The sequence below is a fragment of the Clarias gariepinus genome, chromosome 6, assembly GCF_024256425.1.
Source record: "Clarias gariepinus isolate MV-2021 ecotype Netherlands chromosome 6, CGAR_prim_01v2, whole genome shotgun sequence".
Taxonomy (NCBI): Eukaryota; Metazoa; Chordata; class Actinopteri; order Siluriformes; family Clariidae; genus Clarias; species Clarias gariepinus.
In genome coordinates this window covers 34758691-34830779 of record NC_071105.1, presented here as the reverse complement: position 1 = coordinate 34830779, position 72089 = coordinate 34758691, and the positions used below count along the sequence as shown (strand labels likewise).

Genomic DNA, 72089 nt, shown 5'->3' with positions numbered 1-72089 from the left:
TTAAATCTTTAGAAAAACATGAATCTAAACTTACTTTGTAGGTGCACCAGCAGGCGAAGTCGACTCCCCAGTCATGCAGTCGCAGCTCTGCATTACCCACTGCATGTGCACAGTCGAACCCTACATAGCAGCCCTAAACAGACACGTTAGGCTGTTAAATTAGTTAGAATTCCAAAAGTTTGAAGAAAGTGCTTTCTGGTTACTCGGTAACAGAGAAAATCAAGCTGAGGAAGTGACTGTAACAGCTGCCATACCAGGAACTGATAACAGGAACTAACTGGGTTAATGGATGTTTAACAACATAAGATGTTGTACAGCATGCCCCATTGTGTAAGACTGTGATCTAACCTGGGCCTGGCCTGCTTTAGTGATAACCTCCATATCGAACAGTTGGCCCGTGTAGTACTGGACTCCACCAAGCATCACCACAGCAACGGATTCTCCCTCTCGCTTGATTGTAGACACGATGTCCTCCGTCCTCAGGGTGTCCTCACCCTTTTTTTGTTAAATGATTAGATTAAGGTATTATGAATGACTTATTGTTATGAATTTTGATGAATTAGTTTCCTTAAACCCACAAGGTTGTTCATGACCAAACTTATTTTATTATAATTATATATAGTCTGAATATATATATATATATATATATATAAATTTTTTTTTTAAAAAGAAGAATATCCTTCTTTTATCGATTTTAAAATTTCATGTTCTTGTCCAAAATATAATAAAAAAGAAAGACAAAACATACAGTATTATTATTGCTTTGATAATATTATTATTATTACAATAATAATAATCATCATCATCATCATCATGAGCTGTACCTGTTATAATTTGCTGCTGACTTACTATAAAATCACAATCAAAGCATTTTGCTATAATAATAATAATAATAATAATAATAATAATAATAATAACCTCTCAATCAACCTATTATTAAAACTCAATTGCAGATTTACAGTACATACAAACACATCTGCTGCCTGATTTATGAATTTTGACAAAACTGTGTAAGGTTTGCAAAATTACACAAAATTCACACTGAATTACCCTAAACCTATTTAATATAATATTATGGCGTTTATGCTATTTAACTTAGTTGTGACTCAAAACTGCTCTCATTTTGCACTCGAGCCCCTTTTCATGTCTAGAAAAAGATTTTTAAAAAAGTGTTACCACTCTGGGTTTGAGAAGGACCATGCTCTCACTAGGGTCAAATCCCCTTAGGCGTATCTGAGATTCCACAGCATACTATATAACACACATGTAAATAAAATAAATAAATAATTACATGCAATATACTGTATTTAGATTACAGTATATTATAGCTTGACATCATCATTTAACTAAAACAAAATATTTAATAAGTACAGCTTATTAAAATTTGTTTACAACAATTTAAATGTCTACATATATTCAGATTTTTCCCTTAATTTTCCTATTTTTAAAAAAACTGGATATATGTTTTTTTTTTTTTTTATCAGTGGTTTAAAAATATATTTAGTAAATTGTAAAAAATAAATAAATAAATAAATAAATAAAAAAAAGTGTAATGAGGCCACTCTCTAAACTTTAGTATATAATTACAAGGTAAGGGGAGGATAATGTGTAACTTTGATTTCTAACCAGGACAGTGTGTACAACAACAAGTGCTTGTGCAAGTGCTCACATGGTCAGAAGGGAAGGCCTTTTCCTCCAGAATGATTTTGTGCCGTTTTGCAGTGGGCTTGTAAAATGCAAGCTGTTAGGGACAATAAAATTCTTAATAAATCTAAATGTTATGGTGTGCCTTTCAGAGATTAGAGCTATACTAGAACATGGTCTATACAGTATGTTTACCATCAGGAGGTGCAGATTGACAGTCAAGCCATTCATTAAGGCCACTTCTTCTGGTTTAGCACCTTATTATATTACATGCACAGACACACACACACACACACACACACACACAATAATTTTTGTAGGATAACAAAAATTGATTCCACAGTATAACATATGGCTATGATAAAAAGTATGTAATCATAACAGACTTCTGTTGTATGAGAAGAATAAAACACTCCTTGACATGCTGTTACAAGAAAACAATCTTCTTCAGGGTTGTGACTGTGACTCTTTGCAACCCCCTGTTGTTGATTATTTTCCCTATAACAGCATGCCACCAAATGGTCCATTACGATTTACGATTCACGATTCTCTAAAGAGCGACTCACAATCAGATGACAGAAAGTTTTTATAAAACCATCAGCCCTTTAATTACCCACAACTTTTGCCATGAGAGCCTCCAGGTTGTTCTCAGCCCAGGCCCAAGGGCGAGACCCCATCACATGTCCATGGGCTCCTCTATGAACAAGCATTCGAGTTTTTGTTAAATAGCGTCTCATATTAACACTATGGCTGATTAAACAAGGTTACAAACAAAACTAACTTCTATGGATATTTCATGCAAATTTCCATTCATGTTCTAATGTAAATTCATATTATTTTAAGCATTAATGATTTAAGAAAAAAAAGTATTCTTAATTAGATACACAGCTTACATTTTGGCCCATTTCTCCAACTCCTCATCAATGAACTTTTTGGTATTTTTGGGTTGTAGTCCTAAAGAGTTGCCTACTAAGTAAATGCAATCTTCTGAGCCATCAACAAGTGTCAGGTCAGCTGTAAAGAACAAGACTTATTGGGCTACTATTATGTGCAACATTATTCGACATTTTAGTCTAAAAGTACTAATTGCACTACTGGTCACCACTGGAATGGTACAGTACCCTCAAAAGGGGGTTATCTTTTAAACTAAATAGTTTTGAGGGCGTTTAGGCAGGGGATATTACACAACTACAAAACCCTAATATAATGTTTTTTAAAATAAAAGACGAATACATTAGAAAACACTCCAGTGACAACAATTGCTGATGGCATTATTCATTTTCTTGGGAAATTTACATTGAGGAAGATCGGACACTTTCGGAACCAGGAATTCTTGACGCAAAACCCGCAGATTGTCATGTTGGTCCAAGTATTCAGCCACGTCACGCGAGGTAGTGCTGCAGCCCAGTTGCTTGGACACCCTCTCAATAACTTCCTGTGGGGAGCCTGCTGCCGAAGCATCCATGGATAACCTACAGACAGCAATTAACTTTTTTTCATTTTCTTTTCTTTACCCTCCAAAAGAACATATTTGGATACTGCAACATAAAAAAAATAAAATTTAATATTTCCCTGCTTAAAACAAAATATTTTAACATAAAAAAGGCAACATCGTACTATAAAGGGTAGAATTTTATCCATAAACATCGAGAAGTACAGTGCTGTGCAAAAGTCTGTTCCTATAATTTCTACATATTTTGCTTCCAAACAGCCAGACTTTCTTATAATATATAATGTAGGCTCTCCTGCGGGTTTCTTAAAGGACTGTTTCGGCTTTTATTTTTGGCAGGTTTTATTTTCACGCCTGTACATGAGCAGTTTTAGCGGAATGCTTTTTGTTTTTTAAGCCACTCAGTGACCTATGAATCATTCCAACATAAAAAAACAACAACATCCAGGCATGAACCAGTAAGAAAAGGTGCCCAGGCCGGTGATCAGTACACTGGTGATGTTGAACGCTGAGTGGTTGGAACAGACGAGAGGGAAAATGAGGTCGCCGATGAGTTTTATGCATAAACAACCAATTTGTAAATTGTACCTTTAGGCATTTTGCAGCCTGGTTGAATTACAATACAACCTTGCCTTAGATTAACATGGACCTTTTTTGTTATTTCTTATGCCATTTAAAGTAGATTAAAATATCTTTTGACTTTCCAGTAAATGTGGGTCTTTTTATTTCTGATAAAAAAATGACAGGAGCACTAGCTGGTTCAAAATTGCACAAAGCACCCAACATGGTGCTCCAGCACTAGTGCACAACAATGCTGCCAGTGGGTGTGTCTGTTTTTTTTTTTTCATTTTAATTTATTATCCAGGCCTCTTTTCATAAGGAGTACATTTACATTTAGGCATTTGGCAGACGCCCTTATCCAGTACGACTTACATTTTTATCTTATTATAAATCCGAGCAGTTGGGGGTTAAGGGCTTTGCTCAAGGGCCCAAGAGGTACAACTTGGTGGTCGTGGGATTTGAACCTGAGACCTTCTAAACCGTAATTCAATGGGTTTATGGAACAGTTAAGGCAAAAAATAAAATGCAAATTCTTTTTGTTAGCAAAAGAGCAAATCATCTCCAACCAGTAACCTAACTTTAAGCCATCTTTCCTGAGCCATCAAAAACAAGACCTGAGTCATTAAAACAAGTGCCTGGAAAGTATCAATAAAGGTTTGGTTAATAAAACAGCAGAAGCAACAACAAAAACACTTGCTCGTTGTCTATACCCCTTTATCCTGTATACAGGGTCACAGGAGACCTGGAGTCTATCCCAGGAGACTTAGGGCACAAGTCCAGGTATACATTGACATTTAAGCATTTGGCAGACGCCTTTATCCAGGAAGACTTTTTTTAATCAATTTTTTTACATCAGAAACATAACAGTGCAAATCATTAAGAGACTATTGTCAAAGTGAAATATGGTGGTGGTAGCATAATGTTGTGAGAAAATGTTTAGGGAACAAAGGACTTTTTAGAGAATAAGCAATTCTGTCAGGATTTCGGTGTGCTAAATTTCTGAGCCTTATTGTATGTCAAAAAGCTTGCTGTAATTGGAGCAAAAGTTGAAAACCGAAAACATTTTCAGCAACTCCAGACACTGTCATGTTCTAATTCACCTGCTTAGTGATTACACAGACCTGGATTTCTGGTTACATCTACAATCCTGGTACAAAATAACGCTCAGTTTATTTTCTCATTGTGACGTAAACACTCGAAGCAAACAAGTCGTTACCAAGCCTTATTATTGTTATTTTCTACCTACAGTAATTGTCTAGTCCATGTTTTTTGTTCATTGTCTGAGTGCTGCCTGTTTCTTTACAATGGTCTGGTCTTACTTTTTGAATTTATTTGAAAAATTGAACAAAAAAATTGAACTGTTTACCTGCAGTTGTGTCTGTATTTGCCACCTGACAAATGCATAGCATTGTTAACGTGTCACACACACACACACGTGTGTGTATGTGTGTGTGTGTGTGTGCATGCCATGGCACATTACTGTATTTTAAAATTATATAAATATTATCTTAAAAATTTGAATAAGTTTTGTCTAAAATGCCAATACCCCCACCCAGCCTGTACTCTCACAAGCTCTTACACTCACCTTAATGGAGAAAACTTTAAAACTTGTTCTCGATCAGTTCGCAAGCTGCAAAGACTGGATGGTGTGCTTCTGATTGTTCAGAAACCTTTCACCCTTCGGTAAATATTATAAGAGACAGGCTAATGATTTACAATCAGGTCACCTATGTAGCTAAAGTTTTAACTTGATTTCTACCTAAAGCCTTTTTAGTTTTCATAATAATAATAATAATAATAATAATAATAATAATAATACAGTACAGTAATACAGTAATGGAGGACACTGTACCAGACAAACTTACTGACATAACAACTTTATCACTTTAATATGGTGATTATATTTTACATGATTTTACAGGCACTTACAGTAAATACTACTACTGCTACTACTACTACTACAAATAATAATAATAATAATAATAATAATAATGAGTTCTAATTCCAAACAATTACCCAGTAAACGGAAAATGTAATTGTTTATATAATTAATTATACAACATTTAGTTCCGACCCTGTAATCTGATTGGACGAGAGACATTCCATGGCCATACATCATAACAGCTCTTGGACATATAACTATATGCACGGCTACAACATTTGTACAACTGCATAATAGTGGCAATTTCAAAGTGGTGGAAAGTTTGAGGCTGATACAGGATACATTCCCAGTAAAATCTTTACTGAGTTTTTTAAACAGGCAAACATTCCAAACCCAAACAGGCAGGCAGGAGGTCGGGCACGGCACAAACAGAACATCAGAGGGCAGCCTAAGTGTCAAAGCCTCACAGCTAAGAAGATTTACTTTGCAGAGTCTAAGCTATAGGACAGGTGGGTGTGATTATAATTTGTGGAGCGTGATTAGTAGTACAGTATCCATCACAAGTCACAAAATGAACTGGATTCAGATCTCAATATGCTGTAAATACCTGAGTTTCAAGCATTTAATACTTGCCTGAGCCATTAAAAACAAGCCTGGTTGGGAGTTGTGCTGGGAGTTGTAGTCCGCTGTGAATTCTGGGAATTGTAGTTTAAGATTCAGGAAACAATTTGATGCCAAGAAATTAGCTAAGAATGTAAAGGACATATAATTCAATTAATATCATTAATACTGTCATGGCCTGTGTGTGTGTGTGTGTGTGTGTGTGTGTGTGTGTGTGTGTGTGTGTGCTTGGAATGTCTTTTTTTTTCCCTAAATCTCTGATTGTTCAAACTGTTCCTTTGTTGTAAATCATATACACTGACATCAAAGGTTATTCATTAGATATATGATTTATGATTTGTTTGTAGTCAAACACATACACACGCTACAGTCTGACTCTCCTATTACTGCGATTGGTCTGTGAATGAGCTGATCACACCCTGGGTTTCATTTTTAAGGGAAGGTTTCAACGTGCAAACGTTCTGAATCTCCAACACATTACGGTCACGATGGTGAGTAACACACCTTACTATCCTGTTACTCTACTGTCGTATCGAACAAGTTCTAATATAAATATACTGGTGAAGTTTAGTGTGTCAGGTTAAAATATGAATGCTATTTATGAATAGAATTCAATATTAGAATTCAAATTTAGTTCTTGATATATGAATTCTTTATTCGTGTTTGTTATCTTTAAAATGTATATTTTTGAACAAGCTATATTAATTTTAGGAAAAATTATATAAAATTTAAATTTGAAGAATGTGAATAAACACAACACCTTCAACCTCTTCTCTCTAATTTACTAGAATGTTAACACACAATAGCATTTGCCCTACTTTTTCACATGTTAGGATTCTGTGTTCTAATAGAAATGTTTTTTAATTCTTGAAATTAAATTTTTGGAAATCGCTTATGTCAGAATTTTTTTTTTCCCTAACTAACCCAGTACAGCAATTCTGGGAGTGCCTAGATGTTATATGTGTAGAATGTGTAAAATGCTTTAAAATGACGTTTGGTCAATATTTGCACATCTTCACCTATGGAACCTAATGTAACTTTTTTTTAATATTTTGCCAATAATTAACATTAGGCTTTTGGACATGGCACATTAAAGGTAATTACCAAAGTTGAATGGAGTCCATTTATGTGCACGTATTAACATGTAACTCATCATTTTAACTGTTATTTTGGAAATAAGTTATTGTTGTTTTTTTTTTATTTAGTCTATTTAACTTCCAGATTATAACAATACACAATGTGAAAAAGGTCAAGAAGCTAAGAGGTATGCATAAGAGGTATCCTTGTAGATTCCTCTGATGTGCAGATACAGTATCAACATAATATAATACACAATTCTCTGCAGGGGTTCACTGTTGAAGATGTGGAGTTTACCGCTGGCCAAGACCTGACCATTGTTGGCAAGGTGAACTCTGGCTGCGATGCGTAAGTTTTAGCAACTTCGACAAGTCGAAAACAAAACGCATATCATGCAGTCGAAGTTGTAAGATGTCCTTAGTTTAAACTTTCTTAACATGGGATACCTTTAAGGTGATGTGTATAGCAATAAACGGCAATAAAATCAAACTGCAGAAACTGTAAAGTGGAAACTACTATAGCAATAACGTTTACACTTTAGCATAGATTAGTTGTAGGCTGTAAGATAAACCTTTACATTTATTTGTCCCACAGTGGGGAAATATTACAACCTAGATAAAGAATTAAAGCTTTTAACCAGCAAGCAGGTATAACAATATAATCTGTTTTATTCAATTGTACCAGGTAGTTAATTTGGTTTTTGAATTTGGGGATCTTAAACTGAGCTCTTAAACAGTTATATCTAAACAGCCTATAATTTCTTATACTACCTGCCCAAATCCTTCCTTCCTGGAATGTGTACAGTATAATCAGTGTTGTTCAGTGGCTGGTTACAGATTAAGCATTTTAGGGCAGTGTGTTGAGGCCCTTGAGCAGGTCACCAGGTTGCCGCTGTTGGGCTCTTGAGCAAGGCCCTTAACCCTGTCTGCTATAATGGCTGCCCCTGCGCTCTGACCCCAGCCTACTGACAAAGAAGCTTGGATATGCAAAGAATAAATAATTTCACTGACGCACATGTGATGAATAAGACTGAACTTAGCAGAACTTAAAAATGACTGGGATATGGCTACAGCTGTGTATCTAACGTTTAAAAACTCTTTAGAAAGAAGTGGGCAAATTTAGGAATTTTTCAGAATTAAGATTATATTAGTTTATGAGTATGAATCTGAAGCACAAAGCTGGAGATTTAGCAGCTGCTAATTTTTATCCATACTATTTATGTTTATGTATTAGTTCTAATTCTGATCCAGATAAGCTCTGATGTTTATCGCTTCTGTCTGTCTGTCCTCAGCTTCTCCATCAATATCGGCCATGACAGGGACTCCGTGGCCTTGCACCTCAATCCTCGTTTTAAATTCAACAGGGACCGCAACGTCATCGTGTGTAACTCAAACCGCAGTGGATGGGGAAAGGAGCAGAAAGAGAAACACTTTCCATTCCAACGTGACCAGACCTTCAAGGTGACATCTTTATGTGTATTATTTTTTTTTTCTTTTTGAAATTCCTCTTTTTTGATTTTCACAATATACTTAAATGTGTAGTGGACTGTATGGTTTGGTTAAGACTCTGTGATGGCTAAAAGGGGTTCTTGAGTTTTTAGAAGATGCTTGAGTTGCTTGAGTTATTGAATTAGTTATTTAATACCTGTATTTAAAGGGGGTATAATTCTTTATTAAATAACATAGGCCATTCAGATTGCACATTTTGGTAGAAGAATTCTTCTTCCACATAAATGCAGTAGATGATTGCCCAGATGGAAGGTCTCTAAATTGTATCTTTCAGATCTGATCTAATCTATAACCAGGAGAACACCCCATACTGTAAGCAGTGTTTATAGGTATACTGGTGTTTGTGTAAGGCTTTGTAAGAAATAAAAAAAAAGATACATATGTATGTACTGTAGAGTGTCAATTCTTGCGATTTTATCTGCTAACTTAGCTTTTTGTGCATCAATGATTAACCACACTGCTTTCCTATATTGTATAGCCCTGTTGGAAAGACACCATGGCCATTCTGTATTTAACCTTTGGCCTTTACAGAACACACAAAGCCTGCTGATTGAGTCGATAGGTTTTATGACACCCTGGCTCAGATTAATCATTTTAACTCCGCAATCAATTCATTTTATCTAGCATACATTTTACACTTGTCTCTCTTTCTTCTGTAACAGGTGGTGATTAACTTCAACAATGAGCATTTTCATATCACACTCCAGGACGGCAAACTGATAAGCTTTCCAAACCGTTTCGGAGACGACAGCTTTAAATTGCTCTACGTGGATGGTGATGTCACGATAAGCAACATCAAGATGAAGTGACATGCTCCACAACACTCAGATCACTCTCATACTACACAGAATATACATGTGTACACTATTACATGTTGTCTGACTGTGTATGGAGTAATTGTTTTGTAAAGCTTTGTAGAGCTTGGAAATAAACATCACTTATTAAAAAATTTTCCCATTTTTGAGTCCTTCATGCTAAATTCAAATCAGATTGAATAAAGTAATAAAGAGTAATAAATGTTTAGATGTGCTGTTGTGATTAAATGATACTTATCTTGGGAAAAAAAAAATAATAATATAACTTGACTAAGTGGACAGTCCCTGACTTTATAACATTATTTATTGAAAATTAATATATAATGGATTATTTTTATAAATTATGCTTGTTTTTATTAACATTCCTATTTGTCACAATTTTTATTTACTAGATAGAAAATAAAGGATTTACTATCAATTTACAGTATGATCAGCTGCTATTTTCCCCCAGAATTGTTTGCAGTATTTCAACTCGAACAGTAGATGGAGACAAGTTACCTATACATTTACATTTCTGACTCAGAGGTTTAAGCTTATTGGTCCTAGACACTGAGCACAATGCTCAAGCAAGGTATTGAATAAAAAAATATTTAAAAAAATAAAATAAATAATAATAATAATAATAATAATAATAATAATCCCTGGGGCATTTTTCTAATTTGAAAAAAAATATTATTTTTATTTTATTTTATTTTTCATTATTTTTTTATTTCATTTCACTGTTTTGAAACAACTTCCCAGTTGTAACCTTTTTAGAATTTTTGTTTACACCGTCAGACATTAAAATATGTACTTTAATTGTATTTATTTTCTCGAAAACACAGGTTTTGTCTATTAATCAAGTTTTTTTTTTTGTAACTGTCATATAATAATTTCAAAATTCGATGCAGCATCTTTTAATATAATTTAATTAGGATAAAACCCAGCTTCCTCTAAGTTATTAAGTAAAATCCATTCTTGTCTTTTACTGTACAGGAAAGTAGTAATCCTATAAATAAAAATCTTCCTTAATGTTAGGAAATGTAATATTTCATTTGAAATACATTATCATGTATCCAAAAATTCCTACCTGATGGTGTTGACAGACAACTAACGGTGTTGACATTTTATATACTGTATAAAAGAGAAATTTAGTTTTTTTGTTTGGGCAGCAGGTGCTGTGGGGGGGGGGGGGGGGGGGGGGATTGTGATGTTTGCACAGGAAGTCACATTATTAGTGATAATTAACATTTATGTCATTCTGTCACAGGTGTACCTATCTAAATGTAATGGTAGGCAGCGTCAGCATCTACTTTTACATAATATTTTATTGTAGCATTCTAATGCACAGATATCTTTAGTTTTGCTCATATTCATATTACTTGTGTTCAATGTGAAAACATAAGAAAACTCCAGAAATAGGAATCAGATCCCATTCATCACAGGGCACAATAATACGTTACCCATTAGGGCTACAGACTGTAAAAAAAATAGTGATTGGTTCTTAACCTCTCCCCATATTCCAATTGGATGAAAGATGGTTAGGTCACACCTCTAGGTTTGTCACAGCATTATAAAGGATAGTTACAAGTTCGCAAAGGTCTCTGTTGGAACCCTTACTACTTCAGCGGCAAGATGGTGAGTACATACTGCAGACCTCATAGCAGCTTATCTTATCAGTGTAATTCAATGCCTATGAAATATAATAGAAACAAAGTTCACTAAATTTTTATCATTACAATCAAATATGTGCAGGAAAACACACAATTTGTATATTATATTATATTATATTATATTATATTATATTATATTATATTATATTATATTATATTATATTATATTATATTGTTATGTTATGTTTATTATATTATATTATATTATATTATATTATATTACATTATATTATATTATATTATATTATATTATATTATATTATATTATATTATATTATATTATATTATATTATAATGGCACTAGTGGCTCAGTGGTAGGTGTTTTGCCAGCCATGCGAAAGGCCCGGGTTCGATACCCAGCCAGTGCCCAAACCCTAGCCATGGGTAAAGTGCCAGGCTCAAGCCCGGATAAAATGGGAGGGTTGCGTCAGAAAGGGCATCTGGCATAAAACCTGTGCCAAGATTGTATGTGCGGACAGTAAGTTCCATATCATGATATGAGATGATATCATATAAATCGGTTGCACAATGGTATTCAAAGGGTTCAGTTCCCACCTCAGGCCCTCCGTGACCCTGTACACAAGATAAAGGGTATAGACAATGAGTGAATGAGTGAATATTACATTTATTGTAAATTCATATTTTAAATATCAATTTACCAATTATTTATTATTAACAACTAGTTATTATTGTACTATTAACCCAAAATCTAAAACATTATAAAAATATGGATTTTTATTATATAAAGCAGATATGGTCTGAATTAGTGAAATAATTGAGGATTTGAAATAAGTCTAAGGTGTGGTTTACCAAAAAGGGGGGGAAAACTATATATTAAATAAGCTTACTGATAAAAATAATAATAAAGAAACAAATAATAATAATAAAAATAATAATAATAATAATAATAATAATAATAATAATAATAATATCTTCTTGCCAAATTTGAGTTCCTGAGATGTTTATGGATCAAATATTTGTATTTTTTCTTTTTTTTCTTTTTGTAATATTAGTATTCACCTACACAATGGATTTGTGATATTAGAGTAAAACATTATCCAGTCAGTGTTTAAACAGCACGTCTTCCTGGTCTCTGTAAATGTCACCTGGCCCAATGAAGTAATTTGTGTTGATCATTAACAATGGGCTTGGCAGGATACAGATAGCCCAGTCACCTGTCACATAGTTGACACCATATCTCACACTCAATAAACCATTCCAGAAACTTCTACTATCAGGATGTGCTTTAGCACACACCTGTAACAACATCCTGATCCTTGATCAGTTCCCTATTTGTCCATGTTATTATATCATTTGCATGATCAATTGTGCTGGATTAAACATGAACTGCTTCTTTATGACGTGAGATCTTACATTCTGCATTTTAATGCCTATCTGCCCAGGTGTTCACTGTTAAGGACATGACCTTCAAGGCTGGTCAGGAGCTGACCATCTCCGGCAAACCCAAATCTGGATGTAATTTGTAAGTGCACCAAGCAACTGGAAAGTACCAATAATTAGGATATTAATTTATCAACTTATTTCTGAATCAGTTATTCTATCTAACTATCTATCTATCTACAGTATCTATCTATCTATCTATCTATCTATCTATCTATCTATCTATCTATCTATCTATCTATCTATCTATCTCATGTTCATTGTCCAACACGATTGTCGGTGCTCTAAAGTGTTTAACACAATAAAGGCGCATTTAATGATCTAAAACAATATTGCTGATAAAGAGCACACACCTTTTATCTCTGTGCAGATTCTCCATCAATATCGGTCATGACGCTGAAAACATCGCACTCCACTTCAACCCACGCTTTAGCCACCGGAATGACACAAATGTCATTGTGTGTAACTCACTCCGTGGAGCCTGGGGCGAGGAGGTGAAGGAGCACAGCTTTCCCTTCTCCCAGGGCGAGTCCTTCAAGGTGGATATAAGCATTTAAAACACACACACACACACACACTGAATATATTACTGTATCTATATATTATCATTATGTAATTATGCCAAATAAGAAAAACAGCACAATCTAACTGTAGTAACTACTGTAGATGTACACTTTATCAACATTAGTCATTTTACTGTGTATCATTATTTGATGTTCTCAGTGAGATTATACTGCTTTTCTTATCTGGGGATTCACAATGGCTATCTGTCATCTAGCAAGACCTTTGCATCAACTGAATTTTATAACCACTTCTCTTTTTTCTTATACTCAAAATGATATTTATGACATGAAATAGATCATAAAACCAGGTTTGTTGCGCTCTATAGAGAAAATTAGTAGGGGTCCGTTCATAAATAATTGAAAAGTTTCCCTTTAATGCACATAAAGATATCTACAGTATAAGTGAAAACTAACTGCATTAATTGCATGCAATATTGCATATCAGTTAGTTTAAATACCAGAAGTAAAGGTAGCTTTAAATTCTTACTAGTACTTTTCCTACTACCAAGTTAAGGAGAATAAACCATGGAGGTTGTGGACAGTCCTGAGAGACATAAAGATGCATTTAGGATTCAGGACAGTGTACATTTGAGCTGGCATGGGTGCTTCAGAATGTCCAACATGTCAGTGGTTTATTAAAAAAAAATAATACACTTGTTTGAGGTATATTTTGTTTAGATAATTGTTTAAATAAATATTTTTCATATAGTCATATTTTTCATAATGTGTCATACTTGAAAACTGTTTCTTGATATTTTTGTCTGTTTCTGTCTCTCTAGGTGATGTTTTCTTTCAACAATGACCAATTCTATATCAAACTCCCCAACGGCACAATGATGAGCTTCCCCAACCGTTTTGGCGATGACAGCTTCAAGCACATTGACGTTCAAGGTGATGTCAAGGTTGAGAGCATCAAGATCAAATAAGGTGGTCTACCGCGACATCGCTCATGGAAGAATGTTCAAGCAAATCAAATGAGCCAGAACACCATAAAATGTCTCCGTCTGTAAGTTGAGGGTCACTCAGAAGGCTTGTATGATGCATGATCCAGTTAAATGGAACTGAAAATAATGTGTGTAAAAGGAAGATGGTTAATAAACTAATACCAAAAAAATGTCTCACTATTTTCATATAAGATCATACACATTTTATTTTTGGAAAATGGCACTAAAATACGGTTCTTTTAAGTGGCATTATTTTGTGTATTAGTTAACATGAACAAATCAATATAAAAAAAACCTTAAACAGTATAAATAGTATTAAAATACATCTACTTATCCATCCATTTATCCATCCATCCATCCATTATCTTTACTGCTTACCTTGTGTAAGATCACAGGGAGCCTGGAGATAACCCAAAGACCTTAGTGTAGAGCACCAACCCATTCCATTTCCACTACTGGAAATTTGTAAACACCAATCAACCCACAGCACATGTCTTAGGACTGTGTGTGGAAAACATAGTACCCAGAGGAAACCCACCAAGCCCATGAAAGAACATGCAAACTCCGTGCACATAATCTAACTAAGAATCCCAACCCTGAAGTTTCCAGGTGGCCATTAAGAAACCATATAACAAACACTTGATATACTTTTTTAATATATATTTTTTAATAATAAACTAAGCCAACAAGTGCATTAATGATTAAGGCCAAATAAGCAAACATGTAACTGATATTTATCAGTAATTTTATATCACATATACTGTAGTTATAATAAGTAAGACATACTGTACTGTAGTTAATTTAGTGTTAGTACGGGGCTTAGTAGAAAGTTGGTGGTCTACGCGGTATATGCTGTTGCAAACTGACTAAAAAAAGCATGTGTGAAACCCATCCCTGAAAAAATTAATGTAAAATATTAACATTAATAATTAACAAAAGTTAGATCTCTTCTTATGTTTGATGTTTGAATGCTTAACAATCCATACCTTGTTGTTCTCCAAAATGTTTGCACGTTATACAATGACAATGTATGCTGTAAGCATTACAACTTCACTTAAAATAACAAGATTAAACGTTTGCCAAGTTTGTGGTGGAAGAATGTAAGTGTCCTGCCCAGCGCCTTGAACTCAACCGCGCTGAATAAGGTCTTCTCACCAAACTGGAAAGCCTTTTCAGGAGAGTAAAGATTATTACTAGAGCAACTGGGGATTAAATCTGATTGGGACGTTCATATAGAGGTGTTTATCAAGTGTCTATAAACACTTGTTTTGGTAATATAGTGAATGTAAAAAAATCACCTAAAGATAAATCTGTTCTTCTTGCGGATTCAAATACACACATAGACACTTCCCCCCTATTTCTGACATCTGAAGCAGTGAACACTGAGTGTGTGTTGGACTGGATTGTAAGTGTCAACCTCAAAGTTTGCCCAGTCATGAGTCTACAGTAATTCACACTGCATCAAGCACTCAATCTTCCTGCTGACCCCACTGCCTCGGCATGGACGGGGGAAAACAGACTGTGGAGTGCGCACTCAATCACTTCGCTGAGTGAAAATTCAACAGAGGAAGGAAAAGGGAACTTTTAGTATAGTGAGTTAGTTAGGCTGTTGAGAAAACATTAATCCTGTCCAATAAAAAAACAAGGATTTTACAAAGATGCTTGCTTAATAAAAAAAAAAACGCTGAAAAGGTCAATTTATTTTAAAGTAAAAAACTCCTTAGGGTGCAGGTATGGAAAAGACTAATGCTTTCAGACGGGATACAAATGGGGACTCGGTTGTGAGGAATCTTCTACAAAGGTGGTGTCTATATTGCTACAGTATAGTATGTAGAGCGAATCACTTGCTTGTATTACTGTGATTAAAGTCAAACTATTCCAGTTTTAAATTTAAATTATTCCTAAGATTCAAACATGTGAAGCCATCCCCCCAAAACCCACCCCCCCTCCCCGCTTTGGATAACGGTGTCTGCAACATGTTATAAATGTACTAAATGTACAAATACTAAAAAAAAAACTATTAAATAACTGTAAATGTAAAAACGGTATAAATGCATGGTAAAAAGCACAGTATGTCATTCTTTATTATATGAAACAATTATAATAGTTGGCAAATTGCTGTGATGCCCATAGTACAGTATAAAACACGCCAGAATGTAACTATATAATATAAAGTATATAATGGTATAAAATAGTACCATTAAAACATTTAGACACACTTTCTAATTTAATGTTTTTTTGTTTACTGATTTATTTTTCATATTCAAGAATAATACTGGAAATTTTAAAACAATGAAATAAAACATATGGAATAGGGTAATTAAATAACAACAACATAACAGTTTTATATTTTAAGACAGCTGTTCTGGAACAGTCCTTGCAAGATCAATATTGTTAAGTGCATTTGAAGCACCATGATGAACCTGTCTCTCATGAAGACCATCCCAGGAGAAGCAAGACCAACACTTACCTCTGCTGCTGAGGAGAAATTCATTTAGAGTTATCGGCCTTAGAAATCACCAATTAACAAACAGCACCTCAGATTAGAGCCGTTACAGAGCATAAGCAGCAGATACAGTACATCTCAATATCAACTGTTCAAATATTAGATTATTGATTATTTTGGACGTCTTAGGGATTATTTTACAGTGTAGAAAGAAATAAAAATCATGGAAGACCATGGAATTAGAAGGTGTGTCCAAACGTTTGACTGATCAAGTATATATATATATATATATATTTGTTTGTTTATTTCTTTATTTATTTTAGTTACAAATCAGATCTACCAGTTTCTTTGTGTTTACAGATGTTGCATTATGAAACATGAGCACTTATCAATGTAGACCCATTATCAACCTGATAGCCAGTAATCGTGACAATAATCAGTTATCTACACTTTAGTTTGTTTTTGCGGATCCAAAATAATAAATCATAATTACATCTACAACTACAGCTAACAAAACATGCAATAGTTTTTGGCTTAGGGAGGTTATTATTGATTTCATTTTAAAACTTGTGTTTTTGGCTCCAGTGGAGTGAGTCTCATCAGTGTTGGCACCACCGTGATTTCACCAAGGCCATGGGTAAGCTGGTTCATCTGGCATTGTCCAGATCTTCTGTATTGTCAGCGTTATTATCTGCTCTCACAGCTGAGTAGGAATAATTTACGTTGCTGTTCGAAAAGGCCTGTGGTGCAGAGTGAGGAATTTATCAGCCTGGGGCAACATTCCAGAGTGTAAGGGGAACAGTAGAGACACGTCCAATCTGGAGATATCCGTAACTGCACACTCACACAATAGCACATATATTCATTTCAAATCGCATTATTGTTTAAATACTGGATGTACACGCATGCTTTTATTTTTTACCTTAGCATCATTACTGAAAGAACCAATGGTAAGTTGATTGTAGTGATAAGAGCTTGAGGTCTTTATTTTGTCTTTAGAGATGTATTTCTAAAAAAACCTCACAGAAAGCACACCTTTAGAAGTCAGAAGTGCTGATATTGATCAGGATATCAGACATACTGTATAGACATAATATAGTTTAAATATAAACAAAGCACTAAAGATGGTCCAGGGCAAAAACATTATGCTGAAAACATGGCAATTTGTATGTTTAGCAGGTTGTAGCAAGCAACGAAATCATTGACTGTCCATCAAACAGGATTTCCAATACATATCAGCATTAAAAACAAAATGGTAGTTGGTAAAAAGTCATTGAATAAACTTCAAAGCAGTGGTTCCCAATTAACGTCTTTGATGCCCATGTACCGTGTTGAGTCCTGGACCTGGGCGAAAACCAGTTCATTCTTCTGTACTGTATGTGTCTATATGGATAGATTGACAATGCTAGTATTCCAAGCTTTGCACAGCTCAAGTACTTTATAAACAAGTGCACCAACCTTTAAAAGGCCTTGATAATTAATTAGTTAGCCAGATTAAATGAGCTCAAGCAGGCAAAGTATCCTGATCAAGTAGTCTTTATGTCCAAAGGTCATAACTATGGCCTTATACCATACAGTATAATCCACCGGTTTCCAACCCTAGTCTTGGATCACCCTTTGGTCCTGTAGTACGTTTTTCAGTTGCACACATCCCAGACAGTCCTATTCAGTCAATAACAACAATACCTAAGTTAAAGATTATGTAATATAGAAGAGAAACACAAAAACATACATGATGGGCAGGGGAGGTTGTTCCAGGACTAGTATTGGGATATGAGATATAACCAAATGCGGTTATGGTTTAATATAAGAAGGACACTATCCATATTTGGCATTCACCCCAAAAACAGTGGATAATATCATCTACAGATCGTTGATCCCTGTTCCTGAGCCTTGGTCAATACGACTAGAGCCTGACGCCTGTCCTCTTTGTGCCAGGTAGTCTTTATAGTTCCGAGTAAGCAATGTGTAGAGCAGTGGGTTCACACAACTGTTGCCGTATGTAAGGCACGTAACAAAGAAGTTGACATAGGTGTGTGTGGCAGGTGTCAACGAGCGCAGGGATTCGGCTGAGAACAGCTTGGCCATCTGCCAGCCCCAAAAAGGTAGAAAGCATGCCCAGTAGGCCACCACGATGCTGAAGATCATGCAGACCACCTTATGCTTAAGCCTTTTCCGCCTGGATGGAGAAGAAGAGGTGGAAAGACGGATGCTGGTCTTGTTTCCTTCTCCTCCACGTGTAAGGTTGGACTGTGCTTTCCAGTAGTGTCGCGCCAACCCGATATACAGGACTACCATGACTAGCCCTGGCACCAACATGCTGGTGAAGAAAAGAACAGTGAGGTAGGCTTTAAAGGCCTCAGATGTCCATGTGGGGAAGCAGATGCGCTTGACAAGACCGGAGGCCCCTGATCGCCCTTCCCGCAGCCTGATCATTACCATCATGGGCAGAGTAAGTGCCAAGGCAGCACTCCAAATGGCAAGAGCTGCTAGCCAGTGGCGTCGGACAGAATCAGCAGCGGAACGACGGGCGTGGAATGGCGATGCCACGGCTCGATAACGTTCCAGGCTCATGGCCACTAGGGCAAAAACACTGGCATGCATTGTGAGCAGGTCAAGGCTGAGCAAAACTCGACAACCTGTCTCACCGAAGAGCCAGTCATGGACAAAATAGGTGCATACCACAAACGGGATGGTGCCCAAGTAGAGCAAGTCAGCTGTTGCCAGATTGACAATGAAGACATACATGGAACCAGAGCGGCGCAAAACTGCAGAGCGCATCACACCCAGCGTGTAAACATTTCCCACAACACCAAGGATGCACATGGTGATCAGGGTAGCACCAAGAAGAGGAGTTACCCACACGGTACCTGTTCCACCTCCGCTTAAGCCACTTCCTGTTCCACTTGTGCCCGAGTTGGAAGGGACGGAGATGTTGGCATTGGGCACCAAGCTCATGATCCACAGAGTGGCACTCAACTGTAAAGGTCAAACAAAAATAAAAAATCTGAGACAAAAGACAAAGCTCAGGCATTTAAAACATCAGCAGAGTTGTAGACATGGTTGAGTAGTCCTTAGAGATGTCAGTACATAAACCTTAAATGATGCCATTATCCAAATCTTTGCAGAAAAACATCCTCTTGGTCTACCGAAAGTCAGCGTCCGTAAAAGTAAACGGAAATTTTCAGAAAAACCAAGCACCGCTTTCCTGGTTTCCTTCATCTGAAGTGCAGACAGTTTTAAAAGTTTCCATCCAGGGTTTAAAATTAGCGTCCTTCAACCAAAACGTTTCCAAAATGTCAACAGTTGATATGTTTGAATTTTCTGCCTCAATTAGCTTTCTTGCTAAGTGCCCTTCTTTCCTTTCCAACCGTCTCTTTCTCTTTGTCCCTCTCTCTCTGTCACTCGCCTCTTAAAACTCTCACTCACACGTAAGTGCAATTGCACATGACATGTTAGATTTAGGAGATGCTCACTTTGGGCCGCCGGATTCGACTTTGAACACCTGGGTGCCATTTCAAACGGCAGTGACGCAAATGAGCGCGCACACACACACACACCCACACACACATCAGGGCACACGTCTTCTCTCAAGCTCATACGCCATCATACAACACTAAGAATAATCATCTCGTCACACAAACACATTTACTTTCATTATGCAATCCATGACAGTCCTCCATTATTGATCAGTGTGTTTATTGCAAAGATTTAAGATTCAAGTTGTATTTTTCTCATGAATAAACATCTTGTGAAGTAATTTTTATACAAAAGTAAATGATAAATTGTTATGATAAAAAAAATATATCAAAACATAATTACACTGCATGTCATACATTTGTGTTTGGCAACATGTGAAAGTCTGCATGAGGCACAGTTAAAGGAACGATAAGGTTTGTATTTGTGATAACATCTGGTTTCGCTAGCGCAACTAAGATGGCCTTTAATAGGCGCATACTTTGTGCAAAGACGACAGTCGTTTCACTTCCACTAATTTATTTTTCTTGTCATGCACATGGCCAATAGGTGAATTTGCTGGGTGAGGAGCGCACAACACAACTAGGTCTCTGATTGGCTGTTATAAATAAAGTGGGAAGAACCAATTTATTTTATGATGGATGACAACTTACATGCACTAGCAAAAACAAAACTGAACAGTGTATGCAAGTCTGTAGGCTGGTTGTAAGGTGGTTTATTCTTCACCATAGGGTTAAAGTGCTGCCGCATCACTGTCTTTAGGAAATGAATTTCTACTGGTGTTGCGATAAGCAAGTAGTTGAACCATGTTGTAGTTAATGTAGGAAACAATTAACTTTTTTATTCAATGTTTTCAAACTGGACAATTAAATAAAAAAAAATTTCTGAACTGAAGATCACATATCAATCATGAATATTGATATACAGGTCATGCATGGTTTATTTATTGTTTTTGTTTTTTCCCCTTAAGCACTACATGGCATAACTTGACCAGTAGAGGGCATTCCAGGACAAAACAAATGCAATCTGCTCTCTGCCAGAGCCATTTAAACTAGAACATAGTTATTGTGTTCAGTATTTAACATCAATCGTTTGGAAGATTAGATTAAGAATTAATAACTTTTATAGCACACAAACACAATCCGGTATCATAACAAAAACAAATACATTAAAAAAAAAAAAAAGGAACCAAAAAAGTGACTGTTACAAGAACGCATCTTGATCTCCTTGGCTGCTTAGCTTGGTAATTACAGGAAATACACTAGCTGTAAAAGTACTCCAATGTATAAAAATAAAGAAGTAGTGTTTAATTCTCAAAGTCAAGAGGTGATAGGTCAAGCTGGGGCTGAGAGAGGAGCGTGGGTCCGTCAGTGTTTACGCTTCAACAGGGCCTCCACTGAAAAAAAAGGATATATAACTTTTACATTTAAAGGACATTTCAATCTAATTATATAATACAGAATACAAAATGCTGACATTATATTTATTGGTAAACTCCTAAGTAAGAAGAAAAACACTTTACGGACAAGCACATACATCATTTAGTATAACTGTATGATTAAAGTACTACTGTAGAAAGATCTATTACTTAAGGCAAAGTCAGCATTTACAGACAAATTAAAAACCGCAATATTTCCACAAATGTGACATGCTCACTGCTGTATTCCTGTGGCGACATCTGCAGGTTAATGACGTGATTAAAGTGCTTCAGCCAATCCAGCTGCTCTGGCTCAGTCTCACAGGTGAACAGAAAACTGCGCTCGGGTGTCACTATGGTGATGCCATGTTGCCAGGCTCCGTTGCATTGAGTGCTGGCTGGTAAGCCGGGACTGACACTGTAACCCAGATCTTTGTGACCCAGGAACACCTCGCCTTTAGCAAATGCATCCTGACAAACAAACAAAGACAAACACACACAGCTGAGATTTATACCCCGAGGTATTACAAACCCTGCTTTCTATTAAAGCTAAATGATGTCTAACAGCGAGTGAGTCACTGGATAAACGACGGGCTAACCCTTGTGTTCTGGTCTCAGGTGTTATAACAATACAACTGCAAAATTATATAGTAAGAGGTAACAACATAATCGTCCCAGCGCCAGCAGAAAGACTTTACAACGTTTTTATGGAAATTGTGCCTTTTTTAATGACTGGAAAATTCTTTAACACTTGGTAAACCCCTAAATCTAGGAATGCTCCTTATGAGCGTTCAGATGTGCCCCCTTATTTAGTACATACAGTTTTATTCGCCACCCAAGAAAACCACCCAACACTACTTATCGCTTTTAAACCATCATTCCTAGGCTCTTGTTATCGGTAGGCTCAATATACTCCACATTGTCCCACATTGGCACGTCGTAATCTTGTGCTTGCCCTTCAGACTTGCTCCGTAAAAAGTTACTAGGTCAGACCTAATCAGATCGCCGGAGTGATTTTCACGGAAGGAGCGCATGTTAAATTGCCCAAGTAGGCTTTGAGAATTTATCTCGGGTTTATCAAGTCTATAAAACCACATTCCATCAGACACTTCTTATCATAAAATCTTAAAGGAAAAAGCACTGAGGTAGCAAAGAAAAAAAAAGTCCTACCAGAGGATCCTTAAAGTACATTAATCTCCTGTGGTCCAGGGTGAACCAGCGCTTCTTAAAACCCTCCGTTTGCTGCAAAGAAAGAGACAAAACATAAAAGCAGATGAAAGGAGGAAGAAAAATGAAGCAAAAAACATTACTGATTTTGATTAATACCACCTCTCTTAATACATCCTAGCTAGATCACTGAAAATGGCCTTTTTTTATTTATATACTTTTTGAGGCTTTTACTCCTTATTTATGACTGCATGCACTCACTCACTCATCATCTATACGGCTTTATTCTGTATACAGTGTCGCAGGGGGCCTGGAGCCTATCGAGAGAGACTGAGAGGGGGCACAGGGCGGGGTACACACTCAGAACATGGAGGTGCAAGGTGACGATGCTAACCACTAAGCCACTGTTTTCAAAAAACATGCTAAACCCATCCCTCCCATTACCTCGTTACCTGACTGTGTTCACGTGTTACATCTTACTCCCTGATTACAATCACTAATAATAAAACATACTGTACATAAAGTAAAAAAATGTTGCCCTATAAAAAATAAAATAAGCGAAAATTCATCCTGTCACAAAAACCTATAATCTAATTCAGAATTGAGTTTTTCCTTGTTACAATAATAACTAGAGAGAGAGAGAGAGAGAGAGAGAGAGAGAGGACCGTCAGATTGCTTTATCTTGGTCTAACGCAAGCACATGTGTCCAGGTGGTGTCGTGTTACTAGGAATGCCATTACCAGGCTGTGGGACAGATTTCGAAAAAACTGGTTCCACTGCTGATCGGCTCAGGTCTGGAAGGCAGAGAGTGACAACGTCGAGGCAGGACAGCCTGATTCGATGGTGTCATTTGAGAAATCGTGGGAAAAAAAATCACTGCCACTACTGCTGATGGTATTCCAGGGTGACACATGATAAGACGTGAGAATGTTCAATAACGTGTGGCTGCAGATGGACTTGCTTTTTTTTATTCTTGTGCTGCATAAATATTATATATTTTTATATAATAATAAATTTACAGCTCAAAAAAATAAAGGGAACACTTAGTCCCGGTTTGACTTGAACAATGCATACACATACTGTATGAGAGGCGTTCTCAAAGTCAAACTGGGACCAAGTGTTCCCTTTATTTTTTTGTGCAGTATATAATTTTATTTATTTATTTATTTATTTATTTATAAGAGCCTCACCCACCCAAAAGGTTAGAAATTTGGTAATATTGCAATGGTACAGTAATTTTTCTTTAACTATTACTTACCTAATACTATTTTTATTTGCACATTTGAACCACAATCAAACTGTATTTTAAAGCTGTTTTCATTCAACCTCACGCATTACCTCATTACGTACACCTTATTATGCAAACGTAATGGTTTCTGCAAAGAAGAGACATAAAGTGGCACCAAACACTTTTTTAATCAGAGTTGATTTTACATAGAACAGCAGTTTAAAAGATACTGTAGCTTTTTTTTGATTTTTTTTTTTTTTAATGACATGACCGCATACATTTGCATAAATGAATCTTCAGCAATACTTCCAGGTTCATTAAATCTGGCAATTCATGCACATTTTAAAACAATTATGTCTTGCTTCAGATATAGTTTTTATAGGTTTTTTTAAATCAGACTCATATCACATTATAATAGTCCCGAAAAGCAATTAAAGTTCCTCTTTTCATGTATAAGCAAAAGATTGTGAAGAAAATAACAAGGCAAATCCATATCGCCATATTCAAAAGCATGTAAGCAGCTATATTAAATAATACTCATAATACTTATTAAGATCACACCCACTAAAATATAGGCGCTTGTGTGTTTTTCCCACAGTCTTTATTCTCACGTTCAGCCTGTGAATACAGTACAGAAGTCCTGACTGCAGGTTAGAATCTGGTTCCACCAGTTTGTTCAGTTGTTAACTGATAGTCTGTGGGACTGATTTGTAAAAGCACAAGGCTGTGAAACGACTGAGCTACTGAGCAGTAAATAACCTCAGTGTATGGAATTATTATAAACCATGATCTGTTAACGTGTGTGACACATAGAGTGATAGAATTTCTTTAAAGCTCATGTTTTCTGCATGTTGGAAAAAAAAAACCTGAACAACCATGAAAACCTGCTCAGAGGAAGTTTTTTAACTTGCAGTCAGGTTCGAACCCGAGCAATAAGATGCTTATACAGTAATGTGCAAAAGTACTAAAATAGAACAAATGGCAATGAATGTTTAACTGCGACAGGCTGCAAAGTTCCTAAAGGTAGAACTCAAAAACTGGTTGTGCATGTACTGTAACAACCTCAGCAGCAACCTCATTTCCCTTTTCATCCGTTCCAACAACTCAGCATTCAGTATCACCAGTTTGATTGATTCATAGGTAACTGTATGGCTTTACAAAAGAAAAAAAAAACATTCTTTTAGAACTGCTCAGGTACAGGGACTGGACTGAAAAGTCCCTCAGGAAATCTGGACTATTCCTCAAGACTAGATCGAAAAATCCATGAAAGTCTATCTCTTTGGAAGTAAAATATGAAGAAACAAGCTATGGCTCAAGAAACTTTACTTAACATACAGAGCAAGATGTTATGAGTAATCAGTATGTGTGCTTACCCTTGGTCCTGTCTTCTCCATGTAGCCCTCTTTCAGGAAGTTCCGTGTCAGTTTGGGTTTTAACTGAAGAAGGAACACATGGGAATTTAGTTATTCAGTGTTTGGGCTTTTTCTTTGGAATACATAATAGAGATGATCTCTGGCTTATGTTGAGATTACATCCTGATAACCCACTCTCTCACTCAGCATCTATACCGCTTTATCCTGTATTTAGGGTCACAGGGGGTCTGGATTAAAAACTTAGGGCATGAGAAAACTTAGGGCACGAGGCAGGGTACACCCTGATCAGTTAGCCTAATCTGCATGTCTTCGGACTGTGGGACGAAAACCGGAGTACCTAGAGGAAACCCACGAAACACGGGGAGAACATGCGAACTCCATGCACATGGTGGCGGGAATCAAACCTGGTCGGGAATCGAACCCAAATCCTGGAGGTGCAAGGCGACAGAGCTAACCACTAATCGCTTATAAACTCATTGTATGTTAAAAACTTTTGTGATTCAAATACGAATTCAATACGAATTCCAAACGGTACACCCAACTCATCACAGCTTAGCCTTGCCTACAGTACCTTATACACTTACATAGGCCTAAAGTCAAAATCCTCCATGTTGTACTAAAGTGTTCAATGATTTATTTTACTGTACTGAAGGTGAGAAAACCCAGAACGCTTATATTGTGCTAAACCATAACCATACACACCTTAAAAGTGGCAGCATCATCGATTTCTTACACGATTTAAACAAAATGTGTCAATACAGCGCACTGTAGAGTGATGGTTGTTTAGTTTCCCAACCGTGTGGGTTGACTGGGAGCCATGGCTCGATGGTGCTGACCATCATGACAAGAGAGTATGGATACACAGCATAATCCCAGACCAGGCTAAAATAAAAAGATCAGGATATTTCTATCACTTTATTATCCCTTTTGAAGCCAAAAAATAAGTAAAACAAATATACATACTGTAAGTCTGTATTTTTGCCTGGAGCGTGAAATGCGAGACCAGTATATGAGACTACCTGCATAATTTCGTATATTTATGATGCTAGAAGGTCCCAGATATTATATAATTTCGTTGCTTGAAAACATGATTATTATATATTTCACTAACTGTGGAATACCACACAGTTGCACATAACCCACAACAGCATATTCAGAATACTGAATACTTTTACAAATAAACTTTATAGTTAATAAACCATTTAGTCGACATGTTTTATTATTCGATTTTTAGCTTACCACACAATTATAATTTCATCAGCAGTATTTAGAACCACACAATGATGTGCGACATATTAACAGGAACTGAAAAGAAGAAGAGGAGTTTACGTGTGTGTGTGTGTGTGTGTGTGTGTGTGAACTCCCTAACTGTTATTAACCCCCTAAACTCACAGGATCCATCAGCAGGTCCAGGCTTACATTCCTGTCTTTCAGAACTACAGTTTACAAACGTTTTTCAATGCAGTCACTTAAACGTTACAGTGGAAAGGTACAAATCGAGATGAATTAGTGACTACTAAGCCGATGTACAGTAAGATGGTGTCGATACCCTGTGATACTCACTTCAATCTCGGAGGCACCAGGGAAAGCTACTTTCAGGTAGTGTAGCTGGACGGCTCGAATCGAGTTAAACCAGTCCACTATTTCCTGAAAGAGAAAGATCGACGAAAGGAACATGTACATCAAGCCTGGATTGAACACACTGAACACTAAAGGAAAAAAAAGAAAAATATAATATGAAATAATAAAATAGTTGAGCAATTTTGCAATTAAGTCATCTGATGCGGATGATTTTTCTATAGAAGCACGCCCTACAATGTTTCATACAGATTACAGTAAATGAAAGCTGCTATAATGTACAGTGATAACATAGAGTGAGGTGGGACCTCCATGCAGCGGACGTGTTTTTCCAGCAAATCCCATGGATGCTCGATTGGATTGTGATCTGGAGAATTTGGAGAACCCTCAGTCAACACCTCAGACTTCTTGTTGGGCTCCTCAAACCGTTCATCAGTGTGTTAGGGTGCATGATCTGTAGACCGGTCTGTGGCTACGCAGCTCCATGCGTAACGAAATGTAATGGACTGTGTTTGATGGACCTTTTTATCAGAACCAGCATTAACTTTCAACAAATTGAGCTACAGTAGCATTTCTATTGAATCAGACTACACGGGCCAGTCTCCGCCCCCCAACCGCATCAGTGAACCTTGGCCGACCATGACCCTGTCTCTGGTTAACCATTTTTCCATCTTTGGACCACTTTTGGTAGGTCCTGACCAGGGCAGACAGGAAACAAGCCACAAGCGCTGATGTTTTGATGATGCCCTGACCCTGTCTTCTAGCAATATCACACTTCAGCCCTGGTGAAAATTGCTTAAATCCTTACACTATTTTTCTGTTTACAACACATCAGGGGCAAAATGTGCACAAAGCCTAAAATACTGTATCTTACCCACTTCCAGATGCCATTGTAATGTTATTCACTTCACCTGTCAGTGGTCATCATGTTACAGTTGATTAGTGTACTGTATGGCCTCATTAATTATGAAATGTAGTTGATACTGACCTTGCTGTTGTCATGGTAGAGGAAGATATTGCGCGTGTTGTAGTCTTTAAGGTATGTGATCTGGAGGCCATTAGGGTTCCCAATTTTCTCAGGCTGGAACGAGGCATTGATAGTGTCCACCTTTATTACAGCTTTAGGTTCTTTAGCCTGTGTGAACGCAAAAAAATCTCTGAATTTCTTATAAACAGAACTGACCATCACACCTGCCACCTGCAATATAACACAAATCTGTGTGCATTCATTTAGGCCAAAATATTTTAAAAACCTTTAAAAGTTTAGACCTGTTTGGGATAAAAATGAAGAAGACGAAGACATTTAATGCTTAATTTAACCTTCATTTCCACTTCAAACCATGATATACAGTAAATATTTATGAAATATCCTCCAGGGTGCTGTTGAGTTCTCGATTCTGATTGTGTTGAATTATTTGACAGCTCTTTCACTTCTCCTGGTTAATAGTAATATGATAATGATTCTATAGTAACAAATGGCATGAGACTAGATTCTATAAATAAAAATATTAATTTCTGTGAAACAATTACTCTAATAATTTTTGAGGCTGGTAACATTAAATAAACTTCTCCTCTGCAACAACTAAAATGACCAGTTCTAGTACAGTACAAGTGCATAATCAGGGTACTTTTGATTACTAAACTAATGCTATTTCTCTATATATCCGCTTTCTACACTAATGCACTTATCCCAGCGTTTCACTAGAATGTTCATGGGAGCAATTGCAGCGTGATCCGAGCCACTCCCGAAAGACGTACGGCCTTCTTTAAAAAAAAATGTGACTAAGCGTCTCATCATCAAGAAAAGTTGATCAAAAGTCCCGATTTTGACTTGTGTGCCCCTCGTACCTCGAGTTTAACTGTAAAACCATGGTTTTTGGATTAAAACTACAGGAATGTTCAGAGAGGTAAGCTTGTTTGATTTGCAGAACAGATTACGCAGGACAGAGGTTGTACAAGCAGGGTTCTGAAGAGAACAAACTGTGTTTAACCTCCCAGCTCTGGTACACATACACTTTTTTTTTCATCACACATGAATATTTTAAACTCTATTACACTGGAGCTGTCTAGCCTGTTCACCCCAATCTATATTCTCACCAGTCACAGCTGCTTGTGGGGGAAAGTGCACAATTATTAGTTTTTGCATCTAGCTCCCAGCCTACACCACACACAGAACAGTGTCTCAATTTCTAAGGACCCATATGTCATTAATTATTACTTTATGCTTAACTTATTGAAGCATGCCAATGGTTGGGACATTACTCATCATGTGTGATGAGTGTCACAGAGTGCTGTGTGAGAAACTCACATCAAACTTTGTGTAGTACTTAAGTGTCCCTTCTCTTTCGGACAGCACGAAGCGTCTGCTCAAGAACTGCCCGTTGTCTCGCCCCCTCTTCATTAGCACACCGTCTCTGGTCCCTGCATTCAAGGAAAAACACGTCAAGAAACCTGTTGGTAAATCATTGCATCTTTGTGTTCCCCTCTTGTTATAAGGCATAACACTCACCTCCTTCGTACACCAGCGGCTTCCTGTCTGGGGTAAATTCCTGCCGCTCGTACTTAGCTCTGATCCACTGCTCTTTCAGGACTCTACGAGTGTGCACACGCACAGATCGACATATGAAACTCTGCATCATATACGTAGGATACAGTACATAGTAGGACATACAGTATATAGGTTTAGGGTTCCAAGCACCAAAGCTCATAAGCACCATATTGTATCATTGTTGTGCTTGTTGTTTTTATTATTATTATTATTATTATTATTGAGTCCATGCATTATTTATATTAAATGTCACCAAATGACAGAATAGTCTCATCTCCCTTTACTGCAACTCTGGTATTTGTCACTTAAGCACCACCAAAAGGTCAAGTTTGGACACAATGAACACGACATTCTAACAACACAATACGATTCTACTTTCTACCATATTGGACGTCTATTGATTTTTGTTTCCAGGAATGTCCTTTGTGGTAAATTTTGTTTCCAGGAATGTCCGTTGTCTACATTATCCTAGCCCCATCTTAATGTTTTGCCTTTAGAGAGTTATTTAAAATTCAATTATTAGTCATTTTTAAATATTAAGATGGGTTTCTAGTATACTGTAAGTGCCCCCCCCCCCCAAAAAAGTTATAATTCTCAACTTTTTGGCCTTTTTCATTTTTGTAAAATCCAGGGGCACTTGGGGCCCTATTGTGACCTCATATAAGAAAAGCCCCTCCCCCTGGCTTGCTCCTCTTCCCTGATGTTCTCTGGTAGGGGTGGGGCTCTGCAGGAGCTCATTGATATACTGTAAACGCTGAAACAGTGTGGTTGGAAAGGGAATGAAACAAAGGAAGTTTGAGGTATAAAAAAAATGCATTATCTGAGGGACATTCAAGCTGGAGCATTTAACCCACACACTGCGGGTAAATTCTGAGAACTGTGTTAACTTGTTATACAAGTAGTAATATATGGGTCGTGTAATATATTTTCCTTCTTCACTAAATGGTGGGGCCAAGTCATGCTTCGCCCCATTAATCGCTCCTTGAGGCTATGTGATTTGTTCCATGCTGATTCAATATTTAAACAGGCAGATTCTTTATAAAACTGTGCGACGTCATACTTAGGAAGATCTAGTAATTTGAAAAAAATCTAGTCAGTTATTAATCGCAATTCTTTGTCATTACCATTTCTTTTTGCTTGAGTAAATTATCGGCCAAGTTTGATTTAAGCATCTATTTACCCATCCATTTATCCTTGATGTGGGGTTGTAATACTGAATCAGAATATTTATAAAATTGTGATACCTCCAGAATATGAATATAATACTTTAACCTGAATGTCTGAATAATAGGCTGTAACTTCAGATGGTTGAAGAACAGCTTGTTTTTACATATGCAGTGATCAGATGAGTCATAACCAACAAACAAGTCCAAACTTGAGCAAGGTAGTACTTTTTATTAATATATAATACACACTCCTGTGGTGTTTTTATATCCAGTTTTAATGTGTATGCGCTGGTGGAGGCTAGACCGTGTGTTAACCATGTCTTATTTAAACACCACTTTAACTCCAACCCAACCCACAATCAGCACTCAAAGTACACGTGTCAACACCTCTGAAAAACAAACAACAACAACAAAAAAAAAAATCTGTCTGGTCTCGATGGCAGACTTACTGGCAGTCTTTGTGAGTGGGTTTGTAGTAGTACACCGGCACGTAAGACTCGAATTTACTTTTGGTTGCTTCGTTTCCATTCTCCGCCATGAACTGAGACACACAGAAAAGAAAACACTTGTACATTAAGATCACGCACAACTTACTGAAGAATAAACTGCTCCTTTGTGCTCATTCACAATGACTTCACTATTGAAAAACCTAAGTGTCGCTGCTTGGTTGAGAAAGAGTCCAGGATGCTAAAAATATCCAAGCGGCATCATCGTGTGGAGGAGATGATGACTAACACATGCTACAGTACATGGAAAAAGCAGACACTAACTGTACACTACTGCGGTACACTAACTGTAAACTGGCAAGATGAAGTAGGTTTTTCTAATGAAGTACAGTAGCTAGAAAAGCGTTACATAGTAGGTGTGCATGAAAATGTTCTCTGAAACTGTTTATTGGCTGCCGAGACGACAGCTGTGAAATTAGATTGAAACTGTTATATCCTGTCTCGCATCTACTTTTACTGTATACAGATGTGACAGCATAAAGGGTGCTGCTCAAGTAATAAATCGTTCGTTTAGTTTTGTATTGACAGAAACAGCAATCTCCCTATTAAAGCGTTCAAGTCAACCCGGGACTTTTGATTGTGCCCAATAACAGAACAGGTTATGAGTAAAAACTTGCTTTATTTCTTTGTATACTCCCCTGCTACACTAATGCCTGCTTCACATCTGAAACACTGGCCCCCCAGGAACTGAGAAACTATTGGAAAGGGTTTAAAGTGAGATCGGGACTGTGAAGTGGGTTTGGCAATAACTCACAGCCGAGTTCCTGTCACATGCAAGTGGTGTTCGTGAATGATTTTGTGTCAGTTCCCACAGACAGATTTGTCTGTTCCACAAGTTGGTGACAAGTTAGCAGATGATTTTTAAAGATCAGGCATTCCACTCGCTGAATGTTAAAGGGAACAAGGGAATGAATTTTGTAGGGCTTCATATAGCTGATATTTCATCAGAACCCCAGTATGACTTGAACGCCTATAGTAATAAGGAATAAATTATAAATGGGCACATGGTTATAAACAAGTAGTAAATGATGAGGTAATGTCAAACGCAACAACAGTATTTATATCTGAAGTATTTATTATACTGAAGTATATATCTGAAATATTTATTTTCCTATACAGCAGAAATTTTCCAGCAATATTTTTTTAATGAAGTAAAATGATGTCATACTCTTGATCTATTTCTATGTACAGTATATATATGGTTTTGTGGAACATCTACATTTTACTTTTGAGCTTTTCTGGTCAAAAGTATTTCTCAGGAGCTGCTACAGAGCTCATTATGTTTTAATCCATCTTTTATCAATCTCATCCTAGGGAGAATTTATAAAAGTACAATACTGTGCAAAAGTCTTAGGCACCATATTATATGCTGTACCATTTTTGTTATATATGTTTATCATGTCTGAATAACTATGTACGAAATCATTCAGTATTTCCATATATAACTTAAAAATACAGTAAATAAATAACATTACAGGAGAATATATTCATATCTGTAAGGAAAAACAAATATATAGTACAAGACAGACCACTTTTCAGATAAAAACAAAAAATCCTAAATGTACGCTCCTGGGATTTGCATAAAAATAGAAAAGGAGCGAGTGTAATAAAGTTACCAGAAGAACTCATATTCTCCAGCAAGCTCAGTAAAACAGCTGTTTTCTTATAGAACTGTCCAAATCTGTGTCTAAAACTCCTGATTTTAAGAAATGAGTTTTCACCCCAAATATTGACTGTTTATTTTATTTCTCTTTATAGAAGTTTCTTTTAATACAGAAATATTTTCAAAAGCATCTTTTGCTTATGCCATATTTTTGTATGTGCCCAAGACTTTTGCACAGAACTATAAGGAAAACAGCTGTTAGGTTTTACTGAGCATGCTGGATAATATGAGTTCTTCTCCTGTAATGTTATTTATTTATTAAGTTATATATGGAAATGTTACATGATTTTGTACATAATTATGCAGACATGATAAACATATATAACAAAATTGGTACTTTTGCACAGTGCTGTATATATCTACTTTAATGATATGGAGACCATGAAGAATATTTTTGATTACAATATTAAAGTTTTATAATGAGGAAAATAAAATATTCAGCTACATATCAAAATTTTTTTGTGTGGCAAATTGCCTAACTGGCATGGTAATAATTGCCTAATAATTTTTTCATTTATACCTATTTGCATTTGAGGTGGTAAAATGTTGCCATTCCTTTATAATCCTACAAGGGGTGAGATCTAAACCGTTCTAACACTGTCAGGCAGCACCGTATCCTGTGTGGTCGGAGCAAATTATTTATATCCAATTGTTTAGAATTGGGATCTTTATAAAATCTGTGTACTAACTGAATTGCAATTCGAATCAGCATCTAGATATCGCGATATTGTATCCGGTGGGCCCTGGTGATTTCCATCCCTTCTAGACTTGTTCATAGCATTTTTAAATTGTATAAGGTGATGTGTAAAAATTTACATTTTTTCAAGAGAAAAGATAAAATTTTGGTACAAAATCTAATGAGAACCAAATTAAATTAAATTGTGAACCCTATATCATGAATAATCAACTGCGACGACTTTCCTGCACGCGGAAAAAAGTCCACTACCTGGAGACTCTATAACCATATCACTGTCAAGATTCTTGTTTGTTAAATGTGTTTTATCATTAGATCTAAATTTATGCGGCACGTCTGCCTGTGCTTTTCTATTTAACTGTCAGAGCTGCTGTTATATATGCTGTAGAAAGTTCATCGATACCTTCTGACCAATCAGAAGCAAGAATTTACCAGTGCTGTTTGTACTGTAGAAGCGAGATAAGATAAAGACATAACAGTGCTTTTCATGTACCTGAACTTCTGAGTCCTCCCAGTGGGACAGGAGGACAGATTTGACCTTTCCGATGTTGGGAATGTTTCGGTGGATGCCGGAACAAATGAGACAAATAAACACTCCCAAGGAACAGGATCCCCATTCTGGGTCTGCAGAGAATGGAGATGAAAAAAAAATTATTGATTTCCATGTATACTAATGCCAACCATTGACACAGCCCTCAACAGTTCTGCAAACACCATTTAGTATCAACAGATGATTTTATGATTTGTTTGGTTATTTAACCAGTTAAGTTACTCTGCCACCACATATCCTTCTGTGACTGGTGGAACCAACTTACTGCGACTGGTGAAGCGGGTGAGCCATTGAATTACCGCGAATTAAGGCGGACAGAACTGAAAAACTTTATTTTGAGATAGAGACTTATTTTATATTTTCATTTATTCCATTTTAGAATATCAGCTAACTTCCATAGTGCGCTATGTAGGCTGTACAATCCCTTGTTTTATGGGTTAAAGAGTGATTTGGGATTCAGACTTGTGTTGGAGGCTTTGTTACAATAGTTAGCTTTGTAGCTCGTGCTAGCCGTGAACAAAACAACACGGACGATTCAATTCCAAATGAATGGTAAGACAAAGTGTTGCTTTAGATGACAAAACGTTTTCGGATGCGTTTTCTTGCTGAAAGTGTTTTTGTGACTGGTTTTGATCGTGAGTTTCGACACTAGCTGCTCTATCCAATGCTGCTGACCATACTTTCACCATGCTGTGACTGACGATTGTAAGAACACATGTGACGTATACATATATACAGTAGCAGTTAAACGTCCCAGGGGTGTTATCCTCAATATCACCACTTGTGGAATGGCTCTCGTTCAATCGGATGACTCCGTCGGAGCTAATTGTTGCATAATTATACATACTTAATGGTTACAGAAATTTCTTCCAGGTTCTTTTGTTTCCTAACAACTCGCAAAAACATGTCAGGAGGTGAACTGGTTGTACACCCGGGTGTATTTCAGGAATTGTGTCCATTGTTTACAGAACAGATTCTGGATCCTTCATGACCTTGACCATAATGAAACAAATACTAAATTTGTTTAAAACTTAAAGGAACGAATGGTTGAATGAATAAAGGAATGAATCAATCAATGTTTATGCAATGTTATGTAAAAACCCTAGATAAAAAAAAATCCATAATGGAATCTATAGAAATAATCCACATAGAGACAATTACGGATTGTCATGTCATGGAAGTCAATTCATTTGACACTACATCATGGGGTGCCTGGAGACTTCTATTTCAACATTAAATGTGATCCGAAGGTGACCAAAGCCCCATTCGTAGGCCTGTTCGATATTCACATGAAAAATACTTAAGTGTCAGAAATGACCATAGGCAATCCTTTGCGCCACAAAACGAGGAAGTGGAACAGCTGGCGGTCCTCTGATGCCACATCTATTAAGTAATAATTACATAATAACTTTTGCAAACTTAAAGTTGGAAAGTACCCTTTAGCATTAGAGAGAGATAGAGAGTTTGGGGAATATGACAATAGTATTATAAAAGTACTCCGCAGTTTCATAACCTTCTTGGGTGACGCACAACAATGTTCAGTCTTTAAAAAAGGTGAACGTCCACTTCTTACAGACAGACACACACACACACACAAACACACTCACTCTGTGCTTATCTGGTTGTCGCCACACCTGTAGGTTTTATCTTACACACTTACTGGTGTGTAACTAAGTCACTAAATATTTCTTATTTCTCCTACTGTATATGCACACACACACACACACACACACACATATATATATATACAAACACACACACACATTATTTCATTAAGGGAAAAGAAAGATTTTCACTTTCATAAATATTCCAGTTAGCTTTTCTACTCTGTGCAACTTTTACATACCCACAGGACAAAATTACATCATCAGCAGGAAACTTATTTCTGAACAGTTTGTACTAGAGCGAGCTGAAAAGAAAAAGGGAGTTTGGAGCTCTGGAAGTGAAACAAATCTTAAACCGGGTTACCGACGCCTTTTGAATAAAAATCAGAGGGCAACTGTAAAAAAAAATAATAAATCTACACATACATTATATTCTGACTAGACACTGATCAGTCGTAACATTATAACCACCCTCCTAATATCGCGTAGGTCAGTGTTGCCAAAACAGCCCTGCCCGATCTAGGCACTGACTCCTGTAAGTTGCGAGGTGGGGCCTTTATGGATCAAACTTGTTTTTCCAGCACATTCCTCAGAAGACTGTTTGGATTGAAAGCTGGAGAACATGGAGGAGATCTTGTTGTGCTCCTCAAATTATTTTAGAACCATTTTTTCCACATCAAGGTGCATTTTCCTGCCAAAAGGGACCACTGCCACCGAATAATGCCCTTTCCATAAGAGGGTGATTAAGAATGGTTAGGTAAGTGGTACATTTCAAAAGGACATTTGAACCGACATTACAGTAACTTTTTCAGCAATTTGGGCTAGGGTATACCTTATGTTGCATCCGACTAAACAGGCCAGCGTTCACATCCATCAGTGAGCTTTGGCTGCCCATGACCCTGACGCCGGTTCAATGGTTTCCCTTCCTTAGACCACTTTTGGTATATCCTGGTTACTGCAGACCGGGAACATCCAAAAGTTCGCTTATGCATGTCTCCATTGTAGTATATTGCATTGCATTGTAATATACTTTAATTAAAAATTCTCAATGGTTGTATAAAAAAAAACACTACTTTTACCTGGTAAAAACTAGCTCTGTTCTCAGCAACCTGTTTCAGTACATGCTCCTTTAAATGCTTATGATCTCTGCTGAGCCCGCCCCCCCAGTTCTGTGGGGCGTGTCTTCACAACACACGTGGGGTATAGCCACGGGAGTGTAGTCCAGTGCGGGCAATGCTTTGTGGGTAATTCAGTCCAAACTGGAAAACGCTGGAATATAAAGCCTGAGCCTGTTTTCTTAAGTAGTTTTTGGTTTGATTTAAGTACGGAACCTACGCGGAAGTTTGTAATATCGCCTGACAACGCAGAAATTAAAAGAATGGACATGCATCGACTCGATTTGTCCTTCTTATCACTGCACGGGCACGAATTAACGGGCTGTTACGCTGCCGCGAGCAACAACAACAAAAGCGGAGAAACTTACTGAGAGAGATACGGACGCGATGTGTTTACTGATGTGTTTACATGACTTCTTAATCTTCGACAGACATCGTTATAAACCATCTAACGTTACAAAGGTAAGCATAATATAGTTTTCCGACTACGTACACAGTTTGCAACTAGACAATCACCTTTATCCATTGTTTATTATAAACGGGCGATTAGGGATTATATACAGTAGAGACGGATGTACACAAAGAAGACGACATAACACATAAAGACAAGTTAACTTACACTCCGCATTCATCGTGATTATTAGAAAAGGCGATCTGCAAAGATTCATAAAAAAAGAAATGACATTCACCGAGCCTGGTGAAGATGAAGCAGGAACACAAAGCGTTAGTACAGATCCATTTTTAGGAGCTGCTTCCTAGCAAAATCTGCTTTATATTGACCCGCGTTTATAAAGCAGTCTGGGAAAAATGATTAGCGCAAACATGAAGGCATTTAGGTAGATCGGCAGGGAAGTTGGCTTCAAAATTTAAATTCAGCCACTGCGTCCTCAGCGGCTCAGATGTCGGTAGTAAATGACGACTGCTGTGTTCGCTATTACACCCAACAACTGTACAACACACTCGCTTAGGCGACATTTTGCTCCAGCGGCCAAAAACAATGGCCGACAGCTTCTTCTCACTCGGGGTGGGTCTTTGCTAAAACACCAGTGTCAATCAACTATAGTAGGAGCGGCCTTATGCAGTGTGGCGTCACATTGCCAGGCATTTGTGATTGGCCTGATTTCAGAAGGGGCATGTTATTTTAATAAATGAAAAGAAAATCACTGGGCGGCTCTTTATCATCGTAGAGTGGTTGTGTACGCACTCTCCTAACACACAGTTCAGTCCAAACAGCTTAAAATAGTGCATGTAGGCCCATATGACCCCTTTAAATATTCATAATGTAATTGCGATTTTCACATTTACATTGCATCCAGAATACCTAGAAAGAGTTGCAGGTCTTATGGCAGTCCTGACCAGGATAACACACTTGCCAAAGATGAAGGAATGAATAAACAAATAAATAAATTAAATATTCTTTAAAGCGTTGTCCAATTTGGACCAAATGATTTGAATTCTTTGATTTATGTTCTTTCCCCCCCAAAAAAAAAATTGCACCTTGTATTTAGGAAGACAATAAAAGAAGAAACCCAGAACAGCGGTAAGTTAACGTCCATGGAGGTACTCTCACCGACTGTAATAATGCACTAAAACTGGAGACTCCTTCCATAAATGTTACAGAACATACTACAGAAAACTTCACCGTATGGACGATTGGACTAGATACATTTTTAAAACTTTATTATTGTAATGTACTTGAACATTAGAACAGGGGCATTGTGCTTTACAGCTACTGTAACAAAGCTTTTGACCAATCAAATTCATGAATTCAACAATGCTTTTGTGTAGTGAAGCATTTACAAGCATTAAATAGTGTAACTTAAATTTTTCATTTTCTTTCTGCCAGGCAGCAAGCCTCAACATTTAGTTTGTTAAAATAATAAATAAATAAATAAATAAATACATGCTGCTGTGTGGCTTTATCGGACTTTGAGGCATTTTCTCCTGAGACATGTCGGTACTTGTAGCGGGGAGCCGCCTGCGCCTCGGCGCTAGAGAGATCTAAACGGAACATTCCAAAAGAGTTCTTCATTTCTTCGGCAAATTTTACACTTCATACAAATATACACAAATGTTCCTAATATAAGATCATGTGGACTCCCATAGGACATGGCTAAATACTCCTCATAGGTATCACTTGACTAGTGTTTTGCTTAATTATATGCAATTATTTGAAATGTAAATTTTTCTTTTAAGGAAATAGTCCTATTTATAAGCTTTGTGGTCAGTAATCTATTCTTACCATGCAAGCCTCATTTCCTGCATTTTTACGCCTTAGAGAAAGGCAGCAAGTGTGATTAGACTCGACTGTGTGAACAGAGGTGGCATGTTTTATCGAAACATATCATGAGCCATGACGCACCGTTAAAAGTGTGAAAATCTGAAAATAGGTTTGGGTGACAAACAAGATTATAAGATTTAATTCTTATTGAGAATAGTGGAGAATTTAATATCAATTTTTTAGATAAGAAATTGTGAATTAAAACTTTTTGCAAACTAAGATGATTTAAAAAGAATATAAGACTTTAAGCTGTGCTGCATTGATGTATTGTAGAGTATCTGATGTGTCAAAAGGTGTTGATTTATTCTGTAGAACAGCAGCTCTTAAGCGCAGGTCAGATGTTCACATGTTTTTCTTGAGGATCACCACAAATTCACAAACTTGGGGCAAAGTGATTTGCAGCTTGCTGCATTAAAACTTGGTCACAAATATTCTTACACACGACGGATTCGTACAAACCTCTCTGTTTCTATAAATTCAGACATTCGTGGCAGGGAATCGTTTTCTACAGCCTCCATATGTGCAACTTACGACACTCTCAAGTAGTTGGTAGGAACATTTCCGACCAGGCTACAAATGCTGGATGCTTATAAGGCCACCTTAAGCAGACATTAGAAAATGTTGAAAAATCGCTCGTATGGAGTTACAGTAGCAGCTGTTCGTATGGGTATTTGTAACTGCTGATTTAACTACAAACAAAATGAGTAGATGTACTTGTGGTCATTTCTGTCTTTCCTTTATTAATCAATCGAAGACAGCCTTAGCAGTGTCAAAAAAGCGTCTTAACCATATGATCAATTTTGCTGTGCCAACATCAAATCTTGCATTTATCTCCTAAATTCTAAAAAAAAGCCTGTAGCGCAGCAGTCATGCTCGTACCTACATCAGAATAACATTCACGAAATGTAGCAGTTAGGATTAGGACCTCATCATATCATAGCACAGTGACGTGCTGGTTAAAGTGGTTAATGATGTACTACTTGCCTCTGATCAGGGCTGTGACTCCTTGCTTGACCTTAGTGCTTTTGACACCATTGATTACACGATTCTCCTTGACGAATTAAATAATGTTGTAGAAGTTAGAGGCACAGCCCTTTTCTGGCTCATGTCTTATTTGACTGCTCGTTATCACCCTGCAGATGTAAATGGTGGCTTTACATATACTAAGGTAAAGTTTGGTGTTTCGCAAGGTTCTGTTTTAGGCCCACTGCAACGTTTTGTTTATATGCTTTCCCTGGGAAACATAATTCGTAAGGATGATTAAGTTTCCAATGTTATGCTTAGGACACATATTTACAGTTATACGTGTTCATTCTGTAAAACTCCTTTGCAACAATGACATTGATACAAACGCTATGCAAATAACCTGAATATGATGTCAAGGGGTTTTTAAGCCCCAGGATAGTGTCAATGTAAGTGACTTTGTTGTGCTTCCAAACATTATCTACAAGTTAATAAACAGATGGATTAATGATTTTAAGGGAAAGCATTTAAAATGATTTAGAGTATATACTGTATATGATACCACCAGTAGTACTTTATCATCCATCTGTAGAAATCAGTAGTGTGTACTAAACTGTATATGGCTGAAACGACAATGAAAGCTTACTTGACTTGACTATCTGTAGCCCTAACGTACGGAATTGTCTGCTTTTTCCATGACTTCCTTAGCGGCGACATATTTTGCCTTAGCTCTGCCTTTAGCGTTGCGTAAAAGGAAATAACTTGTAAGTTGCATAAATTTAGAAATATATGTGGTTCCAGCTTTGCAGTGTCATTCATTAAAAAACAAAACATTCCAATTAAAGGACACTTGTTGTGGTGTAATCGAAATAAAACACTTTTATTTTAAGTAACCTACTAAAAGTTTTTTATAAGACATTTGTTCTTACTTTCCTTTGAAAAAAAAAATGCAGAATGTTATGACAATGAATTTGTGTCAGACTTTATCTCCTGTGGAAATATATTTATCGTTACTACTTAATACATATATATTTAAGCATATCTAATTTTAGAAAGGCTTTTTACAACGCTGTTTATAAACACATTATAACAACAAAATGTGTACTAAGATACTAAAAAGAGTAGGCTAAACAGGGCAGGGTGTACCCCGCCTTGTGCAGGGTGTGGTGTACTCCTGGATGGGGTGTCAATCCATTGCAGTGCATACACACATACACACTCCCACAGTCTCAAGGCAATTTGGGAATGGCAATTAGTTACCATAATCTGCATGTCTTTGGACTGTGAAAGGAAACTGGATTACCCAGAGTATACGTTAGCAAACAGACCCAAGGCGGAAATCGAGCGCCCTGGAGGCGTGAGTGCTAACAGATTAACATATTAATTAAAAAATGATAATAAAAAAATAAATAAAGTCAATATGGTGATACATAAAATAGAGCATAAAAAAGAATTGTGATACATCACTGAATCAATTTTTCCCCTCCATGTCTCATACGAAGGAGTAGTGTAAACAGTGGGGATGGGAGGAACTGCAACATTTTGCCGCCTCAAATGTAATCATATACAGTACAGTGTAACCTCACCTTACGAACGCACCATGAATCCAAAGAAAGTTCAGGATCATCTCAAGAAAAATTGGGAGCTGCTACTGTGTTCTAATTGTCTGCAACTTGACACAGTTTTCATTGTACTGTTTCCATAAGGCAAAATCACAGTAATAATTGAAGATTTAATGACTGTTTATTTTGTATTTTACTTACTACTAATACGTTAAAATGTCTTTTCTAAATGTTTTGAGTGTTTTAATATGCCAAAACTGATTGAAGTGTTTAAAATTTTTAAAAATAAAATAAAATTTCCATCCGGGAACCCCTGTAGTCCAACCAGGGACCGTGCAGGCCAACATTTACCCACATATTCACAGGCTCATCCACAGACTATTTGGAAAACCAATTAGCCTAATCTGTACGTTTTAGGACTGTGTGAGGAAACCAGAGAACCCTGAGGAAACCCACCAAGCACAGGGAGAGCATGCAAACTTCATGCACACAGACCCCGAGGCAGGATTTGAACCCAGACCCTGGAGGTGCAAGGAGACAGTGCTAACCACTAAGCCACCGTGCTGACAAAATGTACTTTGCTAAAGAAAAATTCCAAGTTACAAACTCACCTGTGCAACGATATCATTTGTATGATGATAAATTTATATTTTATATCAATTTAAAAAAAATGGATTTAAAAAATCTAATCTGGAATCAGTGCGGTGATACATGAATCAGAACACAAAATAATCGCGATACATTGCTGAATCGATTTTCCTCTCCATCTCTAATACTGAACATCAAAGTGTGTACCATAAGTTTAAATACTATTTAGGGTTACCATGGCAACCGGATAAGGCTGACCACGTGACGCTACCTGTGCGTGCGTGTCCCAGGTTAAGAACCCACACCCAAACACACTCTCTCTCTCTCTCTCTCTTTCTCTCTCACACACACACACACACACACACACCATAGGAACCCTGACTTACCGGGAGCGCCGCAGTCCGCGCAGGTTTCGTTGCCTTGCCGTTTGAGGATGTCTCTCAGAGCTCGCGCGGCTCTCTCGTTCACAGCCATGGCACTGGTGGCACGCTCGCGACAGCTTTCCGCACTCAGACCGCGCCCGAAGTGCACCTGGAAGTGCGCGCGCAAACGCAAACACACACACACACACACACGGCGCTTACAAGTCGTAACAGGCAGCGCGCGATGCAGCAGATATATGTATCAGTCAAGCAATCCCGAAACGGTTTCGAAAATGTTGAAACGGTGATCAAAGCAGAAGAGTTTCACTTCCAATCCGGTAAAGGAGCGCGTGAAGTGAATAAAAGATAAAACTGAGTGGAGCGCGAGGTGCACACCAAGCAGGATGTCTATGTGTGTGTGTGTTTGAAGAGGGAGTGTTTTGGAAGCTTTAAGCACTCGGAAGTAGACAGAGATACAGACAGAGAGAAAGAGAGAGCGAGAGAGAGAGAGAGAGAGAGAGATTCCGGGTTGTGTTCACACTTGCTGTTCCTCGTCCACAGAAACGCGCGTGCAGAACCGAGAGAGCGAGGGCGCGCATATGCGACAAGTGTGTGCTGCTCACACTAACGCAACTGCTACAGTGCGAAAAACAACACAGGCGTTTGGTCTGTTGTGTGGAGGGGAAAAAAAAGACACAGGTTCAAAAGTTTGTACCCCCTGAGTCTGTTCAGACTTTTGGACAAACAGAAAAAAGTTGTATATTATTTTATGAATTAATAAAAATATACTTTTATCAATTAAAATAAAGTCTCACAAACTAGCACAAAGTATTGCATAATCACGCATCAGGATATAAAATTCAATAATAATAGTAATAATAATAATGCTGTAATAATAGTTGATAGATAGTTACATACATACGCACATATATACACACACCTGCCACCAGATGGCAGCAGATCATCAGGTGAACCCATAATTGTTTCCTTTAAAAAAAATAAAAAATAAAAAAGTACAGTAGGTTCGTCACTAATAATAAACAAAGCATCACAGTGGCCACTAACTAAGCAATACTCAGTCTTAAAGTGTATTGACATTTATTATTTGAATTAGTTTTAAATCACTCACTACATAATAAACATTTGGTTATCGTTTCTTTTGTTTCCATTCTCTTGTGGTTAAGAGTAAGGTTTGCATGTTCAGCTTTTAAGGTTAGCACTCTCACCTTGCACCTTCTGCATGTTCTGCAGAAGCTTAGGCTTCATCTATAAAACAGCCTCTCATCTACATGGAGTGATCTCCTCAATGTAGAAACCTGACTCTTAAAGGGTCAGTAGTAGGCAAATAGTTTTTGTTGTGATTATCTTGTATTAATTCAGTAAAAATCTTATACAACTTTCCACTTACACGTTAAGTCAAACAAAGTCATTAGAAATGTTCTCTTGGTGATGTCAGTGTGGCACACAAGCACTCAATAATAATGGAAATTTGACAACAAGCAACAATTCATCACCAGAAACAGAAAGCAATCATTTACTTGTCAGTATAAACATAATCATAGTGTTTTAGATTTAAGGTTCTAAACTAATGTGTGCCATATATAATGTCAAAGTGGTATGCATTTTACATGCAGAAAAGAATTTGAATTTCTACCTGAGGATTTGATATTTATTGTTGTAGCTTTCTGCTTCCATAGAGAAATCCAGACAGGTGTTCTCCGGAGTCTGGGGATAGTGTCAACTTTTAACAAAGTCTGGAATAACTCAGAGAAAGACATATTTAAGACAAAAATACACGGAAAAGGACAAAAAAAAAGACATGAATAAATCATTATTGTCCATCAGATTAAATATCAGACATCATCTGAGCCTCAGTACTAATAAACATACGCGTATTCGTTTATACGACATGAAAGCGTGCACTGTCAGGCAGTGCCATTTGGTCCTGCGGAGACCAAAACTACAAGCAATGGATGCAGGAGCCCCGGTAACGGCGTCTCCATGGCAACTCTAAATGATTCAGCCTCCCTTGGCAGCGTCAGTGAAGTCGCTCTCCAAAAGGAACCGAGAGGAAAAACAATTCTCAATTGCAATTATTCGTGCGCAATAAGCAATGAGCGAATTGGGAAGGATGTACTGCTTTCATTTGTGCGTCTCAGCGTGTGTGTGAGAGAGACAGAGAGGGAGAGAGAGAGCAGAAAGAGTGCAGTAATGCCGTTGCCCATTGTTCATCATCAGCCAGAGGAGTTGATCCTGACTGACTGAAATGAACTGAACGAGCGAATAAATAATGAAATGTCGGCATCAGCTCCGCGTGTCATTTGTATGCAAATAGACGGTGACATTTTAAAGCTCTGCAGGCATGGCAGATATATAATGACACTTAGGATGGCCATTAGTGAAAATGGCCTTTTAGGATGCTTATGTCACGTACGCCTTCCTTCATGCTTACCCTTCCATTCAATTCAACAAATATTTGCGGAGGATTGAATCTAAAAGGATGTACTGTGGACCGAAATTAAACGTACATCGTTTTCCACTTCCTCCAAGTGTAGTCCGGTCTAAAAATAACCCCGTATTAAGCCCCTTCATTCAATAACATGCAAGACAGTGCTGAAAATTCAAGGAAAAACTTATTGCATCTTAATCTTTGTACAACAGAGTCCTGGCATGTTCCTCTTAAAAAATTATAAGAAAAAAAAATGCACAAAATGATCAGATGTCTCAATTATTCTTTCTTAAAGCCTTTTTTTAATAGATCATCTACATCAAATTATAAATCAGACCAGAAAGTTCTTCTTCGAATATGATAAAAGAACATATACTGTAAGCATTGTGTTTGACAAATACTACAAAGCATCTGGAGCAGCATCTGTAAGTGAAGCAATAGAGATTGCTGTGGTAAAAAAGGGCGGTGACATTTTCAGAGAATCACAGTCAGGCATGAGGAAATGAGAACCACATGAGTAAGAAACTTAATCAGGGGGATTCACAAATTATCAACACTCTGGTTATCCAGTCTGTCTCTCCGCAGAGGCCACGTAGAGTCTTAGAAGTGCATTGACTCACTCTTGTTCGGTGCCACCAGCCTGTCGTACGTATGCGAGGAGTTCTTTGCTTAACATCGGCCGTGTATTTTTTATTTAATTTTTTTTGTTGTAAAAATGTATGCTTTCCTGGAGACAAGAATACCACATCGTGACACTGTGCGAGATTTAACTGCAAATTTAACAATAAATAAATAAATAAATGAGTGGGTGAGATTAATAATGAGTTTCATTAAATGATTATTTTCCCATAACCTACTCTGTGCCACTGCAGAGGGATTTTTCGAACGCACATTATTAATACTTGCATTAGTTTATCACTGCTTTCCATTCAAGGCTACAGTCAGTGCCGTGCAGGTGTGAATGTGTTACAGTACATCAGGCCATTTGTAACTGCAGTGCCAGCATATAAGGAAGGTGGAAGTTGCTTAAAGAGAATCATTACTGGTAACGAGACACGGATTCATAACTACGAGCCTGAGAGTAAACGGCAGAGTATGGAACGGAAACATCCTCAATCGTCAAACGAGAAAAAGTTTAAAAGTCAATTATCAGATGGAAAATTCATCAATAATTACAGTTTTCTGGGATTCTAAAGAGCCAATATTTTAACATAATCAGGAAAAAAATTGAAAAATCAACATTAATTGTTACAGTGAGATGCTTGAAGAGCTAAAGCTTAAACTTTGTATTAAATGCACAGGACTGCTATTTAAGGGTGTTTAAGGGTGATCTTGCATAATGATGCACATCTTAAGATTAAACGCTGCAAAAACTACATTTTAAGGTGTTAATGCATCTTTCCTATAGTCCTGATCTCGCTCCATTGGACTTTTACCTGTTTGATCGAGTAAAAGCAGCCCTACCAGGATGAAGATTCACTTCTGATGATTATCAACCCAAAACATTTTTAAGAAATACAAAAACTTGTTGACAGCTGGACAACGTGTCATGGAAATCAAGGAGATTGTGTTGGTAAATGATGCATTTGTCTTTTCTAAAAGTTAATTAACATAAGATTCACAGCCAGAGTGTGGATCATTTTTGACTCATCCAAATTTAGTTATCCTATAGCTTTATACTTCTGTAGCTAAAAAGTATAGAATAAGAACTTGTGCAATATGAAATAAACAGTTATATCAAGAAAAATATGTGATAATAATAATAATAATAATAATAATAATTATTATTATTATTATTATTATTATTATTATTATTATTAATAATAATAAATTAATTAAAGAAAACTGAACCACAGTGTGTTTTGTGGAAGAGAATAACTACAGTATCTATCTTCAAGATGCCACCTTTTATAATACAAATATTCAGGATTAGAATTTGTGGGAAAAACATGTGATTTAAGGTAGGCTGGTTTGAGATAAAATTTTAAAACCCATATAAACTCTTGGAATTTTCACACACAATAGCTCTGAGCAGAAAAGCATTTCATAATACACAACACCAGACCGGCTACAACAGACCATATCAGGTTTCACACCTGTCAGCTAAGAGGCTTTAATGAACACATTATTCCTATGGTAAATGAATCTATTTAAAAAGAGGTAAAAATCTGAACATTGTGCATATGTTTGGCTGTTACTATGTTTCACTATTAATCACGCCCATTCACAATGCCTTACTGATGTTAAGTAAGTGTAAAATGAAGGGGCCAGCCAGAACCTCAGCAGCCGTCTTCTTTCCTTACAAACAGCAGGCTCGGAGATTGACCGTTTTCTCAAAGTAATCTATTTTCAGATGTATTTTACCCCTGAATACAAAACCATAATTAATGGCCTTCGTCTGCTTCATTGGTGAGGTCCAGAGAATCAGATATGAGGACGCTAACAGGTCAGACCACACGGAACGAGCAGTTGCACTTAGGTCGACGTGTGAAGCGAGGGATAACAGGCCCTCCTTTGTCAATGCATTATGAATCAGCTCAATTATTTCATGTAATTTTAGGATAATCTACAAGATTATGCGAAATAATTGGCCGAACATAACAGTCCCTTAATTGCCTCATTAACCTCTAAGATGGAGTGTGGATGAGATACGAGTCCACATGGAGAAGCGTTCATCAAGTTAAAAAAAAAAACTTTAAATACTTGTAAAATGGTATTGTGCTAAGAATATCTTTCAAGACATAATTGCTTTTTTTTTTTCACAACAAAAAGGAAAAAACGTGTGGAACAGGAAATGTCATTTATTTTAACCTTCTCATTGTGTTCTGAACTAAACAGATGATGGTTAAGTAACACTGTATTTTATAGCACTGCAATTCTAAATGTTATTTACCTGTTTTAATGATGATAATAAAAACATATTATTATTATTGTTATTATTATGGCAGCACGGTGGCGTAGTATGGCGGCAAGGTGGCTTGGTGATTAGCACTGTCGCCCTGCATCTCCAGGTCCTGGGTTCGATTACTGCCTCAGGTCATTGAGTGCATGGAGTTTGCTTGTTCTCCTCGTGCTGGTGGATTTTCTCTAGTTTCCTCCCACAGTCCAAAGACATGCAGATTAGGCTAACTTGTGTTTCCAAATTGCCTGTAGTGTTTGAATGCGCGGGTGAATGTTGCCCCGAGGTCCTACCACGGTTGTACAAATAAATACAATAGCCATAAATCTCCATTGGCCTCCATGGTCCCTAGTTGGACTACAGAGGTTCCTAGATTGATTGATGGTGGTGTAGTGGTTAGCAAACCTCTTCCACAGCGCAATGCAGTAAGTGTAAATCGAATGGTGGTTCATAGATTTTGTCATTTCTTGTGCTTCTCTCAAAATGTTGGTTTAAAAAATTTCAATCATAAAAAATAAAAAAAATGCTTAAGTTTACTTTTTTTTCAGACATTAGGAACATTAATAAAACAAACAAAAAAAAAATTAACTATTTAACCTTTTTGAACATAATATCCAAAATAGGTCCTAAAAAATCTAATTACCGTAAAACTCTGAAAACATCAACACTGTTAGAGAAGCAAATATATTTTTACATTTTTAAAAGTAGATTATTATTAGTCATGCACAGTTTCCTGAAGTTCTAAAATAAACTAATTTAACAGATTTTTTTTTATTTTTTATTGATTTCTCTCATTACCACAATTCCTATCACAATTTACAACCATTTTTCTTTACTACTGTATTTCGATGAAACCTGACATTTTTTTCAAAATAATGTAACACATAGATGCTGCACATCTATTTAAAATCAAAGTACTATTTTTTTATCAATTAAATTAACATCTACAGTAATGCACATCTGTTGCCGTAATAATTTACACTGTATATGTTAATTATTTTGGTAATGATAATAAGTATACTAGTATGGGATTTATCTTGAGACTAGTATACTAGTCTGAGATAATGCTGAAAAAAAAAACAGATAATATTTGCACAATTATGCATTCAAATTCAAAACAGTTTTATTGTGTAATTCTTCAAAAATGCAAAAGCCAAAAAAAAAAAAAAACATTAAAACAGGAATAAACACGGCAACATTCCAACATGTAACTAAAAAAACAAACCATTTTACCATGGCATTAAAAACAACTGACATTTAGGCATTTGGCTGACGCTCTTATCCAGAGCGACTTACATTTTTATCTCCTTATACATCTGAGCAGTTGAGGGTTAAGGGCCTTGCTCAAGGGCCCAACAGCGGCAACTCGGTGGCTGTGGGGTTTGAACCTGGGATCTTCCGAACCATAGTACAATGCCTTAACCACTGAGCTTCCCCTGGCCCCAACTGACAAAATACCACATTCTGATTTGTCAGGATTTGACACATGTATATTAAATCTTAACAACCATGATACACAACATTTCTACAATGAAAAGGAGGAACGTGGAACAGTAAGAATACATGGGTGAAGAGGTGAAGAAGGTACAGGAGTTTAAGTACTTGGGGTCAACAGTCCAGAGTAATGGAGAGTGTGGGAAAGAGGTAAAGAAACAAGTGCAGGCAGGTGGGTGGGAATAGGTGGATAAAAGTGTTGGGAGTTCTGTGTGGTAGAAAAATATCAGCGAGAATCATGCTGTGTATCATGATGTACAAGACAGTGGTGAGACCAGCCATGCTGTATGGTTTAGAGACCGTATCACTAAGGAAGAGAGGGAGGGACAAGGATGGATAGGATTAAGAATGAGTTTATCAGAGGGACAACCCACGTTAGATGTTTTGGAGATAAAGTCAGAGAGGCCAGATTGAGGTGGTTTGGGCATGTTCAGAGGAGAGATGGTGAATATATCGGTAGAAGGATGCTGAGGTTGGAACTGCCAGGCAGGAGGTCTAGAGATAGACCTAAGAGGAGATTTATGGATGCAGTGAGAGAGAACATGAAGTTAGTTGGTGTGAGAGAAGAGGATGCAGAGGATAGGGTTAGATGGAGGCAGATGATTCGCTGTGGCGACCCCTGAAAGGGAACAGCCGAAAGACAAAGAAGAAGAAGAAGAAGAAGTCACTAAGGAAGAGACAGGAGTCAGAGCTGGAGGGAGGTCCATGTTGGACCGTTGTGGGACAAAGATAGAGAGGCCAGATTAAGAGGGGTTTCTGGTCTTTGCTAAAGCTTATTTTTTTTCACTTGCTGATTGTCTACAATGAAACAAATCATAAAGCAAAATATCAAGCAAAACACACATTCAAGCACAGCCAGACTCATTACAGTAATGAATTTTAGCAGTAAAAATAGACAAATAATTCATTCTCATGTTGAAATTACACATTGTGCAAAGTAGAGAACAGTATTGTCTTTATTCTGATGCTTTTTTATATTACTAAATTACACATTTAATATTTAAAATTATTAGTACCATGGTGTTTTACTGGTTTTGTGAGAATCACCCAGCTATCTATTTATGCTATAACATATTGTTATGCTATCTGTGACTATGGCCATTTTTTTTGTAACTGAAGTGCTGTACATCCATTCTCCACTTCAAAACAACAGTCCATCATGACCCAAATTAAGGTCAAACTGACATGGTTTTTCTCAGATATCCAGTCAGCTTATCGTTGTCAGCTAGCTAGCTAGCATTATTTAAAGTGAATGATTGTGATTTTAAAATCCTCTCAGAAATCCTTTGAAAAACTTATTTTGCTTATACCGGACTTTTATTTTGAAATGCGCACGCGACAACCGTACCGTTTGACACGTGAAATTTTATTTAAATGTAGCAACAAATATGTCGAAGCACAAGTACGACCCCGAATATGTAAAGTATGGATTTACATATATTGACGACAAAAAAGGCTTAAAACCTCAGTGTCATATTTAGTGAGGTGCTCTCACAAGATGTTTGTAATTGCTGTTGTATTAGATGTAAAAATGGTTATGATTATTTTAATCATTTTACTGTAATTTGCTGGTTTGTTCTGTTCAACAGGATCAGTGTTAATGTTTTATTAACAGTTCAGTTTAGTTCATGGTAACTGAACCTTTCCTTACCCTAACCACTGTTTATAGTATTTGTCGTTTTTACTTTGTAATATTTCTATAATTTGATACATTTGGTTAAATGACAGCAATAAAATATTGTTTATTTGTAAGTCTTGGTGATTTTCTTATGATTTATCTGTCACTACTTGTGTATGTTAAAAAATAAATACAAATTAATTATAATTCCTAAAACTATATTATAGTTCCTAAAAATTTGGGTCGCGGCTTGATGACCCTGTAAAAATGTGGGTCCCATGGCCAAACCAGTTGAGAACCACTGGTGTAGAGTATGTTAGCTAGTCAGTATATATATATATATATATATATATATATATATATATATATATTCCTATAAATGCAACGTTAAAATCCTTTCAGAAGTCCTGTCAAGCTAGCATATACTATTATACTATTCACATATCTACAGTTAACAGAAAAGATCGTAAACTAGTATAAAATGGTATAAAAACGTTAAAATATTGTCAAGCTAGCGTATGCTATCAAATGCTTAGTTTTTTTTTTTTTTTTTAGAATCAATTGCATTTTTTAATGCAATTTAGGAATCCTGTCAGAAATCCCAATAAGCTAGCATATTTTAGCCACAAAACTATGCATTTTTGTAGTTGAAAAGTAAAGCGAACAACAACAACAACAACAACAATAATAATAATAATTTAATAGCATTTCTTGGCCACATGCACAATAGCATTACTAAAAGCATTTTAAAAATTAGTAATGAAGAAGACAACATCTTGCTGTAAGGTCTGCTCATGTGAGTTAGCGCTAGCTAACTTGTGATATAGCCTAAATATATGTGAAGTATGAATTTCAATAATATGTTTCTTTAAAAAATATCAAAAGCTAAAACATTATGAGTTCGCTGAGTTGACCTTCTGTGGTGACCCTTAAAGGTTCTATATTTTTACTGGACCAGGATTAAACTAGAATGGCGCAAGGAATTTGTTGGTTCTAAAAGTGATTTGACATTTACACCGTATATAAAATCAAACACACACAGGCATTTAAATTAATGGCTTTTCAAGCAACTAAGCACAGAATATACTTTAAAAAGTGTATTATACAATGTGTTAAGCTATCATGTATTAGAAAAGTACTGCTCTTCTGCCCTACAGTGAGAGATAAATCATTTAATTACAGATTAAAAGTCATGAAAGGTCCCATTCATGTTGTTGATGGCGTCATTATTCTTAAAGAGTTTTACATTTTGGAATGATCTGGTGCCCGGCTGCTACTAAATTGAAGCGTAAAACTGACATGTCAAACAGATACTTCCATGAAGTGAAGCATGGATTAGCATCACACAAGCTGAGATGTGGCGAATTAGCCTATGTTTGATCACACTGAGAAGTCATTCTGACTGTCATATTCTTTTCTGCTAGACTGACACTAAAGGAATGGCCTCTCAGAGAGCAGTGTGATGGTGCTGTAATTTTGGGAGAAAAAAAGGCATTTTCAAACTGAATTGCTAAATATTTGCACTGTATCACATGACATGTCTAATCATGCATTCAAAACGTCAGTTAGGAGTTGCAGAACCAATGTGTTCGAAAATAAAAATATCAAATTTGTACAGTGCCTTTTCAGGAACATCACCAACAACAACCAATGGTGTACCTGTCATGCATTCCAACAAGGCAATATTTTGTACTGAGTCAAAACCAGCTTAATAAAACCAGCCACCAATTCCCAAAATACAGAAGACATGAAAATTATATGTAAAAAATAGATACATTTTGGGAAGTATATAAAAGCCACCAGCTGCACTGAGCCATGGCAATGCCATTTTGTTAATTTGTTTTATTGTCATGCAAGAAAGCTTGCACGTACTCTATTTTCTAGACAGATGCTTTACTGAAACATTTCCAATTAATCAATGTTTGATGAGACATTTTCCAATCAGTTTTTAATGAGACATTTTTCAATCAATGTTTGATGAGTAGTTTTGGAATCAACATTCAGTGACTATACTGCAACAGTGATCCTTGACCAAATGCTTACCAAAGAACCCCGTTAAATGATTTTATTTGTTAATGAACTATCTTTAGTCTCCACTAGCCTAAGCTTTCAATTTTTATTCATTAATTCATTTATTCATCCATTAATTCATCCATGCATCCATCTAGCCAAAGATCCATCACTTCATTTATTTACCCACCCATCCACCCATCCATCCATCCAACCACTTTAATGTAATTATGCATACACTATTTTACACATTAACTAAAAGAATTACTGTACATATATAGCTGATAGCTAATCATAACTGCATCATTTCTACTAAGAAACCTTATCTCCAAACAAAATGTACGGTTATTTTATTGGCATGGTGAAGTAGTGGTTAGCACTGTGGTCTCACAGCTCCAGGGCAGAGGGTTTAATTCCTGTCTTGGGTCTATGTGTATGTGTATGCATGGTGGGTTTCCTCCAGGTAGTCCGGTTTCCTCCCACAGTCCAAAAACATGCAGATTAGGCTAACAGGTGCTCCCAAATTGCCAAAGAGTGTGTGGTATGTGGTGTGTGCATGTGAGCCATGCGATAGTGATCGGTACCCCACCTAGTGTCTGAAGTGTCCCTTGACATACAGGGTTGTTATAAGCACTATGGACATTAAATTAATTGATTTTGCTTCCTTAGAAATGCTAGTATATTTGGCCATAACTTACATCAACTAAAAAATATGTACAAAACAAGCTGAGATGAGATTAGAACATTCCAGGTCTTGTTGCACTTCGCAAGGGCATCAGTGATTCTTATACACTATCTATCTATCTATCTATCTATCTATCTATTGTAGGAACACATTTTAATATTGCCTAATATTACTTCTTATGCATTTATTACAAACGTGTGATTTGTGAATTAATTGTTTTCTATTCTGTGTAACTGTGGAAATATTTTATATGCTAACTTGACCTGATGCTCTGTGTATGGAATGTTATCTCTGTGTATATGTGCATCTGAGGGTGGAAGAACAACACTGGAACCAGCTGTCCTAAGATCGTATCTTGTCCTTGAGAAATGTAATTCTTAGACCATTATTCTTCACAAAGAGTGGACGTTATTTCTGTCTCATGGAATTATTTCTGTCGCATGTTCAAAACATAGTAAGCAATTGGATAAGTTTTGCAATCATGAACAGTGGCACGAGGTAGCCAATCAGAAAGCGACATGGCATCTTGGACAATACACACACAAAGTTGGTAATGATGTTGTAAATGATGTAACATAGTGTCTTTATACGTATGTTACCTTTTTCAGTTTCTTTACCATCCTTTATAGAAAGATTATTTTTTATGTTTCTAATAAACACACAAAAAAGTTAAACTGTCTTTAAGAGTAATAGAGTAGCTTCCTCGGGTTTGTAATATTTCCCATATTGTTCATATTTTTTAGGGACAAAAATGTTGATGTCTCTATTCTTCTCTTCCTCATATCTTTGTGGTGTTGCCTGCTATTATATGTCAGCAATGTACTTCTCCATTATTCAAAGGTCAAAGTGTCACACTAGTGGGTTAGGTTTCAGATTTTCTTCCTTTCTATTGCGCCATCCATAACTTATGAATATATCTTTAAAATTTGGGATGGACTGCTGCTTGCTTGGCTATCATGGTGTCAGGCAATTGGGGAAATTCTGTATGTTGGTCCTTAACATTTAAATATGACTCAAACACCCCCCCCCTCCCTAAACTTAAGGACATCTGTGCAATGGTGTGGACTGTTTCAAACCAAATGAAGTGATGCCATTTGGCACACTATCCAAGCATTATCCAATAAACACAAATAGTCATTTGGTGTCCTATCCTGGCTTCCTGTTGTTGGTGTAGACTGAAAAAAGTCAGTCTGGTTTGAGGCTTTCAATTAGCGCTCTGTTCCTGTAAGCAAAGATATGACCAGGAAATGTCAACACATTTATCTACAATACTCATTTGCTTTGGTTCACTGGGTACCTGTGGTACAACAACGGCAGACATTTGACTAAACAGCCAGGCCAAGACCTGAACGGTGACCTAGACATGAACCGGGTTTGGGCAGACTTGATGAATTTTAATTATGGTGGAATGCTATTTGTCACTCTACGCTGGAATAAAGTGGCCTTGGGCTACTAGGCATGATTTGGAAAATTTACAGTTTGAGCAGGTCCGAAATCAATTTATAAATCAAGTTCTAAAGCATGATTGAGGTGTAAAATGTCAGTGCAATCTGTCAAGCCTGACATTTCATGTGATGAAACGTGCCTGGTCAGCAAGGTCAGAAAGCTTAGCATAGAGTTCCTTGATTTCAGGAAGAGAGATTAACCAGAAGAATTGATCCAGATTTCTCCTAAAACTAGTAGCCAGATCCTTCGTCTCTACAGATGCAACTACAGTATGGTCAGCTCAACTTTATTCCCCTACCCATCTGCTGTAAAGGACCTAATGTTTAGGAAACTGGAGTTGCTGAACTACAATAAGACCAGTTTAATATGATGATTAGTTCTGAGACAGTATTGTTCTTATGCTCGGGTGAATCTGATGAAATACATTGACCTTATTGTAACTGAATCAACATGTTAAAGGTTAAGGTTAATGCTATGTAAGCCAGGAAATCTCCAGAAGCACCACACTTAGCTGACTGGGCATTAAAATATTCTTTAATGCCTTAATCAATGTGTTCCAAATGTCACGGCAGGTACATTAGCAAGTATATAAGTGCGGTCAGCACTAAAGAAGCCAAAATGTCGTACCTGAATGGAATTTTAAGATTTTCACTAGGTACATAAGCAGTTTAATGTATTGTTAATTTGTAATCTGTAATCTTGTGCATTTATTGTGCCCTTTTGATGATGAGAGGTGGTTCGTGATTTGATGTTTAGGTTTGAGTACAGGTTTAGAGATGGAAATCCATGCTTAGCAAAGATCAAAGAAAGACCAGAAATGGTATTGTCTTGGCCTAAAAGCAAAATCCTAAGCATACATAGTACATACATATTCCATTTGTGGAGGTTCAGTTGGAGTAAAATTCAGAATTTGTTTGCTGTTTGGTTTAATTTAGGTTGATGCTGCATATATATATATATTTTTTTTTTTAATAAAAAGGTTGGGTGTGGAGGACTGAAAAAGTCCTTGTAAAACTCTGAGATAATCAAAAGAAAAAAGCCTAAAAAGTGTAAGAAAAAAAAAAAATCACAGAGAATCCCAGGAGAAACCCATGCTTTCAGAAGATACCAGCGCGACTCAGTAAATAAGAATCTTTTTTTTTTTTTTTTTTTTTTATGAAATAAGATTTTACGCATCACATCCAGGGTTTATTTTGTCTTTTAGTTCATCAGGCAAAACATGCAAAATGTGTGATTTAAAGGGCTACAGCTCTGTCCTTTCGCCCGGTTTGGAGCTTAGGGTCACTTAACTCTAAAAAACAGAAACCCATAACAACCAAAAAAACTAACTATGTTTGTTTCACTTTTTGCATGTACAAAAGAACTACAAAGTAGAAGAACACACTAGGGTTCGAATCAAATAGACTTAATACTAAAGAAAAAAATGATTTCTATGATTCTGGGTTTTGTTCACCCAAACCGTCGTTCGTTATAGCCCATAAACTGCCTGGCCAAAAAAAAAGTCACCCCTGGGATTTAACTAAACAAATAGTTATTGTAAGAGCCATCCACTGGATAATTACTGTAGTGATTAATGTGGTTCAGCTGCCGACAAGTTATTTACCCCTAATTGATGCAGTGAGTAGCTTCTTATTTCTTAAACAACCGTGGCAGAAGACATATCCTGTGGTCGTGGGTTAGATGTTTAAAAAGGTTTAAATTATTGTCCGGAATCAAGCAAAGAAAACAACTAAGGAAATTTGCTGTTTAATCGAGTTAAGAACTGAAAAACATTAACATTATTTAAATCTGCATGGATAGCCATGAACCATTAACTTAAGATCACTTAAACGCAAATTGTTAAAAGTAATACTTTAAATTGCTAGGGAGCATAAAGAATGAACTGTGGAGCATTTTAAAAAGGTCATGCTTTCTTATGAGTCCATTTTAACCCTGTTCCAGGTAATCTGAGTGATGCAGTGGTGCATCAGAGTAATAAAAGAGGCGGTTGATGTGATGCACCCATCACGCCTAGTGCCTAGTACAAGCCTGTGGAGGCTGTGTTATGACCTGGGATTGCTTCTGTTGGTCAGGTCTTCATCAATGTTATGTGCCCACGAATAAGATCAGCTGACAACCTGAATGTACAGAATGACCAGGTTTTTCCATCAATGGATTTTTTTCTTCCCTGATGGCACGGACATATTCCAAAATGACGATGCCAGGATTCATCAGGCTCAAATTGTCAAAGTGTGGTTCAGTGAGCATGAGACATCATTTTCAGACACGGATTGGCCACCAAAAAGTCCAGACCTTAACTCCACTGATAATCTTTGGGATGTGGTGGAAAAGGCTTTACGCAGTGGTCCGACTCTCTCATTATCAATACAAGATCTTGGAGAGAAATTCAAAGCAAATGATCAAAGCAAGACATGGTCTAATGAAATATTAGATTGTGTAAGTTTTTTTTTTTTTTTTTTTTTTTTAAACTACCAGTAGTAATCAACACTGTAAGAATTAATTAATGGAGTAGGTATAATTTATCTCTGTACACATTTGCTCAGTAGAGAAACAGTAATTTAGTTCTGGGGTTCATACAGCACGGTAAGCATTAATTAAACACTGCAAGAAGTAATTCACCACTGCAGGATTTCGTTTAAAATTGGAGACGGATTAAAATAAGTACAAGTCATTTTAAATAGGTACGATTGTTGCTCATTATCACTATAAGATAATTAGCTCACAGAGATTTCAGGAGTCCCTGTCACCATTTTTACATATCTCAGTAGATCATGGGACAAGTGAAGGGTTACCCGAGGGATCGACCAAAGCTGGCCTAGAGGGGTTCACACTTAGAATGTATTACTTGTCTTTTTGAACAACTGTCTTTAGTTATGACAATAAGCAGTGACATAAAGGTATAAACATATGACATAAAGGTTATTTTTCTGCTCAGGTAATTGCTATGTACCTGTACTGTATTACTAATACCCAATGTGTGCTTGGGTGCGAGCAATTCTCGGTCATGCAGAAGTGATAATCATGCAGATTAAGTGTGACAGATATATGTCCTTTTGACATGACAGCATTATGAGGACACTTAAACACTTTTTCAAACCCAGTACAAGGAAAAAAAATGTGGGATTTAAAGCTACTTTTAATTTATACCAACTGTATGTAGGTATATCTCAGTGAAGTCTCTTTGGTCATTGAAAAAATTTGTCTTCTTCTTTCTATATTATTATTATTATTATTATTATTATAGCAGTCACACTGTAATGTATGTGCCAAAATCAACAACTCCCATTAGAAGTGTCACTGTGGTATGTACTATACAGGTAGTTTGCTATAGTATAGTAAACTATGGTACAGTACATTACTATAATATTCCACTATTATTACTTTGGTACTTCCGACAATACCATGGTAGGCACCATGGGACATTATAGCGTACCCGGTAGGTACTATGGCACTTCAGTGGGTATGGTGGTAGTACTAAGGTGCACTTATTGGTACTTACTGTATGTACTTACTGGATCCCACAGTGATGTTTTTTTACATACTGTACCATATTATAGTATAAGCAGGACCATATTATTGTATATAATATTGAAGGTTGCAACATACAGTATCTTCGACAGTGTCCTGGTACATGTTCCATGAGTACAAAGTACTATATGTACCATGGTAGAAATATGTACCATAGACTGACTGCGTAGATCATGAAGGCCAAACTGAAATAAATCCGTATGGTCTATGGTGGACTTTCTAACTGTATCACCGCTTCTTTGCACCCTTACAATTGCATCAATGTAATAGGAAGTATAAATTATCTATAAAATCATAATCTTAGTTTTTTAATAAAAAAAAAAATTGTGCTATCCCGAAAATCCTTTTGTTTGTTTTTTTTATTCTTTTTTTTCTTTATATGTTTATGTATTAAAAAAATATATTATAACATACGATCAGTAGTAAAATGCTAAAGATATCATAGAAATAGTTAAAAGGTTAAAGCTAAAAATAATCTGATCAGCTTTAATGTAATCATTATTGTAATTATTCATTATTGTAATAAACATTAATGTAATTATTATTTCACGTTAAAGCCCATGACCTGTCTGTCTGTCTGTATGGCAGAACTCTCTGTCTAACTTATCAATACAGAGAAATCGGAAAAAGTAGATCAGATAAAGATGAAGTTTTGTCTTAAAATTACTCCAGCGTGTTGCACTTCTCTTCTACTGTACCACGTCAGCGCTGTTTTTTCAGCAGGGAAAATATTAACTAATCCCCGTAAAATATTTGTTTTGCTTTTCTAATTAATATTTATTGGTGCGGGTGTTTGTTTACATTAAGCAAGTAGATTATTTGTATCTTATTTTAAAGTAGATTATTAAATCAGACACATGACTGTTCATAACATCGCTTTTACTCAACATTTTAATTTCACTTACGTTGCAGGTTTAACTTCAGGCTGACAGCAAGTGTTTGATTAAAATCTTGCTAGTGTTCGATTTAAGCATAAAAAAGACCTTTCTAATCTGGCACATAACTGCTCAAAACTTCACCGCAACTTAACATTTTGATTTCATTTATCGTGCAGGTTTAACGTCAGACAAGTGCATAAGTACTTACAAGTCACGTGTCCAACATTGTTGCTACCAGTTTCTTCGCCTACATCTTGGGATACTGTAGATTGTGTCATAAAATTGTCCACCATTGCATCCCTCATTGTCAGGAAAAAGGAGCATTTGAAGGAGCCTTTGAAATAGCACAGCCTTCGTCACGGCACCATAATATAATTGGCCTTCAAACGCATCCTTTGAAGAATCTGGCCACTGAATTGAGACACACTGTCTGTCTTGTACTGCAAAGTGTCAGTTATCTACCACAATTTCCTGTTTTTCGCGATTCTGGTTTGTATCTTGCTTCTTTTTCCTGTCTCTGATATCGCAATGTCCTGATTTATACTGTTTGTAGATTTCATGACCCCTTTTTCGGTTTTATACAGTATGCAAATAATGATACAGCATGTGGGGTGTTGTTATTCAACAGATCTAAGGTGATGGCTTGTAATAGCCTATTTTTCCTGTGTGGTATTGTGAGTGTGTGACAAAAAGCAGGAGGACTGATGGTGTCAGCTGTGGGTCGAATATAAGTAAGACAAATGACGTGCGTACAGTAGGTGCGAGTACTGTATACCACAAGCCGTGATGGATTGCGGGGTAAATCTTGAGCAGCGTTGGGATTCATTTTATATTCATAGGAAGTGATTTCAATGATCACAGCGCACAAAATAAAAATAACGGTGTGTGCTTTCTACGTTTCTTTTTCAGCAGCGGGTAAAGGTGTGCATATGTCAGGACAGAAAATCGCTCGGTTTTACATGAAAAGAAAAATAATCACTGAAAAACTAATACAACTTTTTTTTTAATATAAAAGACCTTTGGCGGAGGAGGATGGCATCATTTTTTATATAATCTTCCACCTCAGCTTGACACGTTCACATAATGACTCATCGTGCCAACTCTAACTGCAAGCTACATTCATTTTGCCACCAGGCTCACTGTTTTAAATATATTTCCTATTACAGTGGATATTCTCATAATTTTCATAGTTTTTTTTTCTCTGGCATTTTGGTTTAAAAAAAAACAGATAAGAGATGTAATAGATGAATGAATTAAAGAGAATTGAAATAAACACTGTGTGCATACCTACCAAGGGTTCATGTTGGGTTCTTAATTCATCATTTTCCAAATAGAAAAGCAATACAAACACAAAATAATTTTTTTTTTTTTTTTATAATATCTTTTTTGTTTGTTTTTATTTTAGGGGTAACCACATCAGATAATTTGATCCACAAGATCTACTGTAACACAGGTTCACCCAGACGCCCTTTCTCTTACAACCCCTTACATTTTCTACCCAGGCTTTGGACCAGCACCGCATATACGTAGTGGACTGTAGGGTTAAAGGCCTTGCCCAAGGACACAACAGTGATGACCCGATCGTGGCAGGGCATAAACCCCCACCCTCCAATCAGCAACCCAGAGCCTCAACCACCTGACCCACAACCTCAATGATCACATCTTCTGTAGTTCCTGAAAACTTTAGAACCTTTTTTTCCTCCTGATTTTTTTCTTCATAAGTACGTTTCAAATAAACAGCGTTGAGATTTTTATTTTTAACCTACAGTAGAAATTGCAGGAAGACATCACATGGTTAACTATCATCCCTACTAATCGCATACGAATAATAATGACTATTCATTTGCATTTACAATTTACTTCCAGTCTATAATTTGAGTAACAGGGTTTTACTTTCAAAGCCATTTTAAAGCCAAGACTTACCTTTCATCTTGTCATAGCATAAATTGCTGTGACAAGATAACGTATAAATTTCTTCAGACAAAATCTAGATAATATATTCCAAATATATCATCAGGGTGAATGTGTTTAGACTGAATGAATGAACTAAAAATGTACATTATTTTAGAACTTATGATGGATAAGTCACTGTATGTGAAATGAAAGTGTTACATGGATTCACTTATTAAATGCAAAAATAACATTTAAATTATTATAAGGATGTTGTCAGCCTTTAGCTGCTCCCATCCAAATTGTACCAAATTCTAGATTTATTCTGTGTTGAGGTTGGTTATTAAATTTCCACAAAATGTTTTAAAAGATGCTGCAACTGTGTTTGTGAAATGTCTTCTTCTTTACATTTTATACTCAGTTATAAATCTTATTTTATTGGAATAATTGTTGTGGCTTGGTTTAAAATGCATTCATGTTGTGCATGCTAAAATGTTAAATATATATTAAATGATAGGTGCCATGGTGGTGTAGTTATTTGTGCTGTGGCCTTACATCTCCAAGGTCAAGGGTTCGAACCCTTGAGATTATGGAGAATAAATGTATATTAAATAAACAGTGAGCTTAGCGCCAATATGAACATTGTTTGTCATAAGAACCTGCCATCTGGAGCATGCAATGAGTATTAACCAGATTAACGTGTACCATTATGGTTTTAATAAGGGGAAATAACATCATCATGAGGTATTTCATCCAACCAAGTGTTTCTGTGCCAGAGGTGTTCGGAAGCTGTTAAATGCCTTCTACATTAAAAAACAAACAAACAAATATACCTTTTAAACATTATGTTTAATGCAATTATTAACTTGTAAGCAGAGATAACGCTTTACGGTATGTTTTGTGTCGACAGTGTGGGCAAAGGTATGCGGACGTGCACCGACACACCAGATCATGACGTCCTTGTATATAGAGTCCTCTGCATTTAATTCGAAGTTCAGTCTTCAGTTTTTCAATAAGCATCTCACTGTAACGAGCACTGTTGATTATTGAACATTTTTCCTGATAATGTTCCAAAACTGGCCCTTGAGAATCCCAGAAAATTGTAAGCACTGATGAATTTTTAGCTGATGGTTGACTGTTGTGTGTTGTTTCAGCACCAGGTATCCTTAGATCACAAAAGATCGAATCACTGCGCACAGCTGAATTACAAACTGTGCTGGTCACTGGCCCAACAGGACTGGTTTATGATGGTAACTTTACTTACAGTACCTTGATTTGCAACAAAAAATTACAACAATGAAAATTAATCACAAAAGTAAAAGAAAAGTCTTGGAAAAAGCCTTTAAATGTTGATATTTTGAATATAAATGGTTAAGAAATGAACTAAAGCTTGTGATCTATACTGTATGTGCTTGACTCTGTGCATTTTGCTGAATGGTAAGGTAATTGCACAAATGAACAATTCTATGGTGGTTATTATTATAGTGGCCATATCTGGATGAAGTCACGGTCCACAGGGACACTTTCAATACAAAGCCTGCTTTGATAAACGACAGGAGGCACCGCATAAACAGTTCCTCAAATTGAAGGAACTGACGTCCAAAGCATGAAAAGAAAAATCAGCTTTTTAGTTCGTTCTGTTATATTTGAACAATTGGTTTGGAGAGAATCAGGACCATTATTTATAGGACCATTTTTTTAATTAGGTGTAATAAATGAAAGCCTAAAGCAGGTCTATCCAAAACAATGCATTAACATAACATTATTTTCAATAGTTGGAAAACAAATGAAATTCAAGAGCTGGCCTGCCTGTTGTAATGCAACAGTAATGCAAAGTCGTGGTCTCTATTAGCCACGCTGAAATTGGCTTTAAGAAATTGGATTTCACCCTCCAGTACAAACAGGAGTGAGCTCTCCAGCACTAATTCTTTCCACTAACACAAACCCTGAATCAATACTTATCCAATCACTGTTGTCCCATTGACTTTTTAAGTGGGTAAAGAAATGTAGATGAGCCGAGACTATTATTAGACAGAAAGGTGGTTGTCTAGAGAGAGCTAACATACCCGTGTGTGTGTGTTTCCTCTTCTTTAAATTTCACCAGTGTGCTTTAATGTGGAAAAGACTGGAACAGAACAAGCATGCAAATGGTGCCAACTGACAGCTAACACACACAAACACACACATACACACACAAAAAAAAAACTTACTTAACCCACAGAGAATTTTCTCACAAAAATAAAAACTACGGTACAAACTCTAAGTAGATCATTATAATTCTGCGTAACTAATATCCGGAGCTTATTCAGGCCACAGGTCAATTCAATTTCATTTCAGCGAATTAAGAGAGATTGAATTAAGCAAATGAAATCAGTCATCTAAAAATGTCATGGTTGATTTCAGATGAGGAATTGGTTCAGCTCATTGGTGTGCACTAAAAGAAAAGAAAAAAAAAACACAAGCAAGGTAACCCATTATTTTGATCGAGGAAAAAAACAAATATAAATCATTTCATGAATCATTTAATGGATGATCGTTAATGCCCAGACATGACACTAGACAAATAAATAACAATCATTTCTTCATATTTGCCTGTCTCAAGACTGTAAAATTGAGAGCGATAAATTCTAAAGACCAGTTCAGACTACATTAGCATAACTGAAAGAATGCATAATAAAAACCATGGATTGATATGAATACTGATTTTTCTTCTCTCTGAGAGCCTATACGCTGGAAATCAATCAAAGTTCACTTAGGACTTACACTTTGAATAGTTAAATAAAGACATATGAGGAAATAACAGGGCGTTTTAAGAGCGAGGATACACATGTGCCACCTTGGGTCTGTGTGCATGGAGCTTGCATGTTCTCATCCTGCTTGGTGAGTTTCTTCCAGGTACTCTGGTTTCCTCCTACAGTCCAAAAACACACAGACCACGCTATTGCATGCCAAATTGCCCATAGTGTGTGAGTGAGTGTGTGTGTGCGTTCCCTGCTATGGATTGCCACCCCATTCAGGGTGTACCCCGCCTCGTCCCCTAAGCATCCTGGGATAGGCTCTAGGCCTCTGCGACCCTGTAAACACGATAATAGAGTGTAGATGATAATTGAGTGAGTAAAAGTGTTTTAAAAGAAATAAAAATAAATGGTATAGCGACATCTCGAGTTAAACTAGATTATTAGGTATAAGGTATTTAAGCAACCACAACACCATCACTAACGACAGCCAGTTGTTCATTTAAGACATGAAGGTCAGCTGCTCCATCAAGCACCATGTTGAAACTGTCTCTCATGGAGACCTTCCCAGGAAAGCAAGACCAAAACTTACCTCTGCTGCAAAGGAGACGTTCATTTTACGTTCGAGTTACCAGCCTCAGAAATGACCAATTAACAAACAGCACCTCAGATTAGAGCCATTATGAAGGCTTTACAGAGCAGAAGTAGCAGATACATCTGAATATCTCAATGTACTTTTTAAAGGAGGAGATTATTGCATATTTTAAATGCCTTCCGCATTATTTTACAATGTAGAAAGTAAGAAAGACCATGGAATGAGTAGGTGTCTCCAAACTTTGTGTATTAGTTTAAAACAATAATCAGGGAAGGCTCCAGATCGCCAGCGAGCCCAGCCAGGGCCCCGGGCTCAGACACCCTCCCACCCACCTCGGGGATCCTGCTAACCGGCATCACAGTCGGGTGAAACGACCCGGGACATTGGGAAGAGTACCCAGGACCACCGTTAGCACTTCTGAGCGTTTTTAAGGTGGGGGGGTTACTGTGAGGGTTGTAGTTTTTGTTGGTAGACTCAGTTTCCCAGAAGGCACCTCGGTCAGGTGATGCAGGTGCTCACCTGAACAAGGTAGCTCATTAGTCACGTTATAAATAGCTGGTTGGTCTGGGAAACTGGGTCGAGCATTAATGTGCATAACAGCTAGTCGGCCTAGCCAAGTCTGTCTTGTGTGTGTTTAGCCCCTTTGCATGTATAGTAGCCTGTGTTTAGTCCTTAGTCTGTTTAGTGCGTCTTGTCTCGTCTGGTTTGTATCCCTTGTCTGTATTGTATTAGTTTGTGTAATCCCTAGTCTGTGTATGTTTAAGTATTTCATGAGTTCTGTTTATAGCACGCTCCAAAAGAAAGCCAACTTCCTTTGTTCATGTTTTGTTTGGTTTTTGTTATTAAAAAGACTTTGTTTGCCATCATTTACATTTATGCATTTGCCAGACTCTCTTATCCAGAGTGACTTACATTTTTATCTCATTATACATCTGAGCAGTTGAGGGCCTTGCTCAAGGGCCCAACAGTGGCAACTTGGTGGTTGGGGGGGTTTGAACCTGGGATCTTCCAAACCGTAGTCCAATGCCTTAACCACTGAGCTACCCCTGGCCCCTCTCTGTGTCTATGCCTTGCCACACCTCAGCCCACAGTCCAACACCCAACAGTTCATGACAACTGCTAGAATAAAACCAACAAAAAATCGTATAATGTCGTTTGTTAAAAACATATATTAAGAAATTGTAGATTATTTGACTAGATTTTAAATATTTTCACTAGCTAAGATATCACTTTTTTGCAGTTTACCACATGTTCTTTTCACTGGAATTAAAAAACCCACACATGTTCTAGTCTGACATCGCCCCTATGCAAAAAGTAAGCTCAATGAATACATGGTGGGTTAAGGTTGAAGTCAAAGATCTCAAATGCTCTTCACTGGCCCTGACCTTGACCCCTTGAAATACCTTTTGGAATTAACACGAACGCAAAGTGCACCCCAGGCCTCCTCACCCACCATCAGTGAGTCATCTAGTTGAATGATGCAAAAATGCCCACAGCCATACTCCAAAATGTAGTGAAAAGCTTTACAGAAGAGTAGGAGTTATTCGTAAGATTCAATTATTTGTCACATGTACCTTACACCACAGTGAAGAGTTTTTTAAACATCCCAATTAAGCTCATTTACATCTTCTCACTTGGATATGGGGTCAAAGTGCAAGGTCAGCTGGGTTACGGCACCCTTGGAGCAGATAGGGTTTAACAGTAGCAGCTTGGCCGTGCTGGGATTTGAACTCTTGACCTTTCCGATCAGTAACCCAGAGTTGGATTCACCACTCCTCATTGTAATAGTAAATCTATAACAGTACAATAAAGCAATGAAGGTCAGGGTGCACACATTTCTGGGAATATAGTGTAGAAATAGGATAAAGCATAATACACTAGTGGATGTTCTCTTACAGGGAGTTAATCAATGCCAGTATGATGCACCCTGAAATGAAGTAAGTGGAGTTTCAGTTACATAGTGCATCGTTTTTTTGACAGCATCAGCTACTCATGTTATCTAGTTCGAGGCTTTTTTATCCCTTGACTACTGTGTGTATCTGAGAGAACCTTCAGGCACGCTCCCACTTCTCCCTCAGCAGCTGGCATCTCGGCTCATTAGTGACCAGGATGGTGATGATGAGGCAGAGAACAGATGTTCAGGTCACAGCTTGAAGCTGTGTCCAAGATGTAAACCCATGTGGAGAGAAATGGCGAGGAACATATGAAGATCTGATTTTATAGACCAAACCAAGTTTAGGTTATCTTCCAATAAGCAATAAGGTTAATAAGACAAAAAGAAAGTGCTGACACTGGAGACTCCTTCCAAAAAATGAGAAAAACAAACAAACAAACAAACAAATGGTTTATGTGTAAGAGACTAAAATAAGTAATTATTCAGAACTGCTTCTGTAGAACCTACCTGCTATCTAATCACAATTGAATGTTTAAACATTTTAACAATCAGCAAAATTGCTCAGCAGGCTATTTCCGGTTTCATACAGGCTTCGTTTCTAAATGAGCAACGAGCAATTAGAATCAGAATAATTGTCTAATGTGAAAAGGCTGATGTTTGGATCTTACAACTCACCTGCTGCACATGAATAAATAGCAAACCAAACAGTGAGGAAAATCTGTTCGTCTATTAGAATGTATCTCAGTGTGTTTGTGGAGCAAAAGAAACATGCTCGCATGAGCCAGTGCCAAGCGACGCGTGAAGAACGCTTGGTCTCACCGGTTCGGCTCTGGAGTGCTGGCACCGGGTTCGCCCACACGTTAAACAACAAAAGACGCGAGTATAGAAGCTCATGGCAGAGAGGAACAAAAAGAACCCGAATGAAATGAAGCCGCCTGTCAGTGCTACGTGCCACATACATCAAACCAGCGGGAAAGTGTGTGCCAGTTGTTCTGTCTTGGCTCCGGTGTACTCCCAGGTGCTTTCATGTGCTCTTGTGCGTATGTTAGGGCAAAAATCCGTGCTCATGCTTGTACCCAAAGTTCAGGTTGAGAAACAGCTTGGCAGGTGAAGACAGGAGGAGTCGTGATCAAAGCACTCTTTCTTTCCAGCTCTACCTAGAACTCTTCCTTTTATAGAGAGATGCCAAAAGCACACTCATATTCTTCAGATGCTAGACAAACCTCACACTTATACAACTACAAACCAGTACTCTGATTTGTAAAACTCGGCTTGGTGTGCAGTGGGAAATAATGTCGCTACTAAAATTTGAGGCAATTGAAGCTCTGTTTTCATTAGTGGCAAATGTATTGAATATTTGGTTTAGAACTAGCCCTTTTTTCTCTTTCTCTCTCTTTCCTTTAATACACTTCTGTAATACATGTGGCTAGAGTAGTGCAATCAGTGGCATACTCAACCATCACACAAATTATGCAAATGCCTTTCTGGCCATAAGCAGTCATGATGATGAATGAATGAAATGGATAAACACTCTTTCTCACCCACTCACTCTCCACCGCTTGTCCTTTATAGGGTTGAAGAAGGCCTGGAGCCTATCCCAGGGGTCTCGGGACACCCTGGTCGGAGTGCCAGTCCATCCTCAGGGCACAAGCAAGTATTCACACACACACACACAGACACACTACAAACAATTTGCAAAAGCCAATTTGGTGCAGTGGTGGCTCTGAGGGTTATGACACTGAGTTACTGATCAGCAGGTTTTTGGTTCGAGGCCCAGCTCTAGGAAGTTGCCACTGTTGGGCCTGCTTGAGCCCTTATCCCCATCTGCTTCAGTGATGCCATATCATGGCTGAATGCATAACTTAACTTAGTCTAAGTTGCATGTCTTTGTCCTGTAGGAGGAAACACACCAAACATGAGAAGAACATAAAAACTCTGCTCACACAGACCCGAAGTGAGAATCGACTCTGGAGGCACCAAGCCACTGTTTGGTTAAATCATGTATAGTAAAGGAACCAGGATGATGATGTGTTTTCTCCAAGACGTGAGAACTCAACACATTCCAAGACAAGTGAAACCAGCCATTACAGCTTGTAGCACCGCCACACCACTAGGCTCACCGTATACCTCACCGGAAGTTAGATTCTAGACTCCGTTTTAGTGTAACTAGGTTTTTTTTTTTTACAATGCTGATCATCACATACTGATGGCCCGTACGTACAGGGAATCTGTTTTTTGCATATTTTGCAGTGTTGTGTGGCTATGCAGAACAAGATGGATGCTACCATCGCTAATGCTAACAATAATGCTAGTGGTGTAGTTAGGTCCGACCCAGTTGTCACCAGTTATGTACAGGATGATGCTGTAAATTTAGCATTTGTTTCTTTTGTGACTCCTGCAGCAAAGAGAACTTTATTAAATAGTTCCTTGTACAGTATATATCTTATAGACCTGCTTCGATGGTGTAAAAAGACTGTATGGGCACTAAAAATTACTGGCAGAAAGTGGAAAGTCCTCCTTTAGGTGCAGCAAGGAGAAGAACAGGAAGCGAGCTACAGAACAACCTCCCTTAAAACCTCTAGCGCAACTTTCCATCACTCAGCCCCACACTGCCCATTCGCTTCTCCCGGTACAGGTCAGTGCGGGAAAAAGAGGTGAAAGCAGTGCTGGATATGGGGAGCACTTACACGCTCATGCAGGAGACCATATGGTGGCAGCTGAATGGTCAGGCTCCCGTGGATACCGCTCAATCTCCCCAGAGGTTCATCATGGCAAGAAGATCCACCAGACGAAGACACAAAAAAGCATCCACTACAAGTGGCTTGACACAGCTTGTCACATCAACACCTACATCATTAGGAGACAACCCTCTGGCCTTTCCGCTTATAGCCGGGCTCGACTTTTTGACCACTACAGGGGCAGTATTAGAGATTGTTCAGGGAAGTTACAGTTGAAGGACAGCAGGTGGGTTCACACACCATCCATTCCTGCCTTTCCAAGTCAGCCTGGACCCATCGGCAAAAGCGGCCAATCTTTGCACTCCAACACCAGCAAAGTCGGACTATGCGTTGCTGCTAAAACCAGTCCTCCCCAGATCACTTCAATGTTATCCTCCGACCTACCCAGTGACCTGGTTGAAATATCAAGAGTCCAACAGGAAGATGGCAAGATAGCTCAGCTGAGCAAGGGAGAGCACCTAAAGGAGGAAAAGAGACACAGAAGAGAAACATGGAGACGTGGGTCTATGTAGCACCACCACATGAAAGGGTTATAGAGATGGTTTTTAAGTAGTTTAAAACAAAAAAAACTGATGTGTTCTATAATCCCGCCCACTAAGTTTATTTTGTCCTGATGTCTGTGTTTTTGGCTTCGGGGTTAGGCTCTCGCGAGCATGCGCGGCATAAAAGACAATCCGGAAAACAACTTAAGGTGGAGAGATGATGGGGAGACAGCGCTGTGTTTATACTGTACAAGAGAGAGTGTGAATACCGTTATCATTACTGGACTCATTCGCTACGTTTCTTGCTCCATTCTTGTGCTCCCGGACTGTTTTCATATTACCAGTGAGACAGAGCCGTCTCTTCCGCCAAACAGTTAGATCTGCCGAAGTTATATTCTAGACCCCGTTTAAGTGTACATGTAACAATTTTTTTTTTTTTTTTTTTACAAATCTGATCGTTACAAGCTTTTTTTTTTTTTATTAGAGCAGACAAAGACACTAATAGTAAAGCAATATGCGTCCACTTTTGTGTGCATGAGCTCAGTTGTCCACAACTGATTTTATGTCACTCTGATTGACAGGGGAGGATGCGTTGTCATCTCTCCTATGTACTGTACAACTTTGATCTGTGGAAATTCTGGCCACAAATGGCTGTAACAACCCCAGGATTCAAATTCCCATGCTGTTGTTTTATCTGTGAAACCCACCTTGGTTTGATTTTGCCATAATGCAATAAGTAAACATAAAATACATATATTCCATTTGCACTCCATTTCATGATTAGTAGGGGAAGAAGGTACTGGACATTCTGTAGCTACTACAGCAGGTAGATCTTACTGTAGTCTTACTGTTTCCTCTGATACTTTGCAATCATAACAACTATTGTAAGATAACATGATAAGCAATACTTACTGTATGAACCACAATGTTTTTTTTTTCTTTTTCTGATGACCATCCAGGCTGGCCAAAATATCGATCAACAAGGATGTGAGAAAACAATGTAAATAGCTAGGGTATTATTACATCAATTCGGTGGAACCTACTGTTCATATAGAAGTTCCACTTTCTCTGTAGTTTCATATTTCTATAATTTTCCATTTCCCTTTCTCGACATTTCCTTTTTCAACTCTTGGAGTTTTCCCCTTTATTACAGTTCCATAATCAGTAATCTTTTTTTTTTTACACACCACCACATTTCCCATTTCTACTTATGATTAAACATCTCAAACCCAGGAATCTTTAGTGTGAGTCCTGTATGTACATAGTGCTATGTAGTGCAAATCAGAAGTCACACATTTTTGCAATTTTAGTGCATGTCCTCTAAAAAATTTTAAAGCTCAACAATCATGTTCTTATTCCCCACCAGCGACTAGTCTCTACACCCATTTTCTCCCAAAACTCCTATCCAATCATCCATAATGGGGAGTCTAGTGCAAATCAATAGCCATATGGAACTTCAACCTAAGTTCTCATGGTTCTCCACACCTTTTTAACATTTTCCAGAGTCCCTCTTGTTCTCTAATAACTTTAGTTTAATAGTTTTCCACAAAAGAAAGCTAAGAGTTTTTAGTAGGTGGACCTTTTTGTCTAGAGCAGAACCCTAATTTCCACGCTCAGATCTCCCAGAACATTTCCCAGATTTCAACAATTCCACAATCACTATCCATGTATTGAATGGTTTGTATTTACAAAATTAAGCTAGATTAAATTTTAAAAGCAGACATGCACATTAGGCTGATTGGCATTCCCAAAAATGTACTGTATGTGTGTGGGATTGGCACCCTGTTCAGCGTGTACCCCACCTCATGCCCTAAGTCTCCTGGGATAGGATCCAGGCCTCCAGGGATCCTGTATACAGGATTAAGTGGTATAGATGATGGAAATAAAAAAAAAAGAAATTTACCTAAAATTATGTGATTGTTCTAACCTAATCTAATTCTCAATTAACTTTGTTATTATGAAATCTATTAATAATTTAGTGTTTGAAATGTCAATAATGACAAGAACCAGGCTCATGAGGCTTCTTTATACTCATGGCCTCCTTAAAGAGAAGACATGATAATAAATAAGAGTCCAAGAGAGGAAGAAAAAGACAGCTTTAAATCTCTGGTGTTAATACGGCAAGAGCAAAGAGCACTGTCTCTTGACCCCATTTTCCTGTTTGGCTCCAAACATAGCTAACGTCAGATTAATGTTTTTGTCCTTCAATAAGTCCTGAACATCAAGGTCACCAGAAACGCAATCCACTCTCTGATCCTGACCTCACTTAGCCTGTGTGGGAATTACGCATGATGGCAGGAGCCAGAAATTAAATTAAATTTTCTCCAACATGTCCTCCACCT

General features: G+C 37.2%; 5 protein-coding genes across 6 annotated transcripts in view; 2 read left to right on the top strand and 3 right to left on the bottom strand.

Annotated features, from left to right (window-relative positions):
- Nucleotides 1-5310, bottom strand: part of kynu (kynureninase) — a 9235-nt gene extending 3925 nt beyond the window's left edge. Inside the window, exons 1-9 of one of the 2 annotated variants that reach the window (XM_053498924.1) lie at nt 5241-5310; nt 2941-3116; nt 2538-2658; nt 2258-2340; nt 1840-1901; nt 1670-1741; nt 1177-1251; nt 349-495; nt 35-133 (exon numbers count right to left, since the gene is read on the bottom strand). In XM_053498924.1, the coding sequence (XP_053354899.1) occupies nt 35-133; nt 349-495; nt 1177-1251; nt 1670-1741; nt 1840-1901; nt 2258-2340; nt 2538-2658; nt 2941-3109 (828 nt within the window). In that variant the 5' untranslated portion in view covers nt 3110-3116; nt 5241-5310. Of the gene's footprint in view, nt 1-34; nt 134-348; nt 496-1176; nt 1252-1669; nt 1742-1839; nt 1902-2257; nt 2341-2537; nt 2659-2940; nt 3117-5021; nt 5048-5240 lie in introns of those variants that run through there. The other variant, XM_053498925.1, reaches the window with a different exon arrangement.
- Nucleotides 5311-6544: 1234 nt separating this feature from the next.
- LOC128527086 (congerin-2-like) lies at nt 6545-9695 on the top strand. The gene is made up of 4 exons (XM_053499373.1): nt 6545-6649; nt 7504-7583; nt 8527-8695; nt 9406-9695. The coding sequence occupies exons 1-4, from the start codon at nt 6647-6649 to the stop codon at nt 9550-9552; spliced, it is 399 nt and encodes a 132-aa protein (XP_053355348.1). The 5' UTR covers nt 6545-6646; the 3' UTR covers nt 9553-9695.
- A 1450-nt stretch (nt 9696-11145) lies between these two features.
- Nucleotides 11146-14212, top strand: LOC128526957 (beta-galactoside-binding lectin-like). The gene is made up of 4 exons (XM_053499190.1): nt 11146-11175; nt 12614-12693; nt 12982-13150; nt 13954-14212. The coding sequence occupies exons 1-4, from the start codon at nt 11173-11175 to the stop codon at nt 14098-14100; spliced, it is 399 nt and encodes a 132-aa protein (XP_053355165.1). The 5' UTR covers nt 11146-11172; the 3' UTR covers nt 14101-14212.
- Nucleotides 14213-17605: 3393 nt separating this feature from the next.
- On the bottom strand, nt 17606-19586 carry uts2r4 (urotensin-2 receptor 4). The gene has a single exon (XM_053499148.1). The coding sequence runs from the start codon at nt 19520-19522 to the stop codon at nt 18428-18430; it is 1095 nt and encodes a 364-aa protein (XP_053355123.1). The 5' UTR covers nt 19523-19586; the 3' UTR covers nt 17606-18427.
- Nucleotides 19587-20254: 668 nt separating this feature from the next.
- On the bottom strand, nt 20255-42923 carry zgc:92360 (uncharacterized protein LOC436988 homolog). Its single transcript, XM_053499225.1, has 11 exons — nt 42431-42923; nt 33875-34005; nt 30968-31059; nt 29314-29396; nt 29113-29225; nt 27793-27939; nt 26790-26873; nt 25227-25289; nt 22629-22700; nt 21698-21929; nt 20255-21437 (listed from the first exon to the last, which is right to left on the bottom strand). Exons 1-11 carry the CDS (start codon nt 42516-42518, stop codon nt 21409-21411), a joined length of 1134 nt encoding a protein of 377 aa, XP_053355200.1. The 5' UTR covers nt 42519-42923; the 3' UTR covers nt 20255-21408.
- Nucleotides 42924-72089: the final 29166 nt, after the last annotated feature.

Bases quoted from the DNA above. Each gene is read 5' to 3' on its own strand.
- LOC128527086 (XM_053499373.1), top strand. The intron at 7,584-8,526 runs GTAAGTTTTAGC...GTCTGTCCTCAG, and splicing joins GTGAACTCTGGCTGCGATGC to CTTCTCCATCAATATCGGCC. The intron at 8,696-9,405 runs GTGACATCTTTA...CTTCTGTAACAG, and splicing joins AACGTGACCAGACCTTCAAG to GTGGTGATTAACTTCAACAA.
- uts2r4 (XM_053499148.1), bottom strand. From the start codon at position 19,522: ATGAGCTTGGTGCCCAATGCCAACATCTCCGTCCCTTCCAACTCGGGC.
- zgc:92360 (XM_053499225.1), bottom strand. From the start codon at position 42,518: ATGGCTGTGAACGAGAGAGCCGCGCGAGCTCTGAGAGACATCCTCAAA. The intron at 29,397-30,967 runs GTAAGTCTGCCA...GCACACTCGTAG, and splicing joins CCCACTCACAAAGACTGCCA to AGTCCTGAAAGAGCAGTGGA. The intron at 25,290-26,789 runs GTGAGTATCACA...TTCCTTCTTCAG, and splicing joins CTGGTGCCTCCGAGATTGAA to TTAAAACCCAAACTGACACG.
- LOC128526957 (XM_053499190.1), top strand. The intron at 12,694-12,981 runs GTAAGTGCACCA...ATCTCTGTGCAG, and splicing joins CCCAAATCTGGATGTAATTT to ATTCTCCATCAATATCGGTC. The intron at 13,151-13,953 runs GTGGATATAAGC...CTGTCTCTCTAG, and splicing joins CCCAGGGCGAGTCCTTCAAG to GTGATGTTTTCTTTCAACAA.